Source organism: Orbicella faveolata, unplaced genomic scaffold, assembly GCF_042242905.1.
Source record: "Orbicella faveolata isolate gen_17 unplaced genomic scaffold, um_ofav_v1 contig_13, whole genome shotgun sequence".
NCBI classification, from domain to species: domain Eukaryota; kingdom Metazoa; phylum Cnidaria; class Anthozoa; order Scleractinia; family Merulinidae; genus Orbicella; species Orbicella faveolata.
Genome location: NW_028301540.1, coordinates 514,700 through 585,174, shown reverse-complemented (window position 1 = coordinate 585,174; position 70,475 = coordinate 514,700).

Genomic DNA, 70,475 nt, shown 5'->3' with positions numbered 1-70,475 from the left:
GGCCGAGAAGCTAGAAAGTGAAAGTTCAAAAAGTTTTGCTGTGCTCATTTCACTGCAAACCAAGGCCATCAGGAGTTAGTTTAGACTCCTTGGGACTGGAAAATATCGCCCAAGTTCGGGGAAATCGAGCCGAATTTTGTCAAAATCACGTTGCGTGTAAGGCGGTCTCGGCTACTCTTTCATTCTTAAAGTGAACTGGGGCTATATTTCGGCCGAGAAGCTCGAAAGTAAAAGTTCAAAGAGTTTTGCTGTGTCCATTTCATCGGAAACCAAGCCACATCAGCAGATTGTTTACAGTGTCCGGGACATCAAAATATCCCCCAAGTTCCTGGGAATCGAACCGAAGTTGATCAAAATCACGATGCGGGAAATGCGGTCTCGGCTACTGTTTCAGTCTTAAAGTAAAGTGTGGCTATATTTCGGCCCACAAGCTCGAAAGTGAGCGTTCAAAAAGTGTTGCTGTGTCCATTTCACTGCAAAACAAGCCATCAGGACTTACTTTAGCATCCAAGGGAGTGGAAAATGTTCCCCAAGTTCCGGGATATCCACCCGAAGTTTGTCAAAATCACAATGCGCGTAAGGTGGTCTCGGTTACTCTTTAAGTCTTAAAGTAAAGTGGGGCTTTATTTCGGCCAGGAAGCTCGAAGGTGAGCATTAAAAAAGTTTTGCGGTGTCCATTTCACTTCAAAACAAGGCCATCAGGACTTAGTTTAGCGTCCAAGGGACTGGAAAATATCCCCCAAGTTCCGGGAAAAACATTCCAAGTTCGTCAAAATTACGATATACGTAAGGCGGTTTCGGCTACTCTTTCAGTTCTAAAGTAAAGTGTGGCTATATTTCGGCCCACAAGCTCGAAAGTGAGTGTTCAAAAAGTTTTGCTCTGTCCATTTCCATGCAAAGCTAGGCGATCAGGAATTAGTTTAGAGTCCCCGGGACTGGAAAATATCCCCCAAGTTCCGAGAAATCGATCCGAAAATGGTGAAAATCACGATGCGCGTAAGGCGATCTCGGCTACTCTTTCAGTCTTAAAGTGAAGTGGGGCTATATTTCGGCCCACAAGCTCCAAAGTGGGCGTTCAAAAAGTTATGCTATGCGCATTTCAGTGCAAACCAAGGCCACCCGGAGTTAGTTTAGAGTCCCCCGGACTGGAAAATATCCCAAAAGTTGCGTGAACTCGAGCTGAACTTGGTCTAACTCACGATGCGCGTGAGGCGGTCTCGGCTACTATTTCAGTCTGAAAGTGAAGTGGGATTCTATTTCGGCCCAGAAGCTACAAAGAGAGTGTTCAAAAAGCTTTGCTTTGTCCATTTAACTGAAAACCAAGGCCTTCAGGAGTTAGTTTAGAGCCCGCGGAAATGGAATATATCCCCCAAATTCCGGGAAACCGACCCCAAAGTTGATCAAAATCACGATTTGCGCAAGACGGTCTCGGCTACTCTTTCAGTCTTAAAGTAAAGTGGGGCTATATTTCGGTCCAGAAGCTTGAGAGTGAGCGTTCAAAAAGTTTCGCTGTGTCCATTTCACTGAAAACCAAGACAATCAGGAGTTAGTTTAGAGTCCCCGGGACTGGAAAATATCCCCGAAGTTCCGGCAAATCGAGCCGAAGTTGCTCAAAATCACGATGCGCGAAACGAGGTCTCGGCTACTGTTTCAGTCTTAAAGTGAAGTATGCCTATATTTCCGCCCGCCATCTCGAAAGTGAGCGTTCAAAAAGCTTTGCTGTGTCCATTTCACTGCAAAACAAGGCCATTGGCACCTAGTGTAGCGTCCAAGGGACTGGAAAATATCCCCCAAGTTCCGGGAAGTCCACCCGAAGTTTGTCAAAATCACGATGCGGGCTCGGCTACTCTTTCAGTGTTAAAGTAATGGGGGCTATATTTCGGCCCAGAAGCTTGAAGGTGAGCGTTCAAAAACTTTTGCTGTCGCCATTTCACTGAAAACCAAGACAATCAGGAGTTAGTTTAGAGTCCCCGGGACTGGAAAATATCCCCGAAGTTCCGGCAAATCGAGCCGAAGTTGCTCAAAATCACGATGCGCGAAACGAGGTCTCGGCTACTGTTTCAGTCTTAAAGTGAAGTATGCCTATATTTCCGCCCGCCATCTCGAAAGTGAGCGTTCAAAAAGCTTTGCTGTGTCCATTTCACTGCAAAACAAGGCCATTGGCACCTAGTGTAGCGTCCAAGGGACTGGAAAATATCCCCCAAGTTCCGGGAAGTCCACCCGAAGTTTGTCAAAATCACGATGCGGGCTCGGCTACTCTTTCAGTGTTAAAGTAATGGGGGCTATATTTCGGCCCAGAAGCTTGAAGCTGAGCGTTCAAAAAGTTTTGCTGTCTCCATTTCACTGCAAACCAAGGCCATCAAGAGTGAGTTTAGAGTCCCTGGGACTGGAAAATATCCCCCAAGTTCCGGATTATCGACCCGAAGTTGGTCAAAATCACGATGCGCGCACGCCCGTCTGGGCTACTCTTTAAGTCGTAAGTGATGTGGGACTATATTTCGGCCTAGAAGCTCGAAAGTGTGCGTTCAAAAACTTGTGTTGTGTGAATTCTACAGCAAACCATGGCCTTCAGGAGTTAGTTTAGAGTCCCCGGGACTGGAAAATATTCCCCAAGTTCCAGGAAAGCGAGCAGAAGTTGATCAAAATCACGATGCGCGTAACGCGGTCTCGGCTACTGTTTCAGTCTTAAAGTGAAGTGTGGCTATATTTAGACCCACAAGCTCGAAAGTGAGCGTTCAAATAGTTTTGCTGTGTCCATTTCACTGCAAACCAAGGCCAGCAGGAGTTAGTTTAGAGTCCCCGGGACTGGAAAGTATTTTCCAAATTTCAGGAAATGGCGCCAAAGTTGATGAAAATTACGATGCGCGTAACGGGCTCTCGGCTATTCTTTCAGTCTTAAATTTAAGTAGGGCTATATTTCGGCCCTGAAGCTCGAAGGTGAGCGTTCAGAATGTTTTGCTGTGTTCATTAAACTGCAAACCAAGGTCATTGGGAGTTAGTTTAGCGTCCCCGGGACTTTAAATTATTCGCCAACTTCCGGGAAATCGAGCAAAAGTGGCCCAAAATCACGATGCGCGTAAGGCGGTGTCGGCTACTCTTTCAGACTTAAAATTAAAGGGGGGCTATATTTCGACCTAGAAGCTCGAGACCGGGCGTGCGCTAATTTTACCTGTGTCCATTTCACTGACATCTTAGGCCATCAGGAGTTAGTTTAGAGTCCTTGGGACTGGAAAATATTTCCCAAATTCTGGCAGATCGAGCCAAAGTTGTTCAAAATCACGATGCGCGTAAGGCGGTCTCGGCTACTCTTTCAGTCTTAAAATGAAGTAGGGCTATATTTCGGCCGACAAGCTCAACACCGAGCGTGCGCTCCTTTTACCTGTGTACATATCAATTAAAACTAAGTTGATCAGGAGTTAGCATAGAGTCCTCGGGACTGGAAAATATTCCCCGAATTCCGGTAAACCGAGCCAAAGATGCTCAAAATCACGATGCGCGTAAGGCGGTCTCGGCTACTCGTTTACTCCGAAAATGAAGTGGGGCTATATTTCGGTTCTACAAGCTCGACACCGAGCGTGCTCTCCTTTTACCTGTGTCCATTTCACTAAGAACTAAGTCCATCAGGAGATAGTTTAGACTCCTCGAGACTGGAAGCTATCCTCCAAGTTTCGGCAAATTGAGCCATACTTTCTTAAAATTACGATAAGCCTACGGCAGTTTCGTTTACTCTTTCAGTCTTAAAATGAACTGGGGCTAGATTTCGGCCTAGAAGCTCGACACCGAGCGTGCGCTCCTGTTACCTGTGACCATTTGACTGAAAACTAAGGCCATCAAGAATTAGGGTAGAGTCCCCGGGGCTGGAAAATATCCCCCAAGTTTTGGCAAATCGAGCCATAGTGGCTAAAAATTTCGATGCGCTTAAGGCGGTTTCGTTTACACTTTCAGTCTTAAAATAAAGTGGGGCTATATTTCGGCCTACAACCTGGAAACCTAGCGTGCGCCCCTTTTACCTGTGTCCATTTGACTAAAAACCAAGGCATTCAGGAGTTAGTTTAGAGCTTCCGGGACTGGACAATATCCCCCAAGTCCCAGGAAATCAAGCCGAAGCTCGACAAAATTACCATGGGCGTAAGGCGGTCCCGGCTTTTCTTTCAGTCTTAAAGTGAAGTGGGGCTATATTTCGGCCCAGAAGCTCGAAAGTGAACGTTCAAAGAGTTTGGCTGTGTCCATTTCACTGAAAACCAAGGCCATCAGGAATTAGTTTAGAGTGCCCGGGACTGGGAATTATCTCCCAAGTTCCGGGAAATCGAGACGAAGTAGCCCAAAATCACGATGCGCGTCAGGCGGTCTCGGCTAGTCTTTTAGTCTTAAAGTGAAGTAGGGCTATGCTTCGGCCCAGAAGCTCAAACGTGAGCGTTCAAAAAGTTGTGCTGTGTCCATTTCACTGCAAGCCAAGGCAATCAGGAGTTAGTTTAGAGTCCCCGGTACCGGAAAATATCCCCCACTTCCCGGGAAATTGAGCCAAAGTTGGTCAAAATCACAATGCGCGTAAGGCGGTCCCGGTTACTCTTTCATTCTTAAAGTGAACTGGGGCAATATTTTCGCCCAGAAGCTGGAAAGTGCGCGTTCTAAAAGTTGTGCTGTAACCATTTCACTACAGAGCAAGGCCATCAGGAGTGACTTTAGAGTCCGCGGGACTGGAAAATATCCCCAAGTTCCGGGAAATCGAGCCGAAGTTGGTCAAAATTACGATAGGCGTAAGGCGGTCTCGGCTACTCTTTCACTCGTAAAGTTAAGTGGAGCTATATTTCGGCCCAGAAGCTAAAAGTGAGCGTTCAGAAAGTTTTGCTGTGTCCATTTTACGTCGGGGGTCAGTTTAGAGTCCGCGGGACTGGAAAATATCCCCCAAGCTCCGGGAAATTTAACGGAAGTTGGTCAAAATCACGACGGGTGTACGGCGGTTTCGGCTACTCTTTCAGTCTTAAAGTGAAGTGGGGCAATATTTCGGCCCAGAAGCTCAAAAGTGAGTGTTTAAAAAGTTTTGCTGTCCATTTCACTGTAAAACAAGGCCATCACGACTTAGTTTGGCGTCCATGGGACTGGAAATATCCCCCAAGTTAGGGGAAATCCATGCGAAGTTAGTCAAAATCACTATGCGCTTAAGGGGGTCTCGGCTACTCTTTCAGTCTTAAGGTAAAGTGGGCTTAGATTTAACTCCAGAAGCTCGAAAGTAAGGGTTCAAAACTTTTTGTCTCTATTTCACTCACATCTTAGACAATCAGGAGTGAGTTTAGAGACTTTGGGACTGGAAAATATCTCCCAAGTTTGGCCAGATCGAGCCGAAGATCCTCAAAAACACAATGCGCGTAAGGCGCTCCCGCCTACTCTTTCAGTCTTAAAAAGAAGTAGGGCTATATTTCGGCCAGCAAGCTCGAAAGTGCGCGTTGAAAAAGTGTTCCTGTGTCCATTTCACTGGAAACCAAGGCCATCAGGAGTTAGTTTAGAGTCCCCGGGACTGGAAAATACCCCCTATTAGCGGGAAATCCAGCCGAAGTATCCCAAAATCACGATGCGCGTAAGGCGGTCTCGGCTACTCTTTCAGTCTTAAAGTTATGTGGGGCTATATTTCGACCCATAAGCTCGAAAGTGAGCGTTCAAAAAGTTTTGCTGTGTCCATTTGACTGCAAACTAAGGCCATCGGAAGTTAGTTTAGCTTCCCCGGGAATTGAAAATGTTCGCCAACTTCCGAGAAATTGAGCCGAAGTTGGTCAAAATTACGATGCGCGTAAGGCGGTCTCGGCTACTCTTTCAGTCTTAAAGTTAAGTAGGGCTATATTTCGGTCGGGAAGCTCGAAAGTGAGGATTCAAAAAAATGTGCTGTGTCCATTTCACTGCAAACCAAGGCCATCAGCAGTTAGTTTAGAGTCCCCGGGACTGGAATATATCCTCGAAGTTCCGGGAAATCGAACGGAAGTTGGTCAAAATCACGATGCGCGTAAGACGGTCTCGGCAACTCTTTCAGTCTTAAATTAAAGTGGGGCTATATTTCGGCCCAGAAGCTCGAAAGTGACCCTTTAAAAAGTTACGCTTTGTGCATTTAACTGCAAACCAAGGCCATCAGGAGTTAGTTTAAAGTCCCCCGGACTGGAAAATATCCCACAAGTTCCGAGAAATCCAGCTGAACTTGGTCAAAATCACGATGCTCGTAAGGCGGTCTCGGCTACTATTTCAGTCTTAAAGTGAAATACGGCTGTATTTCGGCCCAGAAGCTCGAAAGTGAGCGTTCAAAACGTTTTCCTGCGTCCATTTCACTGTAAACCAAGGCCATCAGGAGTTAGTTTAGAGTTCCCGGGAGTTGAAAATATCGCCAAAATTCTAGAAAATCGAGCGAAAGTTGCTCAAAATTACGATGTGCGTAAGGCGGTCTCGCCTACTCTTTCAGTCTTAAAGTGAAGTGGGGCTATATTTCATCCCAGAAGCTCGAAAATAAGCCTTCAAAGAGAGTTACTGTGTTCATTTCACTGTAAACCAAGGCCATCAGGAGTTAGTTTAGACTCCTCGGGACTGGAAAATATCGCCCAAGTTCGGGGAAATCGAGCCGAATTTTGTCAAAATCACGTTGCGCGTAAGGCGGTCTCGGCTACTCTTTCATTCTTAAAGTGAACTGGGGCTATATTTCGGCCGAGAAGCTAGAAAGTGAAAGTTCAAAAAGTTTTGCTGTGTTCATTTCACTGAAAAGCAAGGCCATTAGGACTTAGTTTAGACTCCTTGGACTGGAAAATATCGCGCAAGTTCGGGGAAATCGAGCCGAATTTTTTCAAAATCACGATGCGCGTAAGGCGGTCTCGGCTACTCTTTCATTCTTAAAGTGAACTGGGGCTATAATTCGGCCGAGAAGCTAGAAAGTGAAAGTTCAAAAAGTTTTGCTGTGTTCATTTCACTGAAACCCAAGGCCATCAGGAGTGAGTTTAGACTCCTTGGACTGAAAAATTTCCCCCAAATTCGGGGAAATCGAGCCGAATTTTGTCAAAATCACGTTGCGCGTAAGGCGGTCTCGGCTACTCTTTCATTCTTAAAGTGAACTGGGGCTACATTTCGGCCCAGAAGCTAGAAAGTGAAAGTTCAAAATTTTTTGCTGTGTCTATTTCACCGCAAACCAAGCCACATCAGCAGATTGTTTACAGTCTCCAGGACATTAAAATATCCCCCAAGTCACGGGAAATCGAGCCGAAGTTTGTCAAAATCACGATGCGCGTAAAGCAGTCTCGGCTACTCTTTTAGTCTTAAAGTGACGTCGCTGTATATTTCGGCCCAGAAGCTCGGAAGTGAGCGTTCAAAAAGTTTTGCTCTCTCAATTTAACTGAAAACCAAGGCCATCATGAGTTAGTTTAGAGTCCACGGGACTGGAAAATATCCCTTAAGTTCTGGAAACTCAAGCCGAAGTTGGTCAAAATCACCATGCGTCTAAGGCGGTCTCGGCTACTATTTCAGTCTTAAAGTGAAGTGGGGCTATATTTCGGCCCAGAATTTCGAAAGTAAGCGTTCCAAAAAATTTGCTGTATCCATTTCACTGCAGACCAAGGCCGTCAGGGGTTAGTTTAGACTCCTTGGGACTTGAATATATCCCCGAAGTTTCGGGAAATCGAGCCGAAGTTGGTCAAAATCACGATGCGCGTAAGACGGTGTCGGCTACTCTTTCAGTCTTAAACTCAAGTGGGGCTATATTTCGGCTCAGAAGCCCGAAGGGGAGCGTTGAAAAAGTTTTGCTCTCTCCATTTCAATGCAAAACAAGGCAATCAGGAGCTACTTTAGAGTCCCCGGTACCGGAAAATATTCCCCATTTCACGGGAAATCCAGCCAAAGTTGGTCAAAATCACGATGCACGTAAGGCGGTGTCGGCATTCTTTCATTCTTAAAGTGAACTCGGGCTATATTTCGGCCCAGAAGCTCGAAAGTGAAAGTTCAAAAAGTTTTGCTGTGTCCATTTCACCGCGAACCAAGCCACATCAGGATATAGTTTGCAGTCTCCGGGACATCAAAATATCCCCCAAGTTGCGGGAAATCGAGCCGAAGTTTGTCAAAATGACGATTCGCGTAAGGCGGTCTCGGCTACTCTTTCAGTCTTAAAGTGAAGTAGGGCTATATTTCGGTCCACAAGCTCGAAAGTGAGCGTTCAAAAAGTTTTGCTATGTCCATTTCACTGCAAAACAAGGCCATCAGGACTTAGTTTAGCGCCCAAGGGACTGGAAAATGTTCCCCAAGTTCCGGGAGATCCACCCGAAGTTTGTCAAAATCACAATGCGCGTAAGGTGGTCTCGGTTACTCTTTAAGTCTTGAAGTAAAGTCGGGCTTTATTTCGACCAGGAAGCTCGAAGGTGAGCGCTCAAAAAGTTTTGCTCTGTCCATTTCAATGCAAAGCAAGGCGATCAGGAGTTAGTTTAGAGTCCCCGGGACCGGAAAATATCCCTCAAGTTCCGAGAAATCGATCCGAAAATGGTCAAAATCACGATGCGCGTAAGCCGATCTCGGCTACTCTTTCAGTCTTAAAGTGAAGTGGGGCTATATTTCGGCCCAGAAGCTCCAAAGTGGGCGTTCAAAAAGTTATGCTGTGCGCATTTCAGTGCAAACCAAGGCCATCCGGAGTTAGTTTAGAGTCCCCCGGACTGGAAAATATCCCCCAAGTTCCGGCAAATCGAGTCGAACTTCGTCAAAATAACGGTGCGCTTAAGGCGGTGTCGGCTACTCCTTCAGTCTTAAAGTGAAGTGGAGCTCTATTTCGGCCCACAAGCTCAAAGCTCAAAAAAAATTACTGTGTCTAGTTCACTGTAAACCAAGGCTATCAGGAGTTAGTTTAGAGTCCCCGGGAGTGGAATGTATTTCCGAAGTTCCGGAAAATCGAGAAGACGTTGGTCAAAATCACGATGCGCGTAAGACCTTCTCGGCTACTCTTTCAGCCTTAAAGTGAAGTGGGGCTATATTTCGGACCAGCAGCTCAAAAGTGAGCGTTCAAAACGTTTTGCTGTATCCATTTCAATGCAAACCAAGGCCATCAGGGGTTACTTAAGAGTCCTCGGCACTGGAAAATATCCCCCAAGTTCCAGTAAATCGAGCCGAAGTTGGTCAAAATCACGATGTGCGTAAGGTGGTCTCGGCTACTCTTTCAGTCTTAAAGTAAAGTGGGGCAATATTTCGGCCCAGAAGCTCGAAAGTGAGTGTTTAAAAAGTTTTGCTCTGTCTCTTTCAGTGCAAACCAAGGCCGTCAGAAGCTAGTTTAGAGTTCCCGGGACTGGAGAATATCCCCCAAGTCCCGGGAAATCGAGCCGAAGTTGATCAAATTCATGATGCGCGTAACGTGGTCTCGGCTACTGTGTCAGTCCTAAAGTGAAGTGTGGCTATATTTCGGCCCACAAGCTAGAAAGTGAGCGTTCAAAAAGTTTTTTTGTGTCCATTTTACTTCAAAACGAAGCCATCAGGAGTTAGTTTAGCGTCCAAGGGACTGCAAAAAATGCCCGAAGTTCCGGGAAATCCCTTTGAAGTTCGTCAAAATTACGATGCGCGTAAGACGGTCTCATTTACTCTTTCAGTCTTAAAGTAAAGGGGGGCTATATTTCTGCCCAGAAGCTCCAAAGTTCTGCTCTGTCCATTTCACTGAAAACCAAGGCAATCAGGAGTTACTTTAGAATGCCTTTGATTGGAATATATCCCCCAAGTTTCCGGAAATAAACGCGAAATTGGTCAAAATCACGATTCGCTCAAGACGGTCTCGCCTACTCTTTCAGTCTTAAAGTAAAATGGGGCTCTATGTCAGCCCAGAACCTCGAGAGTGAGCGTTCAAAAACTTTCGCTGTGTCCATTTTACTGCAAACCAAGGCCATCAGGAGTTAGTTTAGAGTCCTCAGAACTGGAATATATCCCCTTAGTTCCGGCAAATCGAGCCGAAGTTGCTCAAAATCGCGATGCACGTAAGGCGGTCTCGGCTACTCTTTCAGTCTTCAAGTGAAGTGGGGTTCTATTTCGGTCCAGAAGCTCGAAAGTATCCGTTCAAAAACTTTTTCTGTTTCCGTTTCACTGCAAACCAAGACCAGCACGAGTGAGTTTTAGAGTCCCCGGGACTGGAAATATTTCGCAAGTTCCGGGAAATCGACCCGAAGTTGATCAAAATCACGATGCGCGAAACGGGCTCTTGGCTATTCTTTCAGTCTTAAATTTAAGTATGGCTATATTTCGGCCCACAAGCTCGAAAGTGAGTGTTCAAAAAGCTTTGCGGTGTCCATTTCACTGCAAAACAAGGCCATCGGCACCTCGTTTAATGTGCAAGGGACTGGAAAATATCCCCCAAGTTCCGGGAAATCCACCCGAAGTTTGTCAAAATCACGATGCGCGTAACGCGGTGTCGGCTACTTTTTCCTTATTAAAGTAAAGTGGGCTATATTTCGGCTCAGAAGCTTGAAGGTGAGCGTTCAAAAAATTTTGCTGTCTTCATTTCACTGCAAACCAAGGCCATCAAGAGTTAGTTTAGAGTCCCTGGGACTGGAAAAATATCCCCCAAGTTGCGGAATATCGACCCGAAGTTGGTCAAAATCACGATGCGCGCACGCCGGTCTCGGCTACTCTTTAAGTCGTAAGTGATGTGGGACTATATTTCGGCCTAGAAGCTCGAAAGTGTGCGTTCAAAAACTTGTGCTGTGTGAATTTCACTGCAAACCATGGCCATCAGGAGTTACTTTAGGGTCCCCGGGACTGGAAAATATTCCCCAAGTTCCAGGAAAGCGAGCAGAAGTTGATCAAAATCACGATGCGCGTAACGCGGTCTCGGCTACTGTTTCAGTCTTAAAGTGAAGTCTGGCTATATTTAGGCCCACAAGCTCGAAAGTGAGCGTTCAAATAGTTTTGCTGTGTCCATTTCACTGCAAACCAAGGCCATCAGGAGTTAGTATAGAGTCCCCGCGACTGCAAAATATTCTCCAAGTTCCAGGATATGGCGCCGAAGTTGATGAAAATTACGATGCGCGTAACGGGCTCTTGGCTATTCTTTCAGTCTTAAATTTAAGTAGGGCTATATTTCGGCCCTGAAGCTCGAAGGTGAGCGTTCAGAATGTTTTGCTGTGTTCATTAAACTGCAAACCAAGGTCATCGGGAGTTAGTTTAGCGTCCCCGGGACTTTAAATTATTCGCCAACTTCCGGGAAATCGAGCAAAAGTGGCCCAAAATCACGATGCGCGTAAGGCGGTCTCGACTACTCTTTCAGTCTTAAAATTAAAGGGGGGCTATATTTCGACCTAGAAGCTCGAGACCGGGCGTGCGCTAATTTTACCTGTGTCCATTTCACTGCATCTTAGGCCATCAGGTGTTAGTTTAGAGTCCTTGGGACTGGAAAATATTTCCCAAATTCTGGCAGATCGAGCCAAAGTTGCTCAAAATCACGATGCGCGTAAGGCGGTCTCGGCTACTCTTTCAGTCTTAAAATAAAGTGGGGCTATATTTCGGCCGACAAGCTCAACACCGAGCGTGCGCTCCTTTTGTCTGTGTACATATCACTGAAAACTAAGTTCTTCAGGAGTTAGGATAGAGGCCTCAGGACTGGAAAATATTCCCCGAATTCCGGCAAATCGAGCCAAAGATGCTCAAAATCACGATGCGCGTAACGCGGTCTCGGCTACTCGTTTACTCCGAAAATGAAGTGGGGCTATATTTCGGTTCTACAAGCTCGACACCGAGCGTGCTCTCCTGTTACCTGTGAACATTTGACTGAAAACTAAGGCCATCAAGAGTTAGGGTAGAGTCCACGGCACTGGAAAATATCCCCCAAGTTTTGGCAGATCGAGCCATAGTGGCTAAAAATTGCGATGCGCTTAAGGCGGTTCCGTGTACACTTTCAGTCTTAAACTAAAGTGGGGCTATATTTCGGCCTACAACCTGGAAACCTAGCGTGCGCCCCTTTTACCTGTGTCCATTTGACTAAAAACCAAGGCATTCAGGAGTTAGTTTAGAGCTTCCGGGACTGGAAAATATCCCCCAAGTCCCAGGAAATCAAGCCGAAGCTCGACAAAATTACCATGCGCGTAAGGCGGTCCCGGCTACTCTTTCAGTCTTAAAGTGAAGTGGGGCTATATTTCGGCCCAGAAGCTCGAAAGTGAACGTTCAAAGAGTTTGGCTGTGTCCATTTCACTGAAAACCAAGGCCATCAGGAATTAGCTTAGAGTGCCCGGGACTGGGAATGATCTCCCAAGTTCCGGGAAATCGAGCCGAAGTAGCCCAAAATCACCATGCGCGTAAGGCGGTCTCGGCTAGTCTTTCAGTCTTAAAGTGAAGTAGGGCTATGCTTCGGCACAGAAGCTCAAACGTGAGCGTTCAAAAAGTTGTGCTGTGTCCATTTCACTGCAAACCAAGACAATCAGGAGTCAGTTTAGAGTCCCCGGTACCGGAAAATATCCCCCATTTCCCGGGAAATCGAGCCAAAGTTGGTCAAAATCACGATGCGCGTAAGGCGGTCCCGGTTACTCTTTCATTCTTAAGTGAACTGGGGCAATATTTCCGCCAAGAAGCTGGAAAGTGAGCGTTCAAAAAGTTGTGCTGTGTCCATTTCACTCCAGAGCAAGGCCATCAGGAGTTACTTTAGAGTCCGCGGGACTGGAAAATATCCCCCAAGTTCCGGGAAATCGAGCCGAAGTTGGTCAAAATTACGATGGGCGTACGGCGGTCTCGGCTACTCTTTCACTCTTAAAGTGAAGTGGAGCTATATTTCGGCCCAGAAGCTCAATAGTGAGCGTTCAAAAACTTTTCCTGTCTCCATTTTACTGCAGACCAAGGACGTCGGGGGTCAGTTTAGAGTCCCCGGGACTTGAAAATATCCCCCAAGTTCCGGGAAATTTAACCGAAGTTGGTCAAAATTACGACGCGTGTACGGCCGTCTCGGCTACTCTTTCAGTTTTAAAGTGAAGTGGGGCAATATTTCGATTCAGAAGCTCGAAACTGAGTGTTTCAAAAGTTTTGCTCTGTCCATTTCACTGCAAAACAAGGCCATCACGACTTAGTTTAGCGTCCAAGGAACTGGAAATATCCTCCAAGTTACGCGAAATCCACCCGAAGTTATTCAAAATCACGAAGCGCTTAAGGGGGTCTCGGCTACTCTTTCAGTCTTAATGGAAAGTGGGCTTAGATTTAACTCCAGAAGCTCGAAAGTAAGGGTTCAAAAATTTTTGTCTCTATTTCACTCACATCTTAGACAATCAGGAGTGAGTTTAGAGACTTTGGGACTGGAAAATATCTCCCAAGTTTGGCCAGATCGAGCCGAAGATCCTCAAAATCACAATGCGCGTAAGGCGCTCCCGCCTACTCTTTCAGTCTTAAAAAGAAGTAGGGCTATATTTCGGCCAGCAAGCTCGAAAGTGCGCGTTGAAAAAGTGTTCCTGTGTCCATTTCACTGGAAACCAAGGCCAACAGGAGTTAGTTTAGAGTCCCCGGGACTGGAAAATATCCCCCTATTTGCGGGAAATCCAGCCGAAGTATCCCAAAATCACGATGCGCATAAGGCGGTCTCGGCTACTCTTTCAGTCTTAAAGCTAAGTGGCGCTATATTTCGACCCATAAGCTCGAAAGTGAGCGTTCAAAAAGTTTTGCTGTGTCCATTTAACTGCAAACTAAGGCCATCGGAAGTTAGTTTAGCTTCCCCGGGAATTGAAAATATTCGCCAACTTCCGGGAAATCGAGCCGAAGTTGGTCAAAATTACGATGCGCGTAAGGCGGTCTCGGCTACTCTTTCAGTCTTAAAGTGAAGTAGGGCTATATTTCGGCCCAGAAGCTCGAAAGTGACCCTTTAAAAAGTTACGCTTTCTGCATTTAACTGCAAACCAAGGCCATCAGGAGTTAGTTTAAAGTCCGCCGGGCTGGAAAATAACCCGCAATTTCCGGGAAATCGAGCTAAACTTGGTCAAAATCACGATGCTCGTAAGGCGGTCTCGGCTACCATTTCAGTCTTAACGTGAAATGCGGTTGTATTTCGGCCCACAAGCTCGAAACTGAGCGTTCAAAAAGTTTTCCTGCGTCCATTTCACTGCAAACCAAGGCCATCAGGAGTTAGTTTAGAGTCCCCGGGATTTGAAAATATCGCCAAAATTCTAGAAAATCGAGCGGCAGTTGCTCAAAATCACGATGCGCGTAAGGCGGTCTCGCCTACTCTTTCAGTTTTAAAGTGAATTGAGGCTATATTTCATCCCAGAAGCTCGCAAATAAGCCTTCAAAAAGTGTTACTGTGTTCATTTCACTGCAAACCAAGGCCATCAGGAGTTAGTTTAGACTCCTCGGGACTGGAAAATATCGCCCTAGTTCGGGAAAATCGAGCCGAGTTTTCTCAAAATCACGATGCGCGTCAGGCGGTCTCGGCTACTTTTTCATTCTTAAAGTGAACTGGGGCTATATTTCGGCCCAGAAGCTAGAAAGTGAAAGTTCAAAAAGTTTTTCTGTGTCCATTTCACCGCAAACCAAGCCACATCAGCAGATTGTTTACAGTGTCTTTGACATCAAAATATCCCCCAAGTCCCGGGAAATCCAGCCGAAGTTTGTCAAAATCACGATGCGCGTAAGCCGGTCTCGGCTACTCTTTCATTCTTAAAGTGAACTGGGGCTATATTTCAGCCCAGAAACTAGAAAGTGAAAGTTCAAAAAGTTTTGCTGTGTCCATTTCACCGCAAACCAAGCCACATCAGCAGATTGTTTACAGTGTCTTTGACATCAAAATATCCCCCAAGTCCCGGGAAATCCAGCCGAAGTTTGTCAAAATCACGATGCGCGTAAAGCAGTCTCGACTACTCTTGTAGTCTTAAAGTGACGTGGCTGTATATTTCGGCCCAGAAGCTCGAAAGTGAGCGTTCAAAAAGTTTTGCTCTCTCAATTTAACTGAAAACCAAGGCCATCATGAGTTAGTTTAGAGTCCACGGGACTGGAAAATATCCCTTAAGTTCTGGCAACTCAAGCCGAAGTTGGTCAAAATCACGATGCGTCTAATGCGGTCTCGGCTACTATTTCAGTCTTAAAGTGAGGTGGGGCTATATTTCGGCCCAGAATTTCGAAAGTAAGCGTTCAAAAAAATTTGCTGTGTCCATTTCACTGCAGACCAAGGCCATCAGGGGTTAGTTTAGAGTCCTTGGGACTTGAATATATAACCAAGGTTTCGGGAAATCGAGCCGAAGTTTGTCAAAATCACGATGCGCGTAAAACGGTCTCGGCTACTCTTTCAGTCTTAAACTGAAGTGGGGCTATATTTCGGCTCAGAAGCCCGAAGGGGAGCGTTGAAAAAGTTTTGCTCTCTCCATCTCAATGCAAACCAAGGCAATCAGGAGTTACTTTAGAGTCCCCGGTACCGGAAAATATTCCCCATTTCCCGGGAAATCGAGCCAAAGTTGGTCAAAATCACGATGCGCGTAAGCCGGTCTAAGCAATTCTTTCATTCTTTAAAGTGAACTCGGGCTATATTTCGGCCCAGAAGCTCGAAAGTGAGCGTTCAAAAAGTTATGCTGTGCCCATTTCACTGCAAAGCAAGGCCCTCAGGAAGTAGTTTAGAGTGCCCGGAACTGGAAAATATCCCCCAAGTTCCGCGAAATCGAGACGAAGTTGGTCAAAATAACGATTCCCGTAAGGCGGTCTCAGCTACTCTTTCAGTCTTAAAGTGAAGTAGGGCTATATTTCGGTCTAGAAGCTCGAAAGTGAGCGTTCAAAAAGTTTTCCTCTCTGAATTTCACAGAAAACCAAGGCGATCATGAGTTAGTTTACAGTCCCCGGGACTGGAAAATATCTTTTAAGTTCTGACAACTCAAGCCGAATTTGGTCAAAATCACGATGCGCCTAAGGCGGCCTCGGCTACTCTTTCAGTCTTAAAGTGAAGTGGGGCTCTATTTCGGTCCAGAAGCTCCAAAGTGAGCGCTGCAAAAACTTTGCTGTGTCCATTTCACTGCAAACCAAGGCCATCAGGAGTTAGTTTAGAGTCCCCGGGACTGCAATATATTTCCCAAGTTCCGGAAAATAGAGAAGACGTTGGTCAAAATCACGATGCGCGCAAGACGGTCTTGGCTAGTCTTTCAGTCTTAAAGTGAAGTGGGGCTATATTTCGGCCCAGAAGCTCAAAAGTGAGCTTCAAAAAGTTTTGCTGTATCCATTTCAATGCAAACGAAGGCCATCAAAGGTTACTTAAGAGTCTTCGGGACTGGAAAATATCCCCCAAGTTCAGGGATATTTAGCCGAAAATGGTCAAAATCACGGTGCGCGTTAGGCGGTCTCGCTTACTGTTTCAGTCTTAAAGTGAAGTGAGGCTTTATTCCTGCCCAGGAGCTTGAAAGTGAGCGTTCAAAAAGTTTCCCTGTGTTTATTTCACCGCAAACCAAAGCCTTCAGGAGCTAGTTTAGAGTCCCCGGGACTGGAAAATATCCCCCAACTTCCGGGAAATCAAGCCGAGGTTTGTCAAAATCACGATTTGCGTAAGGTAGTCGCGGCTACTCTTTCAGTCTTAAAGTGAAGTGGGGCTATATTTCGGGCCAGAAGCCCGAAAGTGAGCGTTCAAAATGTTTTGCTGTGTCCATTTCACTGCAAACCTACGCAATCAGGGGTTAGTTTAGAGTCCCCGGGACTGAAAAATATTCCCCAAGTTCCGGTAAATCGAGTTGAAGTTGGTCAAAATCACGATGCTCCCAAAACGGTCTCGGCTACCCTTTCAGTCTTAAAGTGAAGTGGGGCTATACTTCTGTCCAGAAGCTCGAAAGTGAGCATTCAAAAAGTTTTGCTGTGTGCATTTCACTGGAAACCAAGGCTATCAAAAGTTAGTTTAGGGTCCCCGCGACTGGAAAATATTCCCCAAGTTCCGGGAAAGCGAGCCGAAGTTGATCAAAATCACGATGCGCGAAATGCGGTCTCGGCTACTGTTTCAGTCTTAAAGTAAAGTGTGGCTATATTTCGGACCACAAGCTCGAAAGTGAGCGTTCAAAAAGTTTTGCTGTGTCCATTTCACTTCAAAACAAGGCCATCAGGACTTAGTTTAGCGTCCATGGGACTGGAAAATATCCCCCAAGTTCCGGGAAATCCATTCGAAGTTCGTCAAAATTACGATATACGTAAGGCGGTTTCGGCTACTCTTTCAGTCTTAAAGTAAAGTCGGGCTATATTTCTGTCCAGAAGCTCGAAAGTCAGCGTTCAAACAGTTTTGCTGTGTGCATTTCACTGCAAACCAAAGCTATCAAAAGTTAGTTTAGGGTCCCCGCGACTGGAAAATATTTCCGAAGTTCAGGGAAAGCGAGCCGAAGTTGATCAAAATCACGATGCGCGAAATGCGGTCTCGGCTACTGTTTCAGTCTTAAAGTAAAGTGTGGCTATATTTCGGCCCACAAGCTCGAAAGTGAGCGTTCAAAAAGTTTTTCTCTGTCCATTTCAATGCAAAGCAAGGCGATCAGGAGTTAGTTTAGAGTCCCCGGGACAGGATAATATCCCCCAAGTTCCGAGAAATCGATCCCAAAATGGTCAAAATCACGATGCGCGTAAGGCGATCTCAGCTACTCTTTCAGTCTTAAAGTGAAGTGGGGCTATATTTCGGCCCACAAGCTCCAAAGTGGGCGTTCAAAAAGTTATGCTGTGTGCATTTCAGTGCAAACCAAGGCCATCCGGAGTAAGTTTAGAGTCCCCCGAACTGGAAAATATCCCAACAGTTGCGTGAAATCGAGCTGAACTTAGAGTAACTTACGATGCGCGTGAGGCGGTGTCGGCTACTATTTCAATCTGAAAGTGAAGTGGGATTCTATTTCGGCCCACAAGTTACAAAGAGAGTGTTCAAGAAGCTTTCCTTTGTCCATTTCACTGAAAACCAAGACAATCAGGAGTTAGTTTAGAGTCCCCGGGACTGGAAAATATTTCCCGAGTTCCGGCAAATCGAGCCGAAGTTGGTCAAAATCACGGTTCGCTTAAGGCGGTGTCGGCTACTCCTTCAGTATTAAAGTGAAGTGGGGCTCTATTTCGGCCCACAAGCTCAAGGCTCAAAAAAAATTACTGTGTCTATTTCACTGCAAACCAAGGCTATCAGGAGTTAGTTTAGAGTCCCCGGGAGTGGAATGTATTTCCCAAGTTCCGCAAAATCGAGAAGACGTTGGTCAAAATCACGATGCGCGTAAGGCGGTCTCGGCTACTCCTTCAGTCCTAAAGTAAAGTGGGGCTATATTTCGGCCCAGAAGCTCAAAAGTGAGCGTTCAAAAAGTTTTGCTGTATCCATTTCAAGGCAAACCAAGGCCATCAGGGGTTACCTAAGAGTCCTCGGGACTGGAAAATATCCCCCAAGTTCCGGTAAATCGAGCCGAAGTTGGTCAAAATCACGATGTGCGTAAGGTGGTCTCGGCTACTCTTTCAGTCTTAAAGTGAAGTGGGGCTATATTTCGGCCCACAAGCTCCAAAGTGGGCGTTCAAAAAGTTATGCTGTGCGCATGTCAGTGCAAACCAAGGCCATCCGGAGTAAGTTTAGAGTCCCCCGAACTGGAAAATATCCCAAAAGTTGCGTGAAATCGAGCTGAACTTAGAGTAACTTACGATGCGCGTGAGGCGGTGTCGGCTACTATTTCAATCTGAAAGTGAAGTGTGGCTATATTTCGGCCCACAAGCTAGAAAGTGAGCGTTTTAAAAAGTTTTGTTGTGTTCATTTTACTTCAAAACAAGGCCATCAGGAGTTAGTTTAGCGTCCAAGGTACTGCAAAATATCCCCCAAGTTCCGGGAAATCCATTCGATGTTCGTCAAAATTACGATGCGCGTAAGGCGGTCTCATCTACTCTTTCAGTCTTAAAGTAAAGTGGGGCTATATTTCTGCCCAGAAGCTCCAAAGTTGTGCTCTGTCCATTTCACTGAAAACCAAGGCCATCAGGAGTTACTTTAGAGTCCCTTTGACTGGAATATATCCCCCAAGTTTCGGGAAATTGGTCCAAATCACGATTCGCTCAAGACAGTCTCGCCTACTCTTTCAGTCTTAAAGTAAAATGGGGCACTATTTTGGCCCAGAAGCTCGAGAGTGAGCGTTCAAAAACTTTTGCTGTGTCCATTTCACTGCAAACCAAGACAAGCACGAGTTAGTTTAGAGTCCCCGGGACTGGAAAATATTTCGCAAGTTCCGGGAAATCGAGCCGAAGTTGATCAAAATCACGATGGGCGAAACGTGGTCTCGGGTACTGTTTCACTCATTAAGTGAAGTATGGCTATATTTCGGCCCACAAGCTCGAAAGTGAGCGTTCAAAAAGCTTTGCTGTGTCCATTTCACTGCAAAACAAGGCCATCGGCACCTAGTTTAGCGTCCAAGGGACTGGAAAATATCCCCCAAGTTCCGGGAAGTCCACCCGAAGTTCGTCAAAATCACGATGCGCGTAAGGCGGTCTCGGCTACTTTTTCCTTATTAAAGTAAAGTGGGCTATATTTCGGCCCAGAAGCTTGAAGGTGAGCGTTCAAAAAGTTTTGCTGTCTCCATTTCACTGCAAACCAAGGCCATCAAGAGTTAGTTTAGAGTCCCTGGGACTGGAAAATATCCCCCAAGTTCCCGAATAGCGACCGGAAGTTGGTCAAAATCACGATGCGAGCACGCCGGTCTCAGCTACTCTTTAAGTCGTAAGTCATGTGGGACTATATTTCGGCCTAGAAGCTCGAAAGTGTGCGTTCAAAAACTTGTGCTGTGTGAATTTCACTGCAAACCATGGCCATCAGGAGTTAGTTTAGAGTCCCCGGGACTGGAAAACATTCCCCAAGTTCCAGGAAAGCGAGCAGAAGTTGATCAAAATCACGATGCGCGTAACGCGGTCTCGGCTACTGTTTCAGTCTTAAAGTGAAGTGTGGCTATATTTAGGCCCACAAGCTCGAAAGTGAGCGTTCAAAAAGTTTTGCTGTGTTCATTAAACGGCAAACCAAGGTCATCGGGAGTTAGTTTAGCGTCCGCGGGACTTTAAATTATTCGCCAACTTCCGGGAAATCGAGCAAAAGTGGCCCAAAATCACGATGCGCTTAAGGCGGTCTCGGCTACTCTTTCAGTCTTAAAATGAAGTGGGGCTATATTTCGGCCGACAAGCTCAACACCGAGCGTGGGCCCCTTTTTCCTGTGCACATATCACTGAAAACTAAGTTCATCAGGAGTTAGCATAGAGTCCTCGGGACTGGAAAATATTCCCCGAATTCCGGCAAATCGAGCCAAAGATGCTCAAAATCACGATGCGCGTAAGGCGGTCTCGGCTACTCGTTTACTCCGAAAATGAAGTGGGGCTATATTTCGGTTCTACAAGCTCGACACCGAGCGTGCTCTCCTTTGACCTGTGTCCATTTCACTAAGAACTAAGTCCATCAGGAGATAGTTTAGAATCCTCGAGACTGGAAGCTATCCTCCAAGTTTCGGCAAATTGAGCCATACTTTCTTAAAATTACGATAAGCCTACGGCAGTTTCGTTTACTCTTTCAGTCTTCAAATGAACTGGGGCTAGATTTCGGCCTAGAAGCTCGACACCGAGCGTGCGCTCCTGTTACCTGTGACCATTTGACTGAAAACTAAGGCCATCAAGATTTAGGGTAGAGTCCACGGGACTGGAAAATATCCCCCAAGTTTTGGCAGATCGAGCCATAGTGGCTAAAAATTGCGATGCGCTTAAGGCGGTTTCGTGTACACTTTCAGTCTTAAACTAAAGTGGGGCTATATTTCGGCCTACAACCTGGAAATCTAGCGTGCGCCCCTTTTACCTGTGTCCATTTGACTAAAAACCAAGGCATTCAGGAGTTAGTTTAGAGCTTCCGGGACTGGAAAATATCCCCCAAGTCCCAGGAAATCAAGCCGAAGTTCGACAAAATTACCATGCGCGTAAGGCGGTCCCGGCTACTCTTTCAGTCTTAAAGTGAAGTGGGGCTATATTTTGGCCCAAAAGCTCGAAAGTGAACGTTCAAAGAGTTTGGCTGTGTCCATTTCACTGAAAACCAAGGCCATCAGGAATTAGTTTAGAGTGCCCGGGACTGGGAATGATCTCCCAAGTTCCGGGAAATCGAGCCGAAGTAGCCCAAAATCACGATGCGCGTAAGGCGCTCTCGGCTACTCTTTCAGTCTTAAAGTGAAGTGGGGCAGTATTTCGGCCCAGAAGCTCGAAACTGAGTGTTTAAAAAGTTTTGCTGTGTCCATTTCACTACAAACCAAGGCCATCAGCAGTTAGTTTAGAGTCCCCGGGACTGGAATATATCCCCGAAGTTCCGGGAAATCCAACGGAAGGTTGTCAAAATCACGAAGCGCCTAAGACGGTCTCGGCTACTCTTTCAGTCTTAAAGTAAAGTGGGGCTATATTTCCACCCAGAAGCTCGAAAGTGACCCTTCAAAAAGTTACGCTCTGTGCATTTAACTGCAAACCAAGGCCATCAGGAGTTAGTTTAAAGTCCCCCGGACTGGAAAATATCCCCCAATTTCGGGTAAAACGACCTGAACTTGGTCAAAATCACGATGCTCGTAAGGCGGTCTCGGCTACTATTTCAGTCTTAAAGTGAAATACCGTTGTATATCGGCCCACAAGCTCGAAACTGAGCGTTCAAAAAGTTTTCCTGCGTACATTTCACTGCAAACCAAGGCCATCAGGAGTTAGTTTAGAGTCCCCAGGACTTGAAAATATCGCCAAAATTCTAGAAAATCGAGCGGAAGTTGCTCGAAATCACGATGCGCGTAACGCGGTCTCGCCTACTCTTACAGTCTTAAAGTGAAGTGGGGCTATATTTCATCCGAGGAGCTAGAAATTAAGCCTTCGAAAAGTGTTACTGTGTTCATTTCACTGCAAACCAAGGCCATCAGGAGTTAGTTTAGAGTCCCCGGGACTGCAATATATTTCCCAAGTTCCGGAAAATGGAGAAGACGTTGGGCAAAATCACGATGCGCCCAAGACGGTCTTAACTAGTCTTTCAGTCTTAAAGTGAAGTGGGGCTATATTTCGGCCCAGAAGCTCAAAAGTGAGCGTTCAAAAAGTTTTGCTGTATCCATTTCAATGCAAACGAAGGCCATCACGGGTTACTTAAGGGTCTTCGGGACTGGAAAATATCCCCCAAGTTCAGGGATATTTAGCCGAAATTGGTCAGAATCACGGTGCGCGTTAGGCGGTCTCGCTTACTGTTTCAGTCCTGAAGTGAAGTGAGGCTTTATTCCTGCCCCGGAGCTTGAAAGTGAGCGTTCAAAAAGTTTCCCTGTGTTTATTTCACTGCAAACCAAGGCCACCAGGAGCTAGTTTAGAGTCCCCGGGCCTGGAAAATATCCCCCAACTTCCGGGAAATCAAGCCGACGTTGGTCAAAATCACGATTTGCGTCAGGTAGTCTCGGCTACTCTTTCAGTCTTAAAGTGAAGTGGGGCTATATTTCGGGCCAGAAGCCCGAAAGTGAGCGTTAAAAAAGTTTTGCTGTGTTCATTTCACTGCAAACCAAGGCCATCAGGAGTTAGTTTAGCGTCCCCGGGAAAAGAAAATATGCCCCAGGGTTCGGGAAATTGAGCCGAGGTTGGTCAAAATCACGATGCCCCTAAAGTGGTCTCGGCTACTGTTTCAGTCTTAAAGTGAAGTGGGGCTATATTTCGGGCCAGAAGCCCGAAAGTGAGCGTTCAAAAAGTTTTGCTGTGTTCTTTGACTGAAAAACAAGGCCATCACGAGTTAGTTTAGCGTCCCTGGGACTGGAAAATAGTCCCCAAGTTCCGGTAAATCGAGCTAAAGTTGGTCAAAATCACGATGCTCCCAAAACGGTCTCGGCTACCCTTTCAGTCTTAAAGTGAAGTGGGGCTATATTTCTGTCCAGAAGCTCGAAAGTGAACGTTCAAAAAGTTTTGCTGTGTACATTTCAATGCAAACCAAAGCTATCAAAAGTTAGTTTAGGGTCTCCGGGAGTAGAAAATATTTCCCAAGTTCCGGGAAATCGAGCCGAAGTTGATCAAAATCACGATGCGCGAAATGCGGTCTCGGCTACTGTTTCACTCTTAAAGTAAAGTGTGGCTATATTTCGGACCACAAGCTCGAAAGTGAGCGTTCAAAAAGTTTTGGTCTGTCCATTTCAATGCAAAGCAAGGCGATCAGGAGTTGGTTTAGAGTCCCCGGGACTGGAAAATATCCCCCAAGTTCCGAGAAATCGATCCCAAAATGGTCAAAATCACGATGCGCGTAAGGCGATCTCAGCTACTCTTTCAGTCTTAAAGTGAAGTGGGGCTATATTTCGGCCCACAAGCTCCAAGGTGGGCGTTCAAAAAGTTATGCTGTGCGCATTTCAGTGCAAACCAAGGCCATCCGGAGTTAGTTTAGAGTTCCCCGAACTGGAAAATATCCCAAAAGTTGCGTGAAATCGAGCTGAACTTAGAGTAATTCACGATGCGCGTGAGGCGGTGTCGGCTACTATTTCAATCTGAGAGTGAAGTGGGATTCTATTTCGGCCCAGAAGCTACAAAGAGAGTGTTCAAAAAGCTTTCCTTTGTCCATTTCACTGAAAACCAAGACAATCAGGAGTTAGTTTAGAGTCCCCGGGACTGGAAAATATTTCCCAAGTTCCGGCAAATCGAGCCGAAGTTGGTCAAAATCATGGTGCGCTTAAGGCGGTGTCGGCAACTCCTTCAGTATTAAAGTGAAGTGGGGCTCTATTTCGGCCCACAAGCTCAAGGCTCAAAAAAAATTACTGTGTCTATTTCACTGCAAACCAAGGCTATCAGGAGTTAGTTTAGAGTCCCCGGGAGTAAAATGTATTTCCCAAGTTCCGCAAAATCGAGAAGACGTTGGTCAAAATCATGATGCGTGTAAGACGGTCTCGGCTACTCCTTCAGTCCTAAAGTGAAGTGGGGCTATATTTCGGCCCAGAAGCTCAAAAGTGAGCGTTCAAAAAGTTTTGCTGTATCCATTTCAAGGCAAACCAAGGCCATCAGGGGTTACCTAAGAGTCCTCACGTGTGGAAAATATCCCCCAAGTTCCGGGAAATCGAGCCGAAGTTGGTCAAAATCACGATGTGCGTAAGGTGGTCTCGGCTACTCTTTCAGTCTTAAAGTGAAGTGGGGCAATATTTCGGCCCAGAAGCTCGAAAGTGAGTGTTTAAAAAGTTTTGCTCTGTCACTTTCAGTGCAAACCAAGGCCGCCAGAAGCTAGTTTAGAGTCCCCGGGACTGGAGAATATCCCCCAAGTCCCGGGAAATCGAGCCGAAGTTGATCAAATTCATGATGCGCGTAACGTGGTCTCGGCTACTGTGTCAGTCCTAAAGTGAAGTGTGGCTATATTTCGGCCCACAGGCTAGAAAGTGAGCGTTCAAAAAGTTTTGTTGTGTTCAGTTTACTTCAAAACAAGGCCATCACGACTTAGTTTAGCGTCCAAGGGACTGCAAAATATCCCCCAAGTTCCGGGAAGTCCATTCGAAGTTCGTCAAAATTACGATGCGCGTAAGGCGGTCTCATCTACTCTTTCAGTCTTAAAGTAAAGTGGGGCTATATTTCTGCCCAGAAGCTCCAAAGTTGTGCTCTGTCCATTTCACTGAAAACCAAGGCCATCAGGAGTTACTTTAGAGTCCCTTTGACTGGAATATATCCCCCAAGTTTCGGGAAATTGGTCAAAATCACGATTCGCTCAACACGGTCTCGCCTACTCTTTCAGTCTTAAAGTAAAATGGGGCACTATTTTGACCCAGAAGCTCGAGAGTGAGCGTTCAAAAACTTTTGCTGTGTCCATTTCACTGCAAACCAAGACCAGCACGAGTTAGTTTAGAGTCCCGGGGACTGGAAAATATTTCGCAAGTTCCGGGAAATCGAGCCGAAGTTGATCAGAATCACGATGCGCGAAACGTGGTCTCGGCTACTGTGTCAGTCCTAAAGTGAAGTGTGGCTATATTTCGGCCCACAAGCTCGAAAGTGAGCGTTCAAAAAGCTTTCCTCTGTCCATTTTAATGCAAAGCAAGGCGATCAGGAGTTAGTTTAGAGTCCCCGGGACTGGAAAATATCCCCCAAGTTCCGAGAAATCGATCCCAAAATGGTCAAAATCATGATGCGCGTAAGGCAATCTCGGCTACTCTTTCAGTCTTAAAGTGAAGTGGGGCTATATTTCGGCCCACAAGCTCCAAAGTGGGCGTTCAAAGAGTTATGCTGTGCGCATTTCAGTGCAAACCAAGGCCATCCGGAGTTAGTTTAGAGTCCCCCGGACTGGAAAATATCCCAAAAGTTGCGTGAACTCGAGCTGAACTTGGTCTAACTCACGATGCGCGTGAGGCGGTGTCGGCTACTATTTCAGTCTGAAAGTGAAGTGGGATTCTATTTAGGCCCAGAAGCTACAAAGAGAGTGTTTAAAAAGCTTTCCTTTGTCCATTTCAATGCAAACCAAGGCGATCCGGTGTTAGTTTAGAGTCCCCCGGACTGGAAAATATCCCAAAAGTGTCGTTAAATCGAAGTGAACTTTGTCTAACTCACCATGCGCGTGAGGCGGTCTCGGCTACTATTTCAGTCTGAAAGTGAAGTGGATTCTATTTCGGCCCAGAAGCTACAAAGAGAGTGTTCAAAAAGCTTTCCTTTGTCTCTTTCACTCAAAACCAAGGCCATCAGGGGTTAGCTTAGAGCCCGCGGATATGGAATATATCCCCCAAGTTCCAGGAAACCGACCCGAAGTTGGTCAAAATCACGATTTGCGCAAGACGGTCTCGGCTACTCTTTCAGTCTTAAAGTAAAGTGGGGCTATATTTCGGTCCAGAAGCTCGAGAGTGAGCGTTCAAAAAGTTTCGCTGTGTCCATTTCACTGAAAACCAAGACAATCAGGAGTTAGTTTAGAGTCCCCGGGACTGGAAAATATCCCCCAAGTTCTGGCAAATCGAGCCGAAGTTGGTCAAAATCACGGTGCGCTTAAGGCGGTGTCGGCTACTCCTTCAGTATTAAAGTGAAGTGGGGCTCTATTTCGGGCCACAAGCTGAAAGCTCAAAAAAAATTACTGTGTCTATTTCACTGCAAACCAAGGCTATCAGGAGTTAGTTTAGAGTCCCCGGGAGTGGAATGTATTTCCCAAGTTCCGCAAAATCGAGAAGACGTTGGTCAAAATCACGATGCGCGTAAGGCGGTCTCGGCTACTCTTTTAGTCTTAAAGTGAAGTGGGGCTATATTTTGGCCCAGAAGCTCAAAAGTGAGCGTTCAAAAAGTTTTGCTGTATCCATTTCAATTCAAACCAAGGCCATCAGGGGTTACTTAAGAGTCCTCGGGACTGGAAAATATCCCCCAAGTTCCGGGAAATCGAGCCGAAGTTGGTCAAAATCACGATGTGCGTAAGGTGGTCTCGGCTACTCTTTCAGTCTTAAAGTGAAGTGGGGCAATATTTCGGCCCAGAAGCTCGAAAGTGAGTGTTTAAAAAGTTTTGCTCTGTCACTTTCAGTGCAAACCAAGGCCGTCAGAAGTTAGTTTAGAGTCCCCGGGACTGGAGAATATCCCCCAATTCCCGGGAAATCGAGCCGAAGTTGATCAAATTCATGATGCGCGTAACGTGGTCTCGGCTACTGTGTCAGTCCTAAAGTGAAGTGTGGCTATATTTCGGCCCACAGGCTAGAAAGTGAGCGTTCAAAAAGTTTTGTTGTGTCCATTTTACTTCAAAACAAGGCCATCAGGAGTTAGTTTAGCGTCCTAGGGACTGCAAAATATCCCCCAAGTTGCGGGGAATCTATTCGAAGTTCGTCAAAATTACGATGCGCGTAAGGCGGTCTCATCTACTCTTTCAGTCTTAATGTAAAGTGGGGCTATATTTCTGCCCAGAAGCTCCAAAGTTGTGCTCTGTCCATTTCACTGAAAACCAAGGCCATCGGGAGTTACTTTAGAGTCCCTTTGACTGGAATATATCCCCCAAGTCTCGGGAAATAAACGCGAAATTGGTCAAAATCACGATTCGCTCAAGACGGTCTCGCCTACTCTTTCAGTCTTAAAGTAGAATGGGGCTCTATTTCGGCCCAGAAGCTCGAGAGTGAGCGTTAAAAAACTTTCGCTGTGTCCATTTCACTGCAAACCAAGACAGGCAGAAGTTAGTTGAGAGTCCCCGGGACTGGAAAATATCCCCCAATTTCCGGGAAATCAACCCGAAGTTTGTCAAAATCACGATGCGCGTAAGGCGGTGTCTGCTACTCTTTCAGTGTTAAAGTAATGGGGGGCTATATTTTGGCCCAGAAGCTCGAAATTGAGCGTTCAAAAAGTTTTGCTGGGTCCATTTTACTGCAAACCAAGGCCATCAGGAGTTAGTTTAGCGTCCTCAGAACCGGAATATATTTCCTTAGTTCCGGCAAATCAAGCCGAAGTTGCTCAAAATCACGATGCACGTAAGGCGGTCTCGGCTACTCTTTCAGTCTTCAAGTGAAGTGGGGTTCTATTTCGGTCCAGAAGCTCGAAAGTATGCGTTCAAATACTTTTTCTGTTTCCGTTTCACTGCAAACCAAGACCAGCACGAGTTAGTTTAGAGTCCCTGGGACTGGAAAATATTTCGCAAGTTCCGGGAAATCGACCCGAAGTTGATCAAAATCACGATGCGCGAAACGTGGTCTCCGCTACTGTTTCAGTCTTAAAGTGAAGTATGGCTATATTTCGGCCCACAAGCTCGAAAGTGAGCGTTCAAAAAGTTTTGCTGTATCCATTTCAATGCAAACGAAGGCCATCACGGGTTACTTAAGGGTCTTCGGGACTGGAAAATATCCCCCAAGTTCAGGGATATTTAGCCGAAATTGGTCAGAATCACGGTGCGCGTTAGGCGGTCTCGCTTACTGTTTCAGTCCTGAAGTGAAGTGAGGCTTTATTCCTGCCCCGGAGCTTGAAAGTGAGCGTTCAAAAAGTTTCCCTGTGTTTATTTCACTGCAAACCAAGGCCACCAGGAGCTAGTTTAGAGTCCCCGGGCCTGGAAAATATCCCCCAACTTCCGGGAAATCAAGCCGACGTTGGTCAAAATCACGATTTGCGTCAGGTAGTCTCGGCTACTCTTTCAGTCTTAAAGTGAAGTGGGGCTATATTTCGGGCCAGAAGCCCGAAAGTGAGCGTTAAAAAAGTTTTGCTGTGTTCATTTCACTGCAAACCAAGGCCATCAGGAGTTAGTTTAGCGTCCCCGGGAAAAGAAAATATGCCCCAGGGTTCGGGAAATTGAGCCGAGGTTGGTCAAAATCACGATGCCCCTAAAGTGGTCTCGGCTACTGTTTCAGTCTTAAAGTGAAGTGGGGCTATATTTCGGGCCAGAAGCCCGAAAGTGAGCGTTCAAAAAGTTTTGCTGTGTTCTTTGACTGAAAAACAAGGCCATCACGAGTTAGTTTAGCGTCCCTGGGACTGGAAAATAGTCCCCAAGTTCCGGTAAATCGAGCTAAAGTTGGTCAAAATCACGATGCTCCCAAAACGGTCTCGGCTACCCTTTCAGTCTTAAAGTGAAGTGGGGCTATATTTCTGTCCAGAAGCTCGAAAGTGAACGTTCAAAAAGTTTTGCTGTGTACATTTCAATGCAAACCAAAGCTATCAAAAGTTAGTTTAGGGTCTCCGGGAGTAGAAAATATTTCCCAAGTTCCGGGAAATCGAGCCGAAGTTGATCAAAATCACGATGCGCGAAATGCGGTCTCGGCTACTGTTTCACTCTTAAAGTAAAGTGTGGCTATATTTCGGACCACAAGCTCGAAAGTGAGCGTTCAAAAAGTTTTGGTCTGTCCATTTCAATGCAAAGCAAGGCGATCAGGAGTTGGTTTAGAGTCCCCGGGACTGGAAAATATCCCCCAAGTTCCGAGAAATCGATCCCAAAATGGTCAAAATCACGATGCGCGTAAGGCGATCTCAGCTACTCTTTCAGTCTTAAAGTGAAGTGGGGCTATATTTCGGCCCACAAGCTCCAAGGTGGGCGTTCAAAAAGTTATGCTGTGCGCATTTCAGTGCAAACCAAGGCCATCCGGAGTTAGTTTAGAGTTCCCCGAACTGGAAAATATCCCAAAAGTTGCGTGAAATCGAGCTGAACTTAGAGTAATTCACGATGCGCGTGAGGCGGTGTCGGCTACTATTTCAATCTGAGAGTGAAGTGGGATTCTATTTCGGCCCAGAAGCTACAAAGAGAGTGTTCAAAAAGCTTTCCTTTGTCCATTTCACTGAAAACCAAGACAATCAGGAGTTAGTTTAGAGTCCCCGGGACTGGAAAATATTTCCCAAGTTCCGGCAAATCGAGCCGAAGTTGGTCAAAATCATGGTGCGCTTAAGGCGGTGTCGGCAACTCCTTCAGTATTAAAGTGAAGTGGGGCTCTATTTCGGCCCACAAGCTCAAGGCTCAAAAAAAATTACTGTGTCTATTTCACTGCAAACCAAGGCTATCAGGAGTTAGTTTAGAGTCCCCGGGAGTAAAATGTATTTCCCAAGTTCCGCAAAATCGAGAAGACGTTGGTCAAAATCATGATGCGTGTAAGACGGTCTCGGCTACTCCTTCAGTCCTAAAGTGAAGTGGGGCTATATTTCGGCCCAGAAGCTCAAAAGTGAGCGTTCAAAAAGTTTTGCTGTATCCATTTCAAGGCAAACCAAGGCCATCAGGGGTTACCTAAGAGTCCTCACGTGTGGAAAATATCCCCCAAGTTCCGGGAAATCGAGCCGAAGTTGGTCAAAATCACGATGTGCGTAAGGTGGTCTCGGCTACTCTTTCAGTCTTAAAGTGAAGTGGGGCAATATTTCGGCCCAGAAGCTCGAAAGTGAGTGTTTAAAAAGTTTTGCTCTGTCACTTTCAGTGCAAACCAAGGCCGCCAGAAGCTAGTTTAGAGTCCCCGGGACTGGAGAATATCCCCCAAGTCCCGGGAAATCGAGCCGAAGTTGATCAAATTCATGATGCGCGTAACGTGGTCTCGGCTACTGTGTCAGTCCTAAAGTGAAGTGTGGCTATATTTCGGCCCACAGGCTAGAAAGTGAGCGTTCAAAAAGTTTTGTTGTGTTCAGTTTACTTCAAAACAAGGCCATCACGACTTAGTTTAGCGTCCAAGGGACTGCAAAATATCCCCCAAGTTCCGGGAAGTCCATTCGAAGTTCGTCAAAATTACGATGCGCGTAAGGCGGTCTCATCTACTCTTTCAGTCTTAAAGTAAAGTGGGGCTATATTTCTGCCCAGAAGCTCCAAAGTTGTGCTCTGTCCATTTCACTGAAAACCAAGGCCATCAGGAGTTACTTTAGAGTCCCTTTGACTGGAATATATCCCCCAAGTTTCGGGAAATTGGTCAAAATCACGATTCGCTCAACACGGTCTCGCCTACTCTTTCAGTCTTAAAGTAAAATGGGGCACTATTTTGACCCAGAAGCTCGAGAGTGAGCGTTCAAAAACTTTTGCTGTGTCCATTTCACTGCAAACCAAGACCAGCACGAGTTAGTTTAGAGTCCCGGGGACTGGAAAATATTTCGCAAGTTCCGGGAAATCGAGCCGAAGTTGATCAGAATCACGATGCGCGAAACGTGGTCTCGGCTACTGTGTCAGTCCTAAAGTGAAGTGTGGCTATATTTCGGCCCACAAGCTCGAAAGTGAGCGTTCAAAAAGCTTTCCTCTGTCCATTTTAATGCAAAGCAAGGCGATCAGGAGTTAGTTTAGAGTCCCCGGGACTGGAAAATATCCCCCAAGTTCCGAGAAATCGATCCCAAAATGGTCAAAATCATGATGCGCGTAAGGCAATCTCGGCTACTCTTTCAGTCTTAAAGTGAAGTGGGGCTATATTTCGGCCCACAAGCTCCAAAGTGGGCGTTCAAAGAGTTATGCTGTGCGCATTTCAGTGCAAACCAAGGCCATCCGGAGTTAGTTTAGAGTCCCCCGGACTGGAAAATATCCCAAAAGTTGCGTGAACTCGAGCTGAACTTGGTCTAACTCACGATGCGCGTGAGGCGGTGTCGGCTACTATTTCAGTCTGAAAGTGAAGTGGGATTCTATTTAGGCCCAGAAGCTACAAAGAGAGTGTTTAAAAAGCTTTCCTTTGTCCATTTCAATGCAAACCAAGGCGATCCGGTGTTAGTTTAGAGTCCCCCGGACTGGAAAATATCCCAAAAGTGTCGTTAAATCGAAGTGAACTTTGTCTAACTCACCATGCGCGTGAGGCGGTCTCGGCTACTATTTCAGTCTGAAAGTGAAGTGGATTCTATTTCGGCCCAGAAGCTACAAAGAGAGTGTTCAAAAAGCTTTCCTTTGTCTCTTTCACTCAAAACCAAGGCCATCAGGGGTTAGCTTAGAGCCCGCGGATATGGAATATATCCCCCAAGTTCCAGGAAACCGACCCGAAGTTGGTCAAAATCACGATTTGCGCAAGACGGTCTCGGCTACTCTTTCAGTCTTAAAGTAAAGTGGGGCTATATTTCGGTCCAGAAGCTCGAGAGTGAGCGTTCAAAAAGTTTCGCTGTGTCCATTTCACTGAAAACCAAGACAATCAGGAGTTAGTTTAGAGTCCCCGGGACTGGAAAATATCCCCCAAGTTCTGGCAAATCGAGCCGAAGTTGGTCAAAATCACGGTGCGCTTAAGGCGGTGTCGGCTACTCCTTCAGTATTAAAGTGAAGTGGGGCTCTATTTCGGGCCACAAGCTGAAAGCTCAAAAAAAATTACTGTGTCTATTTCACTGCAAACCAAGGCTATCAGGAGTTAGTTTAGAGTCCCCGGGAGTGGAATGTATTTCCCAAGTTCCGCAAAATCGAGAAGACGTTGGTCAAAATCACGATGCGCGTAAGGCGGTCTCGGCTACTCTTTTAGTCTTAAAGTGAAGTGGGGCTATATTTTGGCCCAGAAGCTCAAAAGTGAGCGTTCAAAAAGTTTTGCTGTATCCATTTCAATTCAAACCAAGGCCATCAGGGGTTACTTAAGAGTCCTCGGGACTGGAAAATATCCCCCAAGTTCCGGGAAATCGAGCCGAAGTTGGTCAAAATCACGATGTGCGTAAGGTGGTCTCGGCTACTCTTTCAGTCTTAAAGTGAAGTGGGGCAATATTTCGGCCCAGAAGCTCGAAAGTGAGTGTTTAAAAAGTTTTGCTCTGTCACTTTCAGTGCAAACCAAGGCCGTCAGAAGTTAGTTTAGAGTCCCCGGGACTGGAGAATATCCCCCAATTCCCGGGAAATCGAGCCGAAGTTGATCAAATTCATGATGCGCGTAACGTGGTCTCGGCTACTGTGTCAGTCCTAAAGTGAAGTGTGGCTATATTTCGGCCCACAGGCTAGAAAGTGAGCGTTCAAAAAGTTTTGTTGTGTCCATTTTACTTCAAAACAAGGCCATCAGGAGTTAGTTTAGCGTCCTAGGGACTGCAAAATATCCCCCAAGTTGCGGGGAATCTATTCGAAGTTCGTCAAAATTACGATGCGCGTAAGGCGGTCTCATCTACTCTTTCAGTCTTAATGTAAAGTGGGGCTATATTTCTGCCCAGAAGCTCCAAAGTTGTGCTCTGTCCATTTCACTGAAAACCAAGGCCATCGGGAGTTACTTTAGAGTCCCTTTGACTGGAATATATCCCCCAAGTCTCGGGAAATAAACGCGAAATTGGTCAAAATCACGATTCGCTCAAGACGGTCTCGCCTACTCTTTCAGTCTTAAAGTAGAATGGGGCTCTATTTCGGCCCAGAAGCTCGAGAGTGAGCGTTAAAAAACTTTCGCTGTGTCCATTTCACTGCAAACCAAGACAGGCAGAAGTTAGTTGAGAGTCCCCGGGACTGGAAAATATCCCCCAATTTCCGGGAAATCAACCCGAAGTTTGTCAAAATCACGATGCGCGTAAGGCGGTGTCTGCTACTCTTTCAGTGTTAAAGTAATGGGGGGCTATATTTTGGCCCAGAAGCTCGAAATTGAGCGTTCAAAAAGTTTTGCTGGGTCCATTTTACTGCAAACCAAGGCCATCAGGAGTTAGTTTAGCGTCCTCAGAACCGGAATATATTTCCTTAGTTCCGGCAAATCAAGCCGAAGTTGCTCAAAATCACGATGCACGTAAGGCGGTCTCGGCTACTCTTTCAGTCTTCAAGTGAAGTGGGGTTCTATTTCGGTCCAGAAGCTCGAAAGTATGCGTTCAAATACTTTTTCTGTTTCCGTTTCACTGCAAACCAAGACCAGCACGAGTTAGTTTAGAGTCCCTGGGACTGGAAAATATTTCGCAAGTTCCGGGAAATCGACCCGAAGTTGATCAAAATCACGATGCGCGAAACGTGGTCTCCGCTACTGTTTCAGTCTTAAAGTGAAGTATGGCTATATTTCGGCCCACAAGCTCGAAAGTGAGCGTTCAAAAAGCTTTGCTGTGTCCATTTCACTGCAAAACAAGGCCATCGGCACCTAGTTTAGCGTCCAAGGGACTGGAAAACATCCCCCAAGTTCCGGAATATCGACCCGAAGTTGGTCAAAATCACGATGCGCGCACGTCGGTCTCGGCTACTCTTTAAGTCGTAAGTGATGTGGGACTATATTTCGGCCTAGAAGCTCGAAAGTGTGCGCTCAAAAACTTGTGCTGTGTGAATATCACTGCAAACCATGGCCATCGGGAGTTAGTTTAGACTGCTCGGGACTGGAAAATATCGCCCAAGTTCGGGGAAATCGAGCCGAATTTTGTCAAAATCACGATGCGCGTAGGGCGGTCTCGGCTACTCTTTCATTCTTAAAGTAAACTCGGGCTATATTTCGGCCGAGAAGCTAGAAAGTGAAAGTTCAAAAAGTTTTGCTGTGTTCATTTCACTGCAAACCAAGGCCATCAAGAGTTAGTTTAGACTCCTCGGGACATCAAAATATCCCCCAAGTCCCGGGAAAGCGAGCCGAATTTTGTCAAAATCACGATGCGCGTAAAGCAGTCTCGGCTACTCTTTCAGTCTTAAAGTGACGTGGCTGTATATTTCGGCCCAGAAGCTCGAAAGTGAGCGTTCAAAAAGTTTTGCTCTCTCAATTTAACTGAAAACCAAGGCCATCATGAGTTAGTTTAGAGTCCACGGGACTGGAAAATTTTCCTTAAGTTCTGGCAACTCAAGCCGAAGTTGGTCAAAATCACGATGCGTCTAATGCGGTCTCGGCTACTATTTCAGTCTTAAAGTGAAGTGGGGCTATATTTCGGCCCAGAATTTCGAAAGTAAGCGTCCAAAAAAATTTGCTGTGTCCATTTCACTGCAGACCAAGGCCATCAGGGGTTAGTTTAGAGTCCTTAGAACTTGAATATATACCCGAAGTTTCGGGAAATCGAGCCGAAGTTGGTCAAAATCACGATGCGCGTAAGACGGTCTCGGCTACTCGTTCAGTCTTAAACTGAAGTGGGGCTATATTTCGGCTCAGAAGCCCGAAGGGGAGCGTTGAAAAAGTTTTGCTCTCTCCATTTCAATGCAAACCAAGGCAATCAGGAGTTACTTTAGAGTCCCCGGTACCGGAAAATATTCCCCATTTCCCGGGAAATCGAGCCAAAGTTGGTCAAAATCACGATGCGCGTAAGGCGGTGTCGGCTATTCTTTCATTCTTAAAGTGAACTCGGGCTATATTTCGGCCCAGAAGCTCGAAAGTGAAAGTTCAAAAAGTTTTGCTGTGTCCATTTCACGGCGAACCAAGCCACATCAGGAGATAGTTTACAGTCTCCGGGACATCAAAATATCCCCCAAGTTCCGGGAAATCGAGCCGAAGTTTGTCAAAATCACGATGCGCGTAAGGTGGTCTCGGTTACTCTTTAAGTCTTAAAGTAGAAATGGGCTTTATTTCGGCCACGAAGCTCGAGGGTGAGCGTTCAAAAAGTTTTGCTCTGTCCATTTCACTGCAAACCAAGGCCATTAGGAGTTAGTTTAGAGTTCCTGGGACTGGAAAATATCCCGGAAGTTCCGGAATATCGACCCGAAGTTTGTCAAACTCACGATGCGAGCAAGGCGGTCTCGGCTACTCTTTCAGTCTTAAGTGAAGTGGGGCTATATTTCGGCCCAGAATTTCGAAAGTAAGCGTCCAAAAAAATTTGCTGTGTCCATTTCACTGCAGACCAAGGCCATCAGGGGTTAGTTTAGAGTCCTTAGAACTTGAATATATACCCGAAGTTTCGGGAAATCGAGCCGAAGTTGGTCAAAATCACGATGCGCGTAAGACGGTCTCGGCTACTCGTTCAGTCTTAAACTGAAGTGGGGCTATATTTCGGCTCAGAAGCCCGAAGGGGAGCGTTGAAAAAGTTTTGCTCTCTCCATTTCAATGCAAACCAAGGCAATCAGGAGTTACTTTAGAGTCCCCGGTACCGGAAAATATTCCCCATTTCCCGGGAAATCGAGCCAAAGTTGGTCAAAATCACGATGCGCGTAAGGCGGTGTCGGCTATTCTTTCATTCTTAAAGTGAACTCGGGCTATATTTCGGCCCAGAAGCTCGAAAGTGAAAGTTCAAAAAGTTTTGCTGTGTCCATTTCACGGCGAACCAAGCCACATCAGGAGATAGTTTACAGTCTCCGGGACATCAAAATATCCCCCAAGTTCCGGGAAATCGAGCCGAAGTTTGTCAAAATCACGATGCGCGTAAGGTGGTCTCGGTTACTCTTTAAGTCTTAAAGTAGAAATGGGCTTTATTTCGGCCACGAAGCTCGAGGGTTTGCGTTCAAAAAGTTTTGCTCTGTCCATTTCACTGCAAACCAAGGCCATTAGGAGTTAGTTTAGAGTTCCTGGGACTGGAAAATATCCCGGAAGTTCCGGAATATCGACCCAAAGTTTGTCAAACTCACGATGCGAGCAAGGCGGTCTCGGCTACTCTTTCAGTCTTAAGTGAAGTGGGGCTATATTTCGGCCCAGAATCTCGAAAGTGTGCGTTCAAAAAATTGTGCTGTGTCCATTTCAATGCAAAGCAAGGCGATCAGGAGTTAGTTTAGAGTCCCCGGGACTGGAAAATATCCCCCAAGTTCCGAGAAATCGATCCGAAAATGGTCAAAATTACGATGCGCGTAAGGCGATCTCGGCTACTCTTTCAGTCTTAAAGTAAAGTGGGGCTATATTTCGGCCGACAAGCTCCAAAGTGGGCGTTCAAAAAGTTATGCTGTGCGCATTTCAGTGCAAACCAAGGCCACCCGGAGTTAGTTTAGAGTCCCGCGGACTGGAAAATATCCCAAAACTTGCGTGAAATCGAGCTGAACTTGGTCTAACTCACGATGCGCGTGAGGCGGTCTCGGCTACTATTTCAGTCTGAAAGTGAAGTGGGATTCTATTTCGGCCCAGAAGCTACAAAGAGAGTGTTCAAAAAGCTTTCCTTTGTCCATTTCACTGAAAACCAAGGCCATCAGGAGTTAGTTTAGAGCCCGCGGATATGGAATATATCCCCCAAGTTCCGGCAAACCCGCCCGAAGTCGGTCAAAATCACGATTTGCGCTAGACGGTCTCGGCTACTCTTTCAGTCTTAAAGTGAAGTGGGGCTATATTTCGGCCCAGAAGCTCAGAAGTGAGCGTTCAAAAAGTTTTTCTGTATCCATTTCAATGCAAACCAAGGCCATCAGGGGTTACTTAAGAGCCCTCGGGACTGCAAATATATCCCCCAAGTTCCGGGAAATCGAGCCGAAGTTGGTCAAAATCACGATGTGCGTAAGGTGGTCTCGGCTACTCTTTGAGTCTTAAAGTGTAGTGGGGCAATATTTCGGCCCAGAAGCTCGAAAGTGAGTGTTTAAAAAGTTTTGCTCTCTCACTTTCAGTGCAAACCAAGGCCATCAGAAGTTAGTTTAGAGTCCCCGGGACTGGAAAATATCCCCGAAGTTCCGGCAAATCGAGCCGAAGTTGATCAAATTCGTGATGCGCGTAACGTGGTCTCGGCTACTGTTTCAGTCTTAAAGTGAAGTATGGCTATATTTCGGCCCACAAGCTCGAAAGAGACCGTTAAAAAAGCTTTGCTGTGTTTATTTCACTGCAAAAGAAGGTCATCGGCACCTAGTTTAGCGTCCACGGGACTGGAAGATATCCCTCAAGTTTCGGAATATCGACCCGAAGTTCGTCAAAATCACGATGCGCGTAAGGCGGTCTCGGCTACTTTTTCAGTATTAAAGTAAAGTGGGCTATATTTCGGCCCAGAAGCTTGAAGGTGAGCGTTCAAAAAGTTTTGCTGTCTCCATTTGACTGCAAACCAAGGCCATCAAGAGTTAGTTTACAATCCCTGGGACTGGAAAATATCCCCAAGTTCCGGAATATCGACCCGAAGTTGGTCAAAATCACGATGCGCGCACGCCGGTCTCGGCTACTCTTTAAGTCGTAAGTGATGTGGGACTATATTTCGGCCTAGAAGCTCGAAAATGTATGTTCAAAAACTTGCGCTGTGTGAATTTCACTGCAAACCATGGTCATCAGGAGTTAGTTTAGAGTCCCCGGGACTGGAAAATATTCCCCAAGTTCCAGGAAAGCGAGCAGAAGTTGATCAAAATCACGATGCGCGTAACGCGGTCTCGGGTACTGTTTCAGTCTTAAAGTGAAGTGTGGCTATATTTAGGCCCACAAGGTCGAAAGTGAGCGTTCAAATAGTTTTGCTGTGTCCATTTCACTGCAAACCAAGGCCATCAGGAGTTAGTATAGAGTCACCAGGAGTGGAAAATATCCTGAATTTCCAGGAAATGGCGCCGAAGTTGATGAAAATTACGATGCGCGTAACGCGCTCTCGGCTATTCTTTCAGTCTTAAATTTAAGTAGGGCTATATTTCGGCCCTGAAGCTCGAAGGTGAGCGTTCAGAATGTTTTGCTGTGTTCATTAAACTGCAAACCAAGGTCATGGGGAGTTAGTTTAGCGTCCTCGGGACTTTAAATTATTCGCCAACTTCCGGGAAATCGAGCAAAAAGTGGCCCAAAATCACCATGCGTGTAAGGCGGTCTCGGCTACCCTTTAAGTCTTAAAATGAAGTGGGGCTATATTTCGACCTAGAAGCTCGAGACCGGGCGTGCGCTAATTTTACCTGTGTCCATTTCACTGACAACTTAGGCCATCAGGAGTTAGTTTAGAGTGCTTGGGACTGGAAAATATTTCCCAAATTCTGGCAGATCGAGCCAAAGTTGCTCAAAATCACGATGCGCGTAAGGCGGTCTCGGCTACTCGTTTACTCCGAAAATGAGGTGGGGCTATATTTCGGTTCTACAAGCTCGACACTGGGCGTGCTCCCCTTTAACCTGTGTCCATTTCACTAAGAACTAAGTCCATCAGGAGATAGTTTAGACTCCTCGAGACTGGAAGCTATCCTCCAAGTTTCGGCAAATTGAGCCATACTTTCTTAAAATTACGATAAGCGTACGGCAGTTTCGTGTACACTTTCAGTCTTAAACTAAAGTGGGGCTATATTTCGGCCTACAACCTGGAAACCTAGCGTGCGCCCCTTTTACCTGTGTCCATTTCACTAAAAACCAAGGCATTCAGGAGTTAGTTTAGAGCTTCCGGGACTGGAAAATATCCCCCAAGTCCCAGGAAATCAAGCCGAAGTTCGACAAAATTACCATGGGCGTAAGGCGGTCCCGGCTACTCTTTCAGTCTTAAAGTGAAGTGGGCCTATATTTCGGCCCAGAAGCTCGAAAGTGAACGTTCAAAGAGTTTCGCTGTGTCCATTTCACTGAAAACCAAGGCCATCAGGAATTAGTTTAGAGTGCCCGGGACTGGGAATTATCTCTCAAGTTCCGGGAAATCGAGCCGAAGTAGCTCAAAATCACGATGCGCGTAAGGCGGTCTCGGCTAGTCGTTTACTCCGAAAATGAGGTGGGGCTATATTTCGGTTCTACAAGCTCGACACTGGGCGTGCTCCCCTTTAACCTGTGTCCATTTCACTAAGAACTAAGTCCATCAGGAGATAGTTTAGACTCCTCGAGACTGGAAGCTATCCTCCAAGTTTCGGCAAATTGAGCCATACTTTCTTAAAATTACGATAAGCGTACGGCAGTTTCGTGTACACTTTCAGTCTTAAACTAAAGTGGGGCTATATTTCGGCCTACAACCTGGAAACCTAGCGTGCGCCCCTTTTACCTGTGTCCATTTCACTAAAAACCAAGGCATTCAGGAGTTAGTTTAGAGCTTCCGGGACTGGAAAATATCCCCCAAGTCCCAGGAAATCGAGCCAAAGTTGGTCAAAATCACAATGCGCGTTAGGCAGTCCCGGTTACTCTTTCATTCTTAAAGTGAACTGGGGCAATATTTCCGCCCAGAAGCTCAAAAGTGAGCGTTCAAAAAGTTGTGCTGTGTCCATTTCACTCCAGAGCAAGGCCATCAGGAGTTACTTTAGAGTCCGCGGGACTGGAAAATATCCCCCAAGTTCCGGTAAATCGAGCCGAAGTTGGTCAAAATCACGATGGGCGTAAGGCGGTGTCGGCTACTCTTTCATTCTTAAAGTGAAGTGGAGCTATATTTCGGCCCAGAGGCTCAAAAGTGAGCGTTCAAAAAGTTTTGCTGTGTCCATTTTACTGCAGACCAAGGACGTCGGGGGTCAGTTTAGAGTCCCTGGGACTTGAAAATATCCATCAAGTTCCGGGAAATTTAACCGAAGTTGGTCAAAATCACGACGCGCGTACGGCGGTCTCGGCTACTCTTTCAGTCTTAAAGTGAAGTGGGGCAATATTTCGGCCTAGAAGCTCGAAACTGAGTGTTTAAAAAGTTTTGCTGTTTCCATTTCACTGCAAAACAAGGCCATCACGACTTAGTTTAGCGTCCATGGGACTGGAAATATCCCCCAAGTTACGGGAAATCCACCCGAAGTTAGTCAAAATCACGATGCGCTTAAGGGGGTCTCGGCTACTCTGTCAGTCTTAAGGTAAAGTGGGCTTAGATTTAACTCCAGAAGCTCGAAAGTAAAAGTTCAAAAATTTTTGTCTCTATTTCACTCTCATCTTAGACAATCAGGAGTGAGTTTAGAGACTTTGGGACTGGAAAATATCTCCCAAGTTTGGCCAGATCGAGCCGAAGATCCTCAAAATCACAATGCGCGTAAGGCGCTCCCGCCTACTCTTTCAGTCTTAAAAAGAAGTAGGGCTATATTTCGGCCAGCAAGCTCGAAAGTGCGCGTTGAAAAAGTGTTCCTGTGTCCATTTCACTGGAAACCAAGGCCATCAGGAGTTAGTTTAGAGTCAACGGGTCTGGAAAATATCCCCCTATTTGCAGGAAATCGAGCCGAAGTATCCCAAAATCACGATGCGCGTAAGGCGGTCTCGGCTACTCTTTCAGTCTTAAAGTTATGTGGGGCTATATTTCGACCCATAAGCTCGAAAGTGAGCGTTCAAAAAGTTTTGCTGTGTCCATTTAACTGCAAACTAAGGCCATCGGAAGTTAGTTTAACTTCTCCGGGAATTGAAAATATTCGCCAACTTCCGGGAAATCGAGCCGAAGTTGGTCAAAATTACGATGCGCGTAAGGCGGTCTCGGCTACTCTTTCAGCCTTAAAGTGAAGTAGGGCTATATTTCGGCCGACAAGCTCGAAAGTGAGCATTCAAAAAAATGTGCTGTGTCCATTTCACTGCAAACCAAGGCCATCAGCAGTTAGTTTAGAGTCCCCGGGACTGGAATATATCCTCCAAGTTCCGTTAAATCGAACGGCAGTTGGTCAAAATTACGATGCGCATAAGACGGTCTCGGCTACTCTTTCAGTCTTAAATTAAAGTGGGGCTATATTTCGGCCTAGAAGCTCCAAAGTGACCCTTTAAAAAGTTACGCTTTGTCCATTTAACTGCAAACCAAGGCCATCAGGAGTTAGTTTAAAGTCCCCCGGACTGGAAAATATCCCCCAAGATCCGGAAAATCCAGCTGAACTTGGTCAAAATCACGATGCTCGTAAGGCGGTCTTGGCTACTATTTCAGTCTTAAAGTGAAACACGGTTGTATTTCGGCCCAGAAGCTTGAAACTGAGCGTTCAAAAAGTTTTCCTGCGTCCATTTTACTGCAAACCAAGGCAATCAGGAGTTAGTTTAGAGTCCCCGGGACTTGAAAATTTCGCCAGAATTCTAGAAAATCCAGCGGAAGTTGCTCAAAATTACGATGCGCGTAAGGCGGTCTCGCCTAATCTTTCAGTTTTAAAGTGAAGTGGGGCTGTATCCATCCCTGAAGCTCTAAAATAAGCGTTCAAAAAGTGTAATTGTGTTCATTTCACTGCAAACCAAGCCCATCAGGAGTTAGTTTAGACTCCTCGGGACTTGAAAATATCCCCCAAGTTCGAAGAAATCGAGCCGAATTTTGTTAAAATCACGATGTGCGTAAGGCGGTCTCGGCTACTCTTTCATTCTTAAGGTGAACTGGGGCTATATTTCGGCCGAGAAGCTAGAAAGTGAAAGTTCAAAAAGTTTTGCTGTGTTCATTTCACTGCAAACCAAGGCCATCAGGAGTTAGTTTAGACTCCTTGGGACTGGAAAATATCGCCCAAGTTCGGGGAAATCGAGCCGAATTTTGTCAAAATCACGTTGCGTGTAAGGCGGTCTCGGCTACTCTTTCATTCTTAAAGTGAACTGGGGCTATATTTCGGCCGAGAAGCTCGAAAGTAAAAGTTCAAAAAGTTTTGCTGTGTCCATTTCATCGGAAACCAAGCCACATCAGCAGATTGTTTACAGTGTCCGGGACATCAAAATATCCCCCAAGTTCCTGGGAATCGAACCGAAGTTGATCAAAATCACGGTGCGCGAAATCCGGTATGGGATACTGTTTCAGTCTTAAAGTGAAGTGTGGCTATATTTAGGCCAGAAAGCCCGAAAGTGAGCGTTCAAAAAGTTTTGCTGTGTTCTTTGACTGAAAAACAAGGCCATCACGAGTTAGTTTAGCGTCCCTGGGACTGGAAAATATTCCCCAAGTTCCGGTAAGTCGAGCTGAAGTTGGTCAAAATCACGATGGTAAAAAAAGCGGTCTCGGCTACCCTTTCAGTCTTAAAGTGAAGTGGGGCTATATTTCTGTCCAGAAGCTCGAAAGTGAGCGTTCAAAAAGTTTTGCTGTGTGCATTTCACTGCAAACCAAAGCTATCAAAAGTTAGTTTAGTGTCTGCGGGACTGGAAAATATTCCCCAAGTTCCGGGAAAGCGAGCCGAAGTTGATCAAAATCACGATGCGCGAAATGCGGTCTCGGCTACTGTTTCAGTCTTAAAGTAAAGTGTGGCTATATTTCGGCCCACAAGCTCGAAAGTGAGCGTTCAAAAAGTGTTGCTGTGTCCATTTCACTGCAAAACAAGCCATCAGGACTTACTTTAGCATCCAAGGGAGTGGAAAATGTTCCCCAAGTTCCGGGATATCCACCCGAAGTTTGTCAAAATCACAATGCGCGTAAGGTGGTCTCGGTTACTCTTTAAGTCTTAAAGTAAAGTGGGGCTTTATTTCGGCCAGGAAGCTCGAAGGTGAGCGTTTAAAAAGTTTTGCAGTGTCCATTTCACTTCAAAACAAGGCCATCAGGACTTAGTTTAGCGTCCAAGGGACTGGAAAATATCCCCCAAGTTCCGGGAAAAACATTCCAAGTTCGTCAAAATTACGATATACGTAAGGCGGTTTCGGCTACTCTTTCAGTTCTAAAGTAAAGTGTGGCTATATTTCGGCCCACAAGCTCGAAAGTGAGCGTTCAAAAAGTTTTGCTCTGTCCATTTCCATGCAAAGCTAGGCGATCAGGAATTAGTTTAGAGTCCCCGGGACTGGAAAATATCCCCCAAGTTCCGAGAAATCGATCCGAAAATGGTGAAAATCACGATGCGCGTGAGGCGATCTCGGCTACTCTTTCAGTCTTAAAGTGAAGTGGAGCTATATTTCGGCCCAGAAGCTCCAAAGTGGGCGTTCAAAAAGTTATGCTATGCGCATTTCAGTGGAAACCAAGGCCACCCGGAGTTAGTTTAGAGTCCCCCGGACTGGAAAATATCCCAAAAGTTGGGTGAAATCGAGCTGAACTTGGTCTAACTCACGATGCGCGTGAGGCGGTCTCGGCTACTATTTCAGTCTGAAAGTGAAGTGGGATTCTATTTCGGCCCAGAAGCTACAAAGAGAGTGTTCAAAAAACTTTGCTTTGTCCATTTAACTGAAAACCAAGGCCTTCAGGAGTTAGTTTAGAGCCCGCGGAAATGGAATATATCCCCCAAGTTCCGGGAAACCGACCCCAAAGTTGATCAAAATCACGATTTGCGCAAGACGGTCTCGGCTACTCTTTCAGTCTTAAAGTAAAGTGGGGCTATATTTCGGTCCAGAAGCTCGAGAGTGAGCGTTCAAAAAGTTTCGTTGTGTCCATTTCACTGAAAACCAAGACAATCAGGAGTTAGTTTAGAGTCCCCGGGACTGGAAAATATCCCCGAAGTTCCGGCAAATCGAGCCGAAGTTGCTCAAAATCACGATGCGCGAAACGAGGTCTCGGCTACTGTTTCAGTCTTAAAGTGAAGTATGCCTATATTTCCGCCCGCCATCTCGAAAGTGAGCGTTCAAAAAGCTTTGCTGTGTCCATTTCACTGCAAAACAAGGCCATTGGCACCTAGTGTAGCGTCCAAGGGACTGGAAAATATCCCCCAAGTTCCGGGAAGTCCACCCGAAGTTTGTCAAAATCACGATGCGGGCTCGGCTACTCTTTCAGTGTTAAAGTAATGGGGGCTATATTTCGGCCCAGAAGCTTGAAGCTGAGCGTTCAAAAAGTTTTGCTGTCTCCATTTCACTGCAAACCAAGGCCATCAAGAGTGAGTTTAGAGTCCCTGGGACTGGAAAATATCCCCCAAGTTCCGGATTATCGACCCGAAGTTGGTCAAAATCACGATGCGCGCACGCCCGTCTGGGCTACTCTTTAAGTCGTAAGTGATGTGGGACTATATTTCGGCCTAGAAGCTCGAAAGTGTGCGTTCAAAAACTTGTGTTGTGTGAATTCTACAGCAAACCATGGCCTTCAGGAGTTAGTTTAGAGTCCCCGGGACTGGAAAATATTCCCCAAGTTCCAGGAAAGCGAGCAGAAGTTGATCAAAATCACGATGCGCGTAACGCGGTCTCGGCTACTGTTTCAGTCTTAAAGTGAAGTGTGGCTATATTTAGACCCACAAGCTCGAAAGTGAGCGTTCAAATAGTTTTGCTGTGTCCATTTCACTGCAAACCAAGGCCAGCAGGAGTTAGTTTAGAGTCCCCGGGACTGGAAAGTATTTTCCAAATTTCAGGAAATGGCGCCAAAGTTGATGAAAATTACGATGCGCGTAACGGGCTCTCGGCTATTCTTTCAGTCTTAAATTTAAGTAGGGCTATATTTCGGCCCTGAAGCTCGAAGGTGAGCGTTCAGAATGTTTTGCTGTGTTAATTAAACTGCAAACCAAGGTCATTGAAAGTTAGTTTAGCGTCCCCAGGACTTTAAATTATTCGCCAACTTCCGGGAAATCGAGCAAAAGTGGCCCAAAATCACGATGCGCGTAAGGCGGTGTCGGCTACTCTTTCAGACTTAAAATTAAAGGGGGGCTATATTTCGACCTAGAAGCTCGAGACCGGGCGTGCGCTAATTTTACCTGTGTCTATTTCACTGACATCTTAGGCCATCAGGAGTTAGTTTAGAGTCCTTGGGACTGGAAAATATTTCCCAAATTCTGGCAGATCGAGCCAAAGTTGCTCAAAATCACGATGCGCGTAAGGCGGTCTCGGCTACTCTTTCAGTCTTAAAATGAAGTAGGGCTATATTTCGGCCGACAAGCTCAACACCGAGCGTGCGCTCCTTTTACCTGTGTACTAACAATTACAACTAAGTTGATCAGGAGTTAGCATAGAGTCCTCGGCACTGGAAAATATTCCCCGAATTCCGGTAAACCGAGCCAAAGATGCTCAAAATCACGATGCGCGTAAGGCGGTCTCGGCTACTCGTTTACTCCGAAAATGAAGTGGGGCTATATTTCGGTTCTACAAGCTCGACACCGAGCGTGCTCTCCTTTTACCTGTGTCCATTTCACTAAGAACTAAGTCCATCAGGAGATAGTTTGGAATCCTCGAGACTGGAAGCTCCCCTCCAAGTTTCGGCAAATTGAGCCATACTTTCTTAAAATTACGATAAGCCTACGGCAGTTTCGTTTACTCTTTCAGTCTTAAAATGAACTGGGGCTAGATTTCGGCCTAGAAGCTCGACACCGAGCGTGCGCTCCTGTTACCTGTGACCATTTGACTGAAAACTAAGGCCATCAAGAGTTAGGGTAGAGTCCCCGGGACTGGAAAATATCCCCCAAGTTTTGGCAAATCGAGCCATAGTGGCTAAAAATTTCGATGCGCTTAAGGCGGTTTCGTTTACACTTTCAGTCTTAAAATAAAGTGGGGCTATATTTCGGCCTACAACCTGGAAACCTAGCGTGCGCCCCTTTTACCTGTGTCCATTTGACTAAAAACCAAGGCATTCAGGAGTTAGTTTAGAGCTTCCGGGACTGGACAATATCCCCCAAGTCCCAGGAAATCAAGCCGAAGCTCGACAAAATTACCATGGGCGTAAGGCGGTCCCGGCTTTTCTTTCAGTCTTAAAGTGAAGTGGGGCTATATTTCGGCCCAGAAGCTCGAAAGTGAACGTTCAAAGAGTTTGGCTGTGTCCATTTCACTGAAAACCAAGGCCATCAGGAATTAGTTTAGAGTGCCCGGGACTGGGAATTATCTCCCAAGTTCCGGGAAATCGAGACGAAGTAGCCCAAAATCACGATGCGCGTCAGGCGGTCTCGGCTAGTCTTTTAGTCTTAAAGTGAAGTAGGGCTATGCTTCGGCCCAGAAGCTCAAACCTGAGCGTTCAAAAAGTTGTGCTGTGTCCATTTCACTGCAAACCTAGGCAATCAGGAGTTAGTTTAGAGTCCCCGGTACCGGAAAATATCCCCCACTTCCCGGGAAATTGAGCCAAAGTTGGTCAAAATCACGATGCGCGTAAGGCGGTCCCGGTTACTCTTTCATTCTTAAAGTGAACTGGGGCAATATTTTCGCCCAGAAGCTGGAAAGTGCGCGTTCTAAAAGTTGTGCTGTAACCATTTCACTACAGAGCAAGGCCATCAGGAGTGACTTTAGAGTCCGCGGGACTGGAAAATATCCCCAAGTTCCGGGAAATCGAGCCGAAGTTGGTCAAAATTACCATAGGCGTAAGGCGGTCGCGGCTACTCTTTCACTCTTAAAGTTAAGTGGAGCTATATTTCGGCCCAGAAGCTAAAAGTGAGCGTTCAGAAAGTTTTGCTGTGTCCATTTTACGTCGGGGGTCAGTTTAGAGTCCGCGGGACTGGAAAATATCCCCCAAGCTCCGGGAAATTTAACGGAAGTTGGTCAAAATCACGACGCGTGTACGGCGGTTTCGGCTACTCTTTCAGTCTTAAAGTGAAGTGGGGCTATATTTCGGCCCAGAAACTCAAAAGTGAGTGTTTAAAGAGTTTTGCTGTGTCCATTTCACTGCAAAACAAGGCCATCACTACTTAGTTTGGCGTCCATGGGACTGGAAATATCCCCCAAGTTAGGGGAAATCCACGCGAAGTTAGTCAAAATCACTATGCGCTTAAGGGGGTCTCGGCTACTCTTTCTGTCTTAAGGTAAAGTGGGCTTAGATTTAACTCCAGAAGCTCGAAAGTAAGGGTTCAAAAATTTTTGTCTCTATTTCACTCACATCTTAGACAATCAGGAGTGAGTTTAGAGACTTTGGGACTGGAAAATATCTCCCAAGTTTGGCCAGATCGAGCCGAAGATCCTCAAAGTCACAATGCGCGTAAGGCGCTCCCGCCTACTCTTTCAGTCTTAAAAAGAAGTAGGGCTATATTTCGGCCAGCAAGCTCGAAAGTGCGCGTTCAAAAAGTGTTCCTGTGTCCATTTCACTGGAAACCAAGGCCATCAGGAGTTAGTTTAGAGTCCCCGGGACTGGAAAATACCCCCTATTAGCGGGAAATCCAGCCGAAGTATCCCAAAATCACGATGCGCGTAAGGCGGTCTCGGCTACTCTTTCAGTCTTAAAGTTATGTGGGGCTATATTTCGACCCATAAGCTCGAAAGTGAGCGTTCAAAAAGTTTTGCTGTGTCCATTTGACTGCAAACTAAGGCCATCGGAAGTTAGTTTAGCTTCCCCGGGAATTGAAAATGTTCGCCAACTTCCGAGAAATTGAGCCGAAGTTGGTCAAAATTACGATGCGCGTAAGGCGGTCTCGGCTACTCTTTCAGTCTTAAAGTTAAGTAGGGCTATATTTCGGTCGGGAAGCTCGAAAGTGAGCATTCAAAAAAATGTGCTGTGTCCATTTCACTGCAAACCAAGGCCATCAGCAGTTAGTTTAGAGTCCCCGGGACTGGAATATATCCTCGAAGTTCCGGGAAATCGAACGGAAGTTGGTCAAAATCACGATGCGCGTAAGACGGCCTCGGCTACTCTTTCAGTCTTAAATTAAAGTGGGGCTATATTTCGGCCCAGAAGCTCGAAAGTGACCCTTTAAAAAGTTACGCTTTGTGCATTTAACTGCAAACCAAGGCCATCAGGAGTTAGTTTAAAGTCCCCCGGACTGGAAAATATCCCACAAGTTCCGAGAAATCCAGCTGAACTTGGTCAAAATCACGATGCTCGTAAGGCGGTCTCGGCTACTATTTCAGTCTTAAAGTGAAATACGGCTGTATTTCGGCCCAGAAGCTCGAAAGTGAGCGTTCAAAACGTTTTCCTGCGTCCATTTCACTGTAAACCAAGGCCATCAGGAGTTAGTTTAGAGTTCCCGGGAGTTGAAAATATCGCCAAAATTCTAGAAAATCGAGCGAAAGTTGCTCAAAATTACGATGCGCGTAAGGCGGTCTCGCCTACTCTTTCAGTCTTAAAGTGAAGTGGGGCTATATTTCATCCCAGAAGCTCGAAAATAAGCCTTCAAAAAGAGTTACTGTGTTCATTTCACTGTAAACCAAGGCCATCAGGAGTTAGTTTAGACTCCTCGGGACTGGAAAATATCGCCCAAGTTCGGGGAAATCGAGCCGAATTTTGTCAAAATCACGTTGCGCGTAAGGCGGTCTCGGCTACTCTTTCATTCTTAAAGTGAACTGGGGCTATATTTCGGCCGAGAAGCTAGAAAGGGAAAGTTCAAAAAGTTTTGCTGTGTTCATTTCACTGAAAAGCAAGGCCATTAGGACTTAGTTTAGACTCCTTGGACTGGAAAATATCGCGCAAGTTCGGGGAAATCGAGCCGAATTTTGTCAAAATCACGATGCGCGTAAGGCGGTCTCGGCTACTCTTTCATTCTTAAGGTGAACTGGGGCTATATTTCGGCCGAGAAGCTAGAAAGTGAAAGTTCAAAAAGTTTTGCTGTGTTCATTTCACTGAAAACCAAGGCCATCAGGAGTGAGTTTAGACTCCTTGGACTGGAAAATTTCCCCTAAATTCGGGGAAATCGAGCCGAATTTTGTCAAAATCACGATGCGCGTAAGGCGGTCTCGGCTACTCTTTCATTCTTAAAGTGAACTGGGGCTATATTTCGGCCCAGAAGGTAGAAGGTGAAAGTTCAAAAAGTTTTGCTGTGTCCATTTCACCGCAAACCAAGCCACATCAGCAGATTGTTTACAGTGTCCGGGAGATCAAAATATCCACCAAGTCCCGGGAAATCGAGCCGAAGTTTGTCAAAATCACGATGCACGTAAAGCAGTCTCGGCTACTCTTTCAGTCTTAAAGTGACGTGGCTGTATATTTCGGCCCAGAAGCCCGAAAGTGAGCGTTCAAAAAGTTTTGCTGTGTTCTTTGACTGAAAAACAAGGCCATCACGAGTTAGTTTAGCGTCCCTGGGACTGGAAAATATTCCCCAAGTTCCGGTTAATCGAGCTGAACTTGGTCAAAATTTCGATGCTCCCAAAGCGGTCTCGGCTACCCTTTCAGTCTTAAAGTGAAGTGGGGCTATATTTCTGTGCAGAAGCTCCAAAGTGAGCCTTCAAAAAGTTTCTCTGTGTGCATTTCACTGCAAACCAAAGCTATCAAAAGTTAGTTTAGGGTCCCAGGGACTGGAAAATATTCCCCAAGTTCCGGGACAGCGAGCCGAAGTTGATCAAAATCACGATGCGCGAAATGCGGTCTCGGCTACTGTTTCAGTCTTAAAGTAAAGTGTGGCTATATTTCGGTCCACAAGCTCGAAAGTGAGCGTTCAAAAAGTGTTGCTGTGTCCATTTCACTGCAAAACAAGGCCATCAGGACTTAGTTTAGCGTCCACGGGACTGGAAAATGTTCCCCAAGTTCTGGGAGATTCACCGGAAGTTTGTCAAAATCACAATGCGCGTAAGGTGGTTTCGGTTACTCTTTAAATCTTAAAGTAAAGTGGGGCTTTATTTCGGCCAGGAAGCTCGAAGGTGAGCGCTCAAAAAGTTTTGCTCTGTCCATTTCACTGCAAACCAAGACTATCAGGAGTTAGTTTAGAGATCCTGGGACTGGAAAATATCCCGGAAGTTCCGGAATATCGACCGGAAGTTTGTCAAACTCACGATGCGAGCAAGGCGGTCGCGGCTACTCTTTCCGTCTTAAGTGAAGTGAGACTATATTTCGGCCTAGAAGCTCGAAGGGGTGCGTTCAAAAACTTGTGCTGTGTGAATTTCACTGCAAACCATGGCCATCAGGAGTTAGTTTAGAGTCCCCAGGACTGGAAAATATCCCCCAAGTTCCGGCAAATCGAGCCGAAGTTCGTCAAAATCACGGTGCGCTTAAGGCGGTGTCGGCTACTCCTTCAGTCTTAAAGTGAAGTGTGGCTCTATTTCGGCCCACAAGCTCAAAGCTCAAAAAAAATTACTGTGTCTATTTCACTGCAAACCAAGGCTATCAGGAGTTAGTTTAGAGTCCCCGGGAGTGGAATGTATTTCCCAAGTTTCGGAAAATCGAGAAGACGTTGGCAAAATCACGATGCGCGTAAGACCTTCTCGGCTACTCTTTCAGTCTTAAAGTGAAGTGGGGCTATATTTCGGCCCAGAAGCTCGAAAGTGAACGTTCAAAGAGTTTCGCTGTGTCCATTTCACTGAAAACCAAGGCCATCAGGAGTTAGTTTAGAGTGCCCGGGACTGGAAATAATCTCTCAAGTTCCGGGAAATCGAGCCGAAGTAGCCCAAAATCACGATGCGCGTAAGGCGGCTCGGCTAGTCTAGTCTAGTCTAGTCAAAATCACGATGCGCGCAAGGTGGTCAGGATTACTCTTTCATTCTTCAAGTGAACTGGGGCAATATTTCCGCCCAGAAGCTCGAAGGTGAGCGTTCAAAAAGTTGTGCTGTGTCCATTTCACTGCAAACCAAGGCAATCAGGAGTTACTTTAGAGTCCCCGGTACCGGAAAATATCCCCCATTTCCCGGGAAATCGAGCCAAAGTTGGTCAAAATCACGATGCGCGCAAGGTGGTCAGGGTTACTCTTTCATTCTTCAAGTGAACTGGGGCAATATTTCCGCCCAGAAGCTCGAAGGTGAGCGTTCAAAAAGTTGTGCTGTGTCCATTTCACTGCAAACCAAGGCAATCAGGAGTTACTTTAGAGTCCCCGGTACCGGAAAATATCCCCCATTTCCCGGGAAATCGAGCCAAAGTTGGTCAAAATCATGATGCGCGCAAGGTGGTCAGGGTTACTCTTTCATTCTTCAAGTGAACTGGGGCAATATTTCCGCCCAGAAGCTCAAAAGTGAGCGTTCAAAAAGTTGTGCTGTGTCCATTTCACTCCAGAGCAAGGCCATCAGGAGTTACTTTAGAGTCCGCGGGTTCGGGAAATATCCCCCAAGTTCCGGGAAATCGAGCCGAAGTTGGTCAAAATTAGGATGGGCGTAAGGCGGTCTCGGCTACTCTTTCACTCTTAAAGTGAAGTGGAGCTATATTTCGGCCCAGAAGTTCGAAAGTGAGCGTTCAAAAAGTTTTGCTGTGTCCATTTTACTGCAGAGCAAGGACGTCGGGGGTCAGTTTAGAGTCCCCGGGATTGGAAAATATCCCCCAAGTTCCGGGAAATTTAACCGAAGTTGGTCAAAATCACGACGCGCTTACGGCGGTCTCGGCTACTCTTTCAGTCGTAAAGTGAAGTGGGGCAATATTTCGGCCCAGAACCTCGAAACTGAGTGTTTAAAAATTTTCGCTGTGTCCATTTAACTGCAAACCAAAGCTATCAAAAGTTAGTTTAGGGTCCTCGGGACTGGAAAATATTCCCCAAGTTCCGGGAAACCGACCCGAAGTTGATCAAAATCATGATGCGCGAAATGCGGTCTCGGCTACTGTTTCAGTCTTAAAGTAAAGTGTGGTTATATTTCGGCCCACAAGCTCGAAAGTGAGCGTTCAAAAAGTTTTGCTCTGTCCATTTCAATGCAAAGCAAGGCGATCAGCAGTTAGTTTAGAGTCCCGGAGACTGGAAAATATCCCCCAAGTTCCGAGAAATCGATCCGAAAATGGTCAAAATCACGAGGCGCGTAAGGCGATCTCGGCTACTCTTTGAGTTTTAAAGTGAAGTGGGGCTATATTTCGGCCCACAAGCTCCAGTGGGCGTTCAAAAAGTTTTGCTGTGCGCATTTCAGTGCAAACCAAGGCCATCCGGAGTTACTTTAGAGTCCCCCGGACTGGAAAATATCCCGAAAGTTGCGTGAAATCGAGCTGAACTTGGTCTAACTCACGATGCGCGTGAGGCAGTCTCGGCTACTATTTCAGTCTGAAATTGAGGTGGGATTCTATTTCGGCCCAGAAGCTACAAAGAGAGTGTTCAAAAAGCTTTCCTTTGTCCATTTCACTGAAAACCAAGGCCATCACGAGTTAGTTTAGAGCCCGCGGAAATGTAATATATCCCCCAAGTTCCGGGAAACCGACCCGAAGTTGATCAAAATCACGATTTGCGTAAGACGGTCTCGGCTACTCTTTCAGTCTTAAAGTAAAGTGGGGCTATATTTCGGTCCAGAAGCTCGAGAGTGAGCGTTCAAAAAGTTTCGTTGTGTCCATTTCACTGAAAACCAAGACAATCAGGAGTTAGTTTAGAGTCCCCGAAACTGGAAAATATCCCCCAAGTTCCGGCAAATCGAGCCGAAGTTGGTCAAAATCACGGTGCGCTTAAGGCGGTGTCGGCTACTCCTTCAGTCTTAAAGTGAAGTGGGGCTCTATTTCGGCCCACAAGCTCAAAGCTCAAAAAAAATTACTGTGTCTATTTCACTGCAAACCAAGGCTATCAGGAGTTACTTCAGAGTCCCCGGGAGTGGAATGTATTTCCCAAGTTCCGGAAAATCGAGAAGACGTTGGTCAAAATCACGGTGCGCTTAAGGCGGTGTCGGCTACTCCTTCAGTCTTAAAGTGAAGTGGGGCTCTATTTCGGCCCACAAGCTCAAAGCTCCAAAAAAATTGCCGTGTCTATTTCAATGCAAACCAAGGCTATCAGGAGTTAGTTTAGAGTCCCCGGGAGTGGAATGTATATCCCAAGTTCCGGAAAATCGAGAAGACGTTGATCAAAATCACGATGCGCGCAAGACGGTCTCGGCTACTCTTTCAGTCTTAAAGTGAAGTGGGGCTATATTTCGGCCCAGGAGCTTGAAACTGAGTGTTCAAAAGGTTTCCCTGTGTTTATTTCACCGCAAACCAAAGCCATCAGGAGCTAGTTTAGAGTCCTCGGCACTGGAAAATATCCCCCAACTTCCGGGAAATCGATCCGAAGTTGGTGAAATTCACGATGTGCGTCAGGTAGCGTCGGCTACTCTTTCAGTCTTAAAGTGAAGTGGGGCTATATTTCGGGCCAGAAGCCCGAAAGTGAGCGTTCAAAATGTTTTGCTGTGTCCATTTCACTGCAAACCGAGGCCATCAGGGGTTAGTTTAGAGTCCCCGAGACTGAAAACTAGTCGCCAAGTTCCGGGAAATCGAACCGAAGTTGATCAAAATCACGATGCGCGAAATGCGGTATCGGCTGCTGTTTAAGTCTTAAAGAGAAGTGGGGCTATATTTCGGCCCAGAAGCCCGAAAGTGAGCGTTCAAAATGTTTTCCTGTGTTCTTTGACTGAAAAACAAGGCCATCACGAGTTAGTTTAGCGTCCCTGGGACTGGAAAATATTCCCCAAGTACCGGTAAATCGAGCTGAAGTTGGTCAAAATCACGATGCTCCCAAAGCGGTCTCGGGCACCCTTTCAGTCTTAAAGTGAAGTGGCGCTATATTTCTGTCCAAAAGCTCGAAAGTGAGCGTTCAAAAAGTTTTGCTGTGTGCATTTCACTGCAAACCAAAGCTATCAAAAGTTCGTTTAGGGTCCCCGGGACTGGAAAATATTCCCCAAGTTCCGGGAAAGCGAGCCGAAGTTGATCAAAATCACGATGCGCGAAATGCGGCCTCGGCTACTGTTTCAGTCTTAAGGTAAAGTGTAGCTATATTTCGGCCCACAAGCTCGAAACTGAGCGTTCAAAAAGTTTTGCTGTGTCCATTTCACTGCAAAACAAGGCCATCAGGACTTAGTTTAGCGCCCAAGGGACTGGAAAATGTTCCCCAAGTTCCGGGAGATCCACCCGAAGTTTGTGAAAATCACAATGCGCGTAAGGTGGTCTCGGTTACTCTTTAAGTCTTAAAGTAAAGTGGGGCTTTATTTCGGCCAGGAAGCTCGAAGGTGAGCGTTAAAAAATTTAGCTCTGTCCATTTCACTGCAAACCAAGGCCATCAGGAGTTAATTTAGAGTTCCTGGGACTGGAAAATATCCCCCAAGTTCCGGAATATCGACCTGAAGTTTGTCAAACTCACGATGCGAGCAAGGCGGTCTCGGCTACTCTTTCAGTCTTAAGTGAAGTGGGGCTATATTTCGGCCCAGAAGCTCCAAGTGGGATTCTATTTCGGCCCTGAAGCTACAAAAAGAGTGTTCAAAAAGCTTTCCTTTGTCTCTTTCACTGAAAACCAAGGCCATCATTAGTTAGTTTAGAGCCCGCGGAAATGGAATATATCCCCCAAGTTCCGGGAAACCGACCCGAAGTTGGTCAAAATCACGATTTGCCCAAAACGCTCTCGGCTACTCTTTGAGTCTTAAAGTAAAGTTGGGCTATATTTCGGTCCAGAAGCTCGAAAGTGAGCGTTCAAAAAGTTTCGCTGTGTCCATTTCACTAAAAACCAAGACAATCAGGAGTTAGTTTAGAGTCTCCGGGACTGAAAAATATCCCCTAAGTTCTGGCAAATCGAGCCGAAGTTGGTCAAAATCACGGTGCGCTTAAGGCGGTGTCGGCTGCTCCTTCAGTCTTAAAGTGAAGTGGGGCTCTATTTCGGCCCACAAGCTCAAAGCTCAAAAAAATTACTGTCTATTTCACTGCAAACCAAGGCTATCGCAGTTAGTTTAGAGTCCCCGGGAGTGGAATGTATTTCCCAAGTTCTGGAAAATCGAGAAGACGTTGGTCAAAATCACGATGCGCGTAAGACGGTCTCGGCTACTCTTTGAGTCTTAAAGTAAAGTGGGGCAATATTTCGGCCCAGAAGCTCGAACGTGAGTGTTTAGAAAGTTTTGCTCTGTCACTTTCAGTGCAAACCAAGGCCATCAGAAGTTAGTTTAGAGTCCCCGGGACTGGAGAATATCCCCCAAGTCCCGGGAAATCGAGCCGAAGTTGATCAAATTCATGATGCGCGTAACGTGGTCTCGGCTACTGTGTCAATGCTAAAGTGAAATGTGGCTATATTTCGGCCCACAAGCTAGAAAGTGAGCGTTCAAAAAGTTTTGTTGTGTCCATTTTACTTCAAAACAAGGCAATCAGGACTTAGTTTAGCGTCCAAGGGACTGCAAAATATCCCCCAAGTTCCGGGAAATCCATTTGAAGTTCGTCAAAATTACGATGCGCGTAAGACGGTCTCATCTACTCTTTCAGTCTTAAAGTAAAGTGGGGCTATATTTCTGCCCAGAAGCTCCGAAATTGTGCTGTGTCCATTTCACTGAAAACCAAGGCCATCAGCAGTTACTTTAGAGTCTCTTTGATTGGAATATATCCCCCAAGTTTCGGGAAATAAACGCGAAATTGGTCAAAATCACGATTCGCTAGAGACGGTCTCGCCTACTCTTTCAGTCTTAAAGTAAAATGGGGCTCTATTTCGGCCCAGAAGCTCGAGAGTGAGCCTTCAAAAACTTTCGCTGTGTCCATTTCACTGCAAACCAAGACAAGCAGGAGTTAGTTGAGAGTCCCCAGGACTTGGAAATATCCCCCAAGTTCCGGGAAATCAACCCGAAGTTTGTCAAAATCACGATGCGCGTCAGGCGGTCTCCGCTACTCTTTCAGTGTTAAAGTAATGGGAGGCTATATTTTGGCCCAGAAGCTCGAAATGGAGCGTTCAAAAAGTTTTGCTGGGTCCATTTTACTGCAAACCAAGGCCATCAGGAATTAGTTTAGAGTCCTCAGAACTGGAATATATCCCCTTAGTTCCGGCAAATCGAGCCGAAGTTGCTCAAAATCGCGATGCACGTAAGGCGGTCTCGGCTACTCTTTCAGTCTTCAAGTGAAGTGGAGTTCTATTTCGGTCCAGAAGCTCGAAAGTATCCGTTCAAAAACTTTTTCTGTTTCCGTTTCACTGCAAACCAAGACCAGCACGAGTTAGTTTAGAGACCCCGGGACTGGAAAATATTTCGCAAGTTCCGGGAAATCGAGCCGAAGTTGATCAAAATCACGATGCGCGAAACGTTGTGTCGGCTACTGTTTCAGTCTTAAAGTGAAGTATGGCTATATTTCGGCCCACAAGCTCGAAAGTGAGCGTTCAAAAAGCTGTCCCGTGTCCATTTCACTGCAAAACAAGGCCATCGGCACCTAGTTTAGCCTCCAAGGGACTGGAAAATATCCCCCAAGATCCGGGAAATCCACCCGAAGTTTGTCAAAATCACGATGCGCGTAAGGCGGTCTCGGCTACTTTTTCAGTATTAAAGTAAAGTGGGCTATATTTCGGCCCAGAAGCTTGCAGGTGAGCGTTCAAAAAGTTTTGCTGTCTCCATTTCACTGCAAACCAAGGCCATCAAGAGTTACTTTAGAGTCCCTGGGACTGGAAAGTATTCCCCAAGTTCCGGAATATCGACCCGAAGTTGGTCAAAATCACGATGGTCGGTGTCACGATGTCACGGTCTCGGCTACTCTTTAAGTCGTAAGTGATGTGGGACTATATTTCCGCCTAGAAGCTCGAAAGTGTGCGTTCAAAAACTTGTGCTGTGTGAATTTCACTGCAAACCATGGCCAGCAGGAGTTAGTTTAGAGTCCCCGGGACTGGAAAATATTCCCCAAGTTCCAGGAAAGCGAGCAGAAGTTGATCAAAATCACGATGCGCGTAACGCGGTCTCGGCTACTGTTTCAGTCTTAAAGTGAAGTGTGGCTATATTTAGTCCAACAAGCTCGAAAGTGAGCGCTTAAAAAGTTTTGCTGTGTTTATTTCACCGCAAACAAAGGCCATCAGGAGTTAGTATAGAGTCCCCGGGACTGGAAAATATTCTCCAAGTTCCAGGAAATGGCGCCGAAGTTGATGAAAATTACGATGCGCGTAACGGGCTCTCGGCTATTCTTTCAGTCTTAAATTTAATTATGGCTATATTTCGGCCCTGAAGCTCGAAGGTGAGCGTTCAGAATGTTTTGCTGTGTTCATTAAACTGCAAACCCAGGTCATCGGAAGTTAGTTTAGCGTCCCCGGGACTTGAAATTATTCGCCAACTTCCAGGAAATCGAGCAAAATTACCCCAAAATCACGATGCGCGTAGGGCGGCCTCGGCTACTCTTTCAGTCTTAAAATTAAGGGGGGCTATATTTCGACCTAGAAGCTCGAGACCGGGCGTGCGATAATTTTACCTCTGTCCATTTCACTGACATCTTAGTCCATCAGGAGTTAGTTTAGAGTCCTTGGGACTGGAAAATATTTCCCAAATTCTGGCAGATCGAGCCAAAGTTGCTAAAAATCGCGATGCGCGTAAGGCGGTCTCGGCTACTCTTTCAGTCTTAAAATGAAGTGGGGCTATATTTCGGCCGATAAGCTCAACACCGAGCGTGCGCTCCTTTTGCCTGTGTACATATCACAGAAAACTAAGTTCATCAGGAGTAAGCATTGAGTCCGGGACTGGAAAATATTCCCCAAATTCCGGCAAATCGAGCCAAAGATGCTCAAAATCACGATGCGCGTAAGGCGGTCTCGGCTACTCGTTTACTCCGAAAATGAAGTGGGGCTATATTTCAGTTCTACAAGCTCGACACCGAGCGTGCTCTCCTTTTACCTGTGTCCATTTCCCTAGGAACTAAGTCTATCAGGAGATAGTTTAGAATCCTCGACACTGGAAGCTTTCCTCCAAGTTTCGGCAAATTGAGCCATACTTTCTTAAAATTACGATAAGCCTACGGCAGTTTCGTTTACTCTTTCAGTCTTAAAATGAACTGGGGCTACATTTCGGTCTAGAAGCTCGACACCGAGCGTGCGCTCCTGTTACCTGTGATCATTTTACTGAAAACTAAGGCCATGAAGAGTTAGGGTAGAGTCCCAGGGACTCCAAAATATCCCCCGTTTTGGCAGATCGAGCCATAGTGGCTAAAAATTTCCATGCGCTTAACGCGGTATCGTGTAGTGGGGCTATATTTCGGCGTAAAACCTGGAAACCTAGCGTGCGCCCCTTTTACCTGTGTCCATTTCACTAAAAACCAAGGCGTTCACGAGTTAGTTTAGAGCTTCCGGGACTGGAAAATATCCCCCAAGTCCCAGGAAATCAAGCCGAAGTTCGACAAAATTACCATGCGCGTAAGGCGGTCCCGGCTACTCTTTCAGTCTTAAAGTGAAGTGGGGCTATATTTCGGCCCAGAAGCTCGAAAGTGAACGTTCAGAGAGTTTCGCTGTGTCCATTTCACTGAAAACCAAGGCCATCAGGAATTAGTTTAGAGTACCCGGGACTGGGAATCATCTCCCAAGTTCCGGGAAATCGAGCCGAAGTAGCCCAAAATCACGATGCGGTTAAGGGGGTCTCGGCTACGCTTTCAGTCTTAAGGTAAAGTGGGCTTAGATTTAACTCCAGAAGCTCGAAAGTAAGGGTTCAAAAAGTTTTGTCTCTATTTCACTCACATCTTAGACAATCAGGAGCGAGTTTAGAGACTTTGGGACTGGAAAATATCTCCCAAGTTTCGCCAGATCGAGCCGAAGATCCTCAAAAACACAATGGGCGTAAGGCGCTCCCGCCTACTCTTTCAGTCTTAAAAAGAAGTAGGGCTATATTTCGGCCAGCAAGCTCGAAACTGCGCGTTCAAAAAGTGTTCCTGTGTCCATTTCACTGGAAACCAAGGCCATCAGGAGTTACTTTATAGTCCCCGGGACAGGAAAATATCCCCCTATTTGCGGGAAATCCAGCCGAAGTATCCCAAAATCACGATGCGCGTAAGGCGGTCTCGGCTACTCTTTCAGACTTAAAGTGAATTGGGGCTATATTTCGACCCATAAGCTCGAAAGTGAGCGTTCAAAAAGTTTTGCTGTGTCCATTTAACTGCAAACCAAGGCCATCAGAAGTTAGTTTAAAGTCCCCCGGACTGGAAAATATCCCCCATTCCCGGGAAATCGAGCTCAACTTGGTCAAAATCACAATGCTCGTAAGGCAGTCTCGGCTACTATTTCACTCTTAAAGTGAAATACGGTTGTATTTCGGCCCAGAACTTCGAAACTAAGCGTTCAAAAAGTTTTCCTGCGTCCATTTCACTGCAAACCAAGGCTATCAGGAGTTAGTTTAGAGTCCCCGGGACTTGAAAATATCGCCAAAATTCTAGAAAATCAAGCGGAAGTTGCTCAAAATCACGATGCGCGTAAGGCGGTCTCGCCTACTCTTTCAGTCTTAAAGTGAAGTAGGGCTATATTTCGGTCAAGAAGCTCGAAAGTGAGCGTTCAAAAAGTTTTCCTCTCTCAATTTCACTGAAAACCAAGGCCATCATGAGTTAGTTTAGAGTCCCTGGGACTGGAAAATATCTTTTAAGTTCTAACTACTCAGGCCGAAGTTGGTCAAAATCACGATGCGCCTAAGGCGGCCTCGGCTACTCTTTCAGTCTTAAAGTGAAGTGGGGCTCTATTTCGGCCGAGAAGCTCCAAAGTGAGCGCTGCAAAAAATTTGCTGTGTCCATTTCACTGCAAACCAAGGCCATCAGGAGTTAGTTTAGAGTCCCCGGGACTGCAATATATTTCCCAAGTTCCGGAAAATCGAGAAGAGGTTGGTCAAAACCACGATGCGCGCAAGACGGTCTTGGCTAGTCTTTCAGTCTTAAAGTGAAGTGGGGCTATATTTCGGTCCAGAAGCTCGAAAGTGAGCGTTCAAAAAATTTTGCTGTATCCATTTCAATGCAAACGAAGGCCATCAGATGTTACTTAAGAGTCTTCGGGACTGGAAAATATCCCCCAAGTTCAGGGAAATTTAGCCGACGTTGATCAAAATTAGGGTGCGCGTTAGGCGGTCTCGCTTACTGTTTCAGTCTTAAAGTGAAGTGAGGCTTTATTCCTGCCCAGGAGCTTGAAAGTGAGCGTTCAAAAAGTTTCCCTGTGTTTATTTCACTGCAAACCAAAGCCATCATGAGCTAGTTTAGAGTCCCCGGGACTGGAAAATATCCCCCAACTTCCGGGAAATCGAGCCGAAGTTGGTCAAAATACGATCCGCGCAAGCCGGTCTCGGCTACTCTTTCAGTCTTGAAGTGAAGTGGGGCTATGTTTCGGGCCAGAAGCCCTGAAAGTGAGCGTTCGAAAAGTTTTGCTGTGTTCATTTCACTGCAAACCAAGGCCATCAGGAGTTAGTTTAGCGTCTCCGGGACAAGAAAATATGCCCCAAGGTCGGGGAAATTGAGCCGAGGTTGGTCAAAATCACGATGCCCCTAAAGTGGTCTCGGCTACTCTTTCTGTCTTAAAGTGAAGTGGGGCTATATTTCGGGACAGAAGCCCGAAAGTGAGCGTTCAAAAAGCTTTGCTGTGTCCATTTTACTGCAAACCAAGGCCATCAGGGGTTATTTTAGGGTCCCCGGGACTGGAAAATATTGCCCAAGTTCCGGGAAAGCGAGCCGAAGTTGATCAAAATCACGATGCGCGAAATGCGGTCTCGGTTACTCTTTCAGTCGTAAAGTGAAGTGGGGCAATATTTCGGCCCAGAAGCTCCAAAGTGAGCGCTGCAAAAAATTTGCTGTGTCCATTTCACTGCAAACCAAGGGCATCAGGAGTTAGTTTAGAGTCCCCGGGACTGCAATATATTTCCCAAGTTCCGGAAAATCGAGAAGACGTTGGTCAAAACCACGATGCGCGCAAGACGGTCTTGGCTAGTCTTTCAGTCTTAAAGTGAAGTGGGGCTATATTTCGGTCCAGAAGCTCGAAAGTGAGCGTTCAAAAAATTTTGCTGTATCCATTTCAATGCAAACGAAGGCCATCAGATGTTACTTAAGAGTCTTCGGGACTGGAAAGTATCCCCCAAGTTCACGGAAATTTAGCCGACGTTGATCAAAATTAGGGTGCGCGTTAGGCGGTCTCGCTTACTGTTTCAGTCTTAAAGTGAAGTGAGGCTTTATTCCTGCCCAGGAGCTTGAAAGTGAGCGTTCAAAAAGTTTCCCTGTGTTTATTTCACTGCAAACCAAAGCCATCATGAGCTAGTTTAGAGTCCCCGGGACTGGAAAATATCCCCCAACTTCCGGGAAATCGAGCCGAAGTTGGTCAAAATACGATCCGCGCAAGCCGGTCTCGGCTACTCTTTCAGTCTTGAAGTGAAGTGGGGCTATGTTTCGGGCCAGAAGCCCGAAAGTGAGCGTTCGAAAAGTTTTGCTGTGTTCATTTCACTGCAAACCAAGGCCATCAGGAGTTAGTTTAGCGTCCCCGGGACAAGAAAATATGCCCCAAGGTCGGGGAAATTGAGCCGAGGTTGGTCAAAATCACGATGCCCCTAAAGTGGTCTCGGCTACTCTTTCTGTCTTAAAGTGAAGTGGGGCTATATTTCGGGACAGAAGCCCGAAAGTGAGCGTTCAAAAAGTTTTGCTGTGTCCATTTTACTGCAAACCAAGGCCATCAGGGGTTATTTTAGGGTCCCCGGGACTGGAAAATATTGCCAGTTCCGGGAAAGCGAGCCGAAGTTGATCAAAATCACGATGCGCGAAATGCGGTCTCGGTTACTCTTTCAGTCGTAAAGTGAAGTGGGGCTATATTTCTGCCCAGAAGCTCCAAAGTTGTGCTCTGTCCATTTCACTGAAACCAAGGCCATCAGGAGTTACTTTAGAGTCCATTTGACTGGAATATATCCTTCAAGTTTCGAGAAATAAACGCGAAATTGGTCAAAATCACGATTCTATCAAGACGGTCTCGCCTACTCTTTCAGTCTTAAAGTAAACTGGGGCTCTATTTCGGCCCAGAAGCTCGAGAGTGAGCGTTTGTGTCCATTTCACTGCAAACCAAGACAAGCAGGAGTTAGTTGAGAGTCCCCGGGACTGGAAAATATCCCCCAAGTTCCGGGAAATCAACCCGAAGATTGTCAAAATAACGATGCGCGTAAGGCGGTCTCGGCTACTCTTTCAGTGTTAAAGAAATGGGAGGCTATATTTTGGCCCAGAAGCTCGAAATTGAGCGTTCAAAAAGTTTTGCTGGGTCCATTTTACTGCAAACCAAGGCCATCAAGAATTAGTTTAGAGTCCTCAGAACTGGAATATATCCCCTTAGTTCCGGCAAATCCAGCCGAAGTTGCTCAAAATCACGATGCACGTAAGGCGGTCTCGGCTACTCTTTCAGTCTTCAAGTGAAGTGGGGTTCTATTTCGGTCCAGAAGTTCGAAAGTATGCGTTCAAAAACTTTTTCTGTTTCCGTTTCACTGCAAACCAAGACGAGCACGAGTTAGTTTAGAGTCCCCGGGAATGGAAAATATTTCGCAAGTTCCGGGAAATCGAGCCAAAGTTGATCAAAATCACGATGCGCGAAACGTGGTGTCGGCTACTGTTTCAGTCTTAAAGTGAAATATGGCTATATTTCGGCCCACAAGCTCGAAAGTGAGCGTTCAAAAAGCTTTGCTGTGTCCATTTCACTGCAAAACAAGGCCATCGGCACCTAGGTTAGCGTCCAAGGGACTGGAAAATATCCCCCAAGTTCCGGTAAATCCACCCGAAGTTTGTCAAAATCACGATGCGCGTAAGGCGGTCTCCGCAATTTTTTCAGTATTAAGGTAAAGTGGGCTATATTTCGGACCAGAAGCTTGAAGGTGAGCGTTCAAAAAGTTTTGCTGTCTCCATTTCACTGCAAACCAAGGCCATCAAGAGTTATTTTAGAGTCCATGGGACTGAAAAGTATCCTCCATGTTCCCCAAGTTCCAGGAAAGCGAGCAGAAGTTGATCAAAATCACGATGCGCGTAACGCGGTCTCGGCTACTGTTTCAGTCTTAAAGTGAAGTGTGGCTATATTTAGGCCCACAAGCTCGAAAGTGAGCGTTCAAAAAGTTTTGCTGTCTCCATTTCACTGCAAACCAAGGCCATCAGGAGTTAGTTTAGAGTCCCCGTGACTGGAAAATATTCTCCAAGTTCCAGGAAATGGCGCCGAAGTTGATGAAAATTACGATGCGCGTAACGGGCTCTCGGCTATTCTTTCAGTCTTAAATTTAAGTAGGGCTATATTTCGCCCATGAAGCTCGAAGGTGAGCGTTCAGAATGTTTTGCTGTGTTCATTAAACTGCAAACCAAGGTGATCTGGAGTTAGTTTAGCGTCCTCGGGACTTTAAATTATTCGTCAACTTCCGGGAAATCGAGCAAAAGTGGCCCAAAACCACGATGCGCGTAAGGCGGTCTCGGCTACTCTTTCAGTCTTAAAATTAAGGGGGGCTATATTTCGACCTAGAAGCTCGAGACCGGGCGTGCGCTAATTTTACCTGTGTCCATTTCACTGACATCTTAGGCCATCAGGAGTTAGTTTAGAGTCCTTGGGACTGGAAAATATTTCCCAAATTCTGGCAGATCGAGCCAAAGTTGCTCAAAATCACGATTCGCGTAAGGCGGTCTCGGCTACTCTTTCAGTCCTAAAATGAAGTGGGGCTATATTTCGGCCGACAAGCTCAACACCGAGCGTGCGCTCCTTTTGCCTGTGTACATATCACTGAAAACTAAGCTCATCAGGAGTTAGCATAGAGTCCTCGGGACTGGAGAATAGTCCCCGAATTCCGGCAAATCGAGCCAAAGATGCTCAAAAATCACGATGCGCGTAAGGCGGTCTCGGCTACTCGTTTACTCCGAAAATGAAGTGGGGCTATATTTCGGTTCTACAAGCTCGACACCGAGCGTGCTCTCCTTTTACCTGTGTCCATTTCACTAAGAACTAAGTCCATCAGGAGATAGTTTAGAATCCTCGAGACTGGAAGCTATCCTCCAAGTTTCGGCAAATTGAGCCATACTTTCTTAAAATTACGATAAGCGTAGGGCAGTTTCGTTTACTCTTTCAGTCTTAAAATGAACTGGGGCTACATTTCGGCCTAGAAGCTCGACACCGAGTGTGCGCTCCTGTTACCTGTGACCATTTGACTGAAAACTAAGGCCATCAAGAGTTAGGATAGAGTCCCCGGCACTGGAAAATATCCCCCAAGTTTTGGCAGATCGAGCCATAGTGGCTAAAAATTTCGATGCGCCTAAGGCGGTTTCGTGTACACTTTCAGTCTTAAAATAAAGTGGGGCTATACTTCGGCCCACAACCTCGAAACCCAGCGTGCGCCCCTTTTACCTGTGTCCATTTCACTAAAAACCAAGGCATTCAGGAGTTAGTTTAGAGCTTCCGGGACTAGAAAATATCCCCCAAGTCCCAGGAAATCAAGCCGAAGCTCGACAAAATTACCATGCGCGTAAGGCGCTCTCGGCTACTCTTTCAGTCTTACAGTGAAGTGGGGCTATATTTCGGCCCAGAAGCTCGAAAGTGAACGTTCAAAGAGTTTGGCTGTGTCCATTTCACTGAAAAGCAATTAGGAATTAGCTTAGAGTGCCCGGGACTGGGAATTATCACCCAAATTCCGGGAAATCGAGCCGAAGTAGCCCAAAATCACGATGCGCGTAAGGCGGTCTCGGCTAGTCTTTCAGTCTTAAAGTGAAGTAGGGCTATGCTTCGGCCCGGAAGCTCAAACGTGAGCGTTCAAAAAGTTGTGCTGTGTCCATTTCACTGCAAACCAAGGCAATCAGGAGTTAGTTTATAGCCCCCGGTACCGGAAAAATCCCCCATTTCCCGGGAAATCGAGCCAAAGTTGGTCAAAATCACGATGCGCGTAAGGCGGTCCCGGTTACTCTTTAATTCTTAAAGTGAACTGGGGCAATATTTGCGCCCAGAAGCTGGAAAGTGAGCGTTCAAAAAGTTGTGCTGTGTCCATTTCACTCCAGAGCAAGGCCATCAGGAGTTACTTTAGAGTCCGCGGGACTGGAAAATATCCCCCAAGTTCCGGGAAATCGAGCCGAAGTTGGTCAAAATTAGGATGGGCGTAAGGCGGTCTCGGCTACTCTTTCACTCTTAAAGTGAAGTGGAGCTATATTTCGGCCCAGACGCTCGAAAGTGAGCGTTCAAAAAGTTTTGCTGTGTCCATTTTACTGCAGAGCAAGGACGTCGGGGGTCAGTATAGAGTCCTCGGGACTGGAAAATATCCCCCAAGTTCGGGAAAATTTAACCGAAGTTGGTCAAAATCAGGACGCGCGTACGGCGGTCTCGGCTACTCTTTCAGTCTTAAAGTGAAGTGGGGCAATATTTCGGCCCAGAAGCTCGAAACTGAGTGTTTAAAAATTTTCGCTGTGTCCATTTCACTGCAAAACTAGGCCATCACGACTTAGTTTCGCGTCCAAGGAACTGGAAATATCCCCCAAGTTACGGGAAATCCACCCGAAGTTAGTCAAAATCACGATGCGCTTAAGGGGGTCTCCGCTACTCTTTCAGTCTTAAGGTAAAGTGGGCTTAGATTTAACTCCAGAAGCTCGAAAGTAAGGGTTCAAAAAATTTTGTCTCTATTTCACTCACTTCTTAGACAATCAGGAGTGAGTTTAGAGACTTTGGGACTGGAAAATATCTCCCAAGTTTCGCCAGATGGAGCCGAAGATCCTCAAAATCACAATGCGCGTAAGGCGCTCCCGCCTACTCTTTCAGTCTTAAAAAGAAGTAGGGCTATATTTCGGCCAGCAAGCTCAAAAGTGCGCGTTGAAAAAGTGTTCCTGTGTCCATATCACTGGAAACCAAGGCCATCAGGAGTTAGTTTAGAGTCAACGGGACTGGAAAATATCCCCCTATTTGCGGGTAATCCAGCCGAAGTATCCCAAAATCACGATGCGCGTAAGGCGGTCTCGGCTACTCTTTCAGTCTTAAAGTGAAGTAGGGCTATATTTCGGCCGAGAAACTCGAAAGTGAGCGTTCAAAAAAATGTGCTGTGTTTATTTCACTGCAAACCAAGGCCATCAGCAGTTAGTTTAGAGTCCCCGGGACTGGAATATATCCCCGAAGTTCCGGGAAATCGAACGGAGGTTGGTCAAAATCACGATGCGCCTAATACGGTCTCGGCTACTCTTTCAGTCTTAAAGTAAAGTGGGGCTATATTTCGGCCCAGAAGCTCGAAAGTGACCCTTTAAAAAGTTACGCTTTCTGCATTTAACTGCAAACCAAGGCAATCAGGAGTTAGTTTAAAGTCCCCCAGACTGGAAAATATCCCCCAAGTTCCGGGAAATCGAGCTGAACTTGGTCAAAATCACGATGCTCGTAAGGCTGTCTCGGCTACTATTTCTGTCTTAAAGTGAAACACGGCTGTATTTCGGCCCAGAAGCTCGAAAGTGAGCGTTCAAAAAGTTTTCCTGCGTCCATTTCACTGCAAACCAAGGCCATCAGCAGTTAGTTTACAGTCCCCGGGACTTGAAAATTATAGAAAATAGAGCGGAAGTTGCTCAAACTTACGATGCGCGTAAGGCGGTCTCGCCTACTCTTTCAGTCTTAAAGTGAAGTGGGCCTATATTTCATCCCAGACGTTCGGAAATAAGCCTTCAAAAAGTGTTACTGTGTTCATTTCACTGCATACCAAGGCCATCAGGAGTTAGTTTAGACTCCTCGAGACTGGAAAATATCGCCCAAGTTCGGGGAAATCGAGCCGAATTGTCTCAAAATCGCGATGCGCGTAAGGCGGTCTCCGCTACTCTTTCATTCTTAAAGTCATCCGGAGCTATATTTCGGCCGAGAGGCTAGAAAGTGAAAGTTCAAAAAGTTTTGCTGTAATCATTTCACTGCAAACCAAGGCAATCAGGAGTTACGTTAGAGTCCCCGGTACCGGAAAATACTCCCCATTATCCGGGAAATCGAGCCAAAGTTGGTCAAAATCGCGATGCGCGTAAGGCGGTCTCGGCTACTCTTTCATTCTTAAAGTGAACTGGGGCTATATTTCCGCCCAGAAGCTAGAAAGTAAAAGTTCAAAAAGTTTTGCTGTGTCCATTTCACCGCAAACCAAGCCACATCAGCAGATTGTTTACAGTGTCCGGGACATCAAAATATCCCCCAAGTCCCGGGAAATCGAGCCGAAGTTTGTCAAAATCACGATGCGCGTAAAGCAGTCTCGGCAACTCTTTTAGTCTTAAAGTGACGTGGCTGTATATTTCGGCCCAGAAGCTCGAAAGTGAGCGTTCAAAAAGTTTTGCTCTCTCAATTTAACTGAAAACCAAGGCCATCATGAGTTAGTTTAGAGTCCACGGGACTGGAAAATATCCCTTAAGTTCTGGCAACTCAAGCCGAAGTTGGTCAAAATCACGATGCGTCTAAGGCGGTCTCGGCTACTATTTCAGTCTTAAAGTGAAGTGGGGCTATATTTCGGCCCAGAATTTCGAAAGTAAGCGTTCAAAAAAAAATTGTCCTGTCCATTTCACTGCAGACCAAGGCCATCAGGGGTTAGTTTAGACTCCTTGGGACTTGAATATATCCCCACAGTTTCGGAAAATCGAGCCGAAGTTGGTCAAAATCACGATGCGCGTAAGACGGTGTCGGCTACTCTTTCAGTCTTAAACTGAAGTAGGGCTATATTTCGGCTCAGAAGCCCGAAGGGGAGCGTTGAAAAAGTTTTGCTCTCTCCATTTCAATACAAACCAAGGCAATCAGGAGTTACTTTAGAGTCCCCGGTACCGGAAAATATTCCCCATTTCCCGGGAAATCGAGCCAAAGTTGGTCAAAATCACGATGCGCGTAGGGCGGTGTCGGCTATTCTTTCATTCTTAAAGTGAACTCGGGCTATATTTCGGCCCAGAAGCTCGAAAGTGAAAGTTCAAAAAGTTTTGCTGTGTCCATTTCCCCGCGAACCAAGCCACATCAGGAGATAGTTTACAGTCTCCGGGACATCAAAATATCCCTTAAGTTCCGGGAAATCGAGCCGAAGTTTGTCAAATTACGATGCGCGTTAAGCAGTCTCGGCTACTCTTTGAGTCTTAAAGTGACGTGGCTGTATATTTCGGCCCAGAAGCTCGAAAGTGAGCGTTCAAAAAGTTATGCTGTGCCCATTTCACTGCAAAGCAAGGCCCTCAGGAAGTAGTTTACAGTGCCCGGAACTGGAAAATATCCCCCAATTTCCGCGAAATCGAGAAAAAGTTGGTCAAAATAACGATTCGCGTAAGGCGGTCTGGGGTACTCTTTCAGTCTTAAAGTGAAGTAGGGCTATATTTCGGTCCAGAAGCTCGAAAGTGAGCGTTCAAAAAGTTTTCCTCTCTCAATTTCACTGAAAACCAAGGCCACCATGAGTTAGTTTCGAGTCCCCGGGACTGGAAAATATCTTTTAAGTTCTGGCAACTCAAGCCGAAGTTGGTCAAAATCACGATGCGCCTAAGGCGGCCTCGGCTACTCTTTCAGTCTTAAAGTGAAGTGGGGCTCTATTTCGGCCCAGAAGCTCCAAAGTGAGCGCTGCAAAAAGTTTGCTGTGTCCATTTCACTGCAAACCAAGGCCATCAGGAGATAGTTTAGAGTCCCCGGGACTGCAATATATTTCCCAAGTTCCGGAAAATAGAGAAGACGTTGGTCAAAACCACGATGCGCACAAGACGGTGGTGGCTAGTCTTTCAGTCTTAAAGTAAAGTGGGGCTATATTTCGGCCCAGAAGCTCAAAAGTGAGCCTCAAAAGGTTTTGCTGTATCCATTTCAATGCAAACGAAGGCCATCAGATGTTACTTAAGAGTCTTCGGGACTGGAAAATATCCCCCAAGTTCACGGAAATTTAGCCGACGTTGGTCAAAATCAGGGTGCCCGTTAGGCGGTCTCGCTTACTGTTTCAGTCTTAAAGTGAAGTGAGGCTTTATTCCTGCCCAGGAGCTTGAAAGTGAGCGTTCAAAAAGTTTCCCTGTGTTTATTTCACTGCAAACCAAAGCCATCATGAGCTAGTTTAGAGTCCCCGGGACTGGAAAATATCCCCCAACTTCCGGGAAATCGAGCCGAAGTTGGTCAAAATAACGATTCGCGTACGGCGGTCTCGGCTACTCCTTCAGTCTTAAAGTGAAGTGGGGCTATATTTCGGGCCAGAAGCCCGAAAGTGAGCGTTCAAAAAGTTTTGCTGTGTTCATTTCACTGCAAACCAAGGCCATCAAGAGTTAGTTTAGCGTCCCCGAGACAAGAAAATATGCCCCAAATTCCGGGAAATTGAGCCGAGGTTGGTCAAAATCATGATGCCCCTTAAGTGGTCTCGGCTACTCTTTCTGTCTTAAAGTGAAGTGGGGCTATATTTCGGGACAGAAGCCCGAAAGTGAGCGTTCAAAAAGTTTTGCTGTGTCCATTTCACTGCAAACCAAGGCCATCAGGGGTTAGTTTAGATTCCCCGAGACTGAAAAATTTTGCCCCAGTTCCGGGGAATCGAACCGAAGTTGATCAAAATCACGATACGCGAAATGCGGTATCGGCTACTGTTTCAGTCTTAAAGTGAAGTGGGGCTATATTTCGGCCGAGGAGCCCGAAAGTGAGCGTTCAAAAAGTTTTGCTGTGTTCTTTGACTGAAAAACAAGGCCATCACGAGTTAGTTTAGCTTCCCTGGGACTGGAAAATATTCCCCAAGTTCCGGTAACTCGAGCTGAAGTTGGTCAAAATCACGATGCTCCCAAAGCGCTCTCGGCTACCCTTTCAGTCTTAAAGTGAAGTGGGGCTATATTTCTGTCCAGAAGCTCGAAAGTCAGCGTTCAAAACGTTTTCCTGTGTGCATTTTACTGCAAACCAAAGCTATCAAAAGTTAGTTTAGGGTCCCCTGGACTGGAAAATATTCCCCAAGTTCCGGGAAAGCGAGCCGAAGTTGATCAAAATCACGATGCGCGAAATGCGGTCTCGGTTACTGTTTCAGTCTTAAAGTAAAGTGTGGCTATATTTCGGCCCACAAGCTCGAAAGTGAGCGTTCAAAAAGTTTTGCTGTGTCCATTTCACTGCAAAACAAGGCCATCAGGACTTGGGTTAGCGTCCAAGGGACTGGAAAATGCTCCCCAAGTTCCGGGAGATCCACCTGAAGTTTGTCAAAATCACAATGCGCGTAAGGTGGTCTCGGTTACTCTTTAAGTCTTAAAGTAAAATGGGGCTTTATTTCGGCCAGGAAGCTCGAAGGTGAGCGTTCGACAAGTTTTGCTCTGTCCATTTCACTGCAAACCAAGGCCATCAGGTGTTAGTTTAGAGATCCTGGGACTGGAAAATATCCCCCAAGTTCCGGACTATCGACCCGAAGTTTGTCAAACTCACGATGGGAGCAAGGCGTTCTCGGCTACTCATTCAGTCTTAAGTCAAGTGAGGCTATATTTCTGCCCAGAATCTGGATAGTGTGGGTTCAAAAAATTGTGCTGTGTCCATTTCAATGCAAACCAAGGCTATCAGGAGTTAGTTTAGAGTCCCCGGCACTGGAAAATATCCCCAAGTTCCGGACTATCGACCCGAAGTTTGTCAAACTCACGAAACGAGCAAGGCGGTCTCGGCTACTGTTTCAGTCTTAAAGTCAAGTGTGCCTATATTTCGCCCCACAAGCTAGAAAGTGAGCGTTCAAAAAGTTTTGCTGTGTCCATTTCACTTCAAAACAAGCCCATCAGGACTTTGTTCAGCGTCCAAGGGACTGGAAAATATACCCCAAGTTGCGGGAAATCCATTCCAAGTTCGTCAAAATTACGATATACGTAAGGCGGTTTCGGCTACTCTTTCAGTCTTAAAGTAAAGTCGGGCTATATTTCTGTCCAGAAGCTCGAAAGTGAGCGTTCAAAAAGTTTTGCTGTGTGCATTTCACTGTAACCCAAAGCTATCAAAAGTTAGTTTAGGGTCCCCGGGACTGGAGAATATCCCCAAGTTCCGGGAAAGCGAGCCGAAGTTGATCAAAATCACGATACGCGAAATGCGGTCTCGGTTACTGTTTCAGTCTTAAAGTAAAGTGTGGCTATATTTCGGCCCGCAAGCTCGAAAGTGAGCGTTCAAAAAGTTTTGCTCTGTCCATTTCAATGCAAAGCAAGGCGATCGGGAGTTAGTTTAGAGTCCCCGGGATTGGAAAATATCCCCCAAGTTCCGAGAAATCGATCCGAAAATGGTCAAAATCACGATGCGCGTAAGGCGATCTCGGCTACTCTTTCAGTCTTAAAGTGAAGTGGGGCTATATTTCGGCCCAGAAGCTCCAAAGTGGGCGTTCAAAAAGTTATGCTGTGCGCATTTCAGTGCAAACCAAGTCCATCCGGAGTTAGTTTAGAGTTCCCCGGACTGGAAAATATCCCAAAAGTTGCGTGAAATCGAGCTGAACTTGGTCTAACTCACGATGCGCGTGAGGCGGTCTCGGCGACTATTTCAGTCTGAAAGTGAAGTGGGATTCTAT